The sequence below is a fragment of the Chionomys nivalis genome, chromosome 7 (genome assembly GCF_950005125.1).
Source record: "Chionomys nivalis chromosome 7, mChiNiv1.1, whole genome shotgun sequence".
In the NCBI taxonomy this organism is placed as follows: domain Eukaryota; kingdom Metazoa; phylum Chordata; class Mammalia; order Rodentia; family Cricetidae; genus Chionomys; species Chionomys nivalis.
The window spans coordinates 31,564,444-31,636,532 of record NC_080092.1 but is presented as its reverse complement, the minus strand read 5'-3'; the positions used below and the strand labels follow the sequence as shown (position 1 = coordinate 31,636,532).

At 41.6% G+C, this 72,089-nt stretch overlaps 5 protein-coding genes across 5 annotated transcripts; all 5 read right to left on the bottom strand.

The window, feature by feature from the left end:
- Positions 1 to 8,415: 8,415 nt before the first annotated feature.
- LOC130877904 (olfactory receptor 2Y1-like) lies at positions 8,416 to 9,351 on the bottom strand. The gene has a single exon (XM_057775550.1). It carries the CDS (start codon positions 9,349 to 9,351, stop codon positions 8,416 to 8,418), a length of 936 nt encoding a protein of 311 aa, XP_057631533.1.
- Positions 9,352 to 22,052: 12,701 nt separating this feature from the next.
- On the bottom strand, positions 22,053 to 22,988 carry LOC130877881 (olfactory receptor 2Y1-like). Its single transcript, XM_057775517.1, has one exon. It carries the CDS (start codon positions 22,986 to 22,988, stop codon positions 22,053 to 22,055), a length of 936 nt encoding a protein of 311 aa, XP_057631500.1.
- Positions 22,989 to 36,631: 13,643 nt separating this feature from the next.
- Positions 36,632 to 37,567, bottom strand: LOC130878038 (olfactory receptor 10-like). Its single transcript, XM_057775796.1, has one exon. It carries the CDS (start codon positions 37,565 to 37,567, stop codon positions 36,632 to 36,634), a length of 936 nt encoding a protein of 311 aa, XP_057631779.1.
- Positions 37,568 to 49,861: 12,294 nt separating this feature from the next.
- Positions 49,862 to 50,797, bottom strand: LOC130877666 (olfactory receptor 10-like). Its single transcript, XM_057775145.1, has one exon. The coding sequence runs from the start codon at positions 50,795 to 50,797 to the stop codon at positions 49,862 to 49,864; it is 936 nt and encodes a 311-aa protein (XP_057631128.1).
- A 10,308-nt stretch (positions 50,798 to 61,105) lies between these two features.
- Positions 61,106 to 62,041, bottom strand: LOC130878039 (olfactory receptor 10-like). Its single transcript, XM_057775797.1, has one exon. It carries the CDS (start codon positions 62,039 to 62,041, stop codon positions 61,106 to 61,108), a length of 936 nt encoding a protein of 311 aa, XP_057631780.1.
- Between the last annotated feature and the right edge of the window lie 10,048 nt (positions 62,042 to 72,089).

Sequence of the window (72,089 nt, the reverse complement as noted above, 5' to 3'; positions counted from 1 at the left end):
CGTTCTCGGTTCCGTTAGCCTCTCTAGGCATAGCTACAGCTCAGCCTGCAGTCTGGGCTTTCGTCTCACGTGCAACAACATTCCGCCTCTCTTCACAAGGGGGCGCTGGTTCCAACAGCCACAGCTTTTGTTTTCTCAAGTGCAAGAACTCCAAGTAATACCTTATCTCATGTAGTCCTAAAACCTCCAGTTCTGATGGTCTGTGAATAAAATAAAAATTAATTCATAAAACATTATATATAACATTATATACTAATATATATTCCTACAACAACCATCCTTTTCACTCTGTGATGGGCCATGAGGGTACTGTGTGTACTGGCTTAAGTTACATAATTCTCTTTTAGCTCAGCCAGACTAATTGTTTTTTACCCTACCTGGCGAGAGGAGCCAAACTTCTGTCTCCTGAAGGTCACAGTGATGCTGTTTGTTGGATTGTCTTAGTCTCCCAATAGCTTGAACGTCAAGCCTGGAATAATCCTCCTTTACTTGGATACTAATTTTAATCCCCCACCAATAGAATGCAAAGGTTCCTGTTGTAGTTTCATTTCTCGGTGGTGGTAAAACATCCTGACAAAAAGCATCCTAGTGGAGAAAGGATTTGGTATGCTGTTCCAGGTTACAGTCCATCAATGCAGGGAACCCACGGCGGCAGGAACCGGAGACAGCCCGGTCATATCACATCTACAGTTTGGAGCAGACAGAGCAGAGTGTACACGAGCTTGCTCCTCAGCTTGCTGTTTCTACCCTCAGACAGTCCAGGACCTAGACCCAGGGAATGATGATACTGCCCACAATGAGCTGTCTTCTCTCTTCCATTAATCAAAATAAAGCTTCCCTGACAGGCTCATTGGTCTAGACTATTCTTCATGGAGACTCTTTCTCTTCCTAGGTGGTCCCAGGGTGTGTCAAGCTGACAGTGGAAGCTGCCACTAGTTCCTCTCCTCATCCCCTCCCAGCACCTGTAAGCACGTGTCTTTTCAATAACACACATTCTTACTAGAGTGAGGTGAGATCTCATGGTGGGTTTGGCATATAATTCCCAGACGGTTAGTGATGCTGATCATTTTTCATTTATTTGTCAGTCATTTGTATTTTTTTCCCAGAAATTTCTATTCATGTCTGTTGGTCATTTTTAATTGGGTTACTTGTTTTTTGCTGTCAAGCTTTTGGAGCTTATGGTATATCCTGTACATCAGTTTTTAATCCAATGAATAATTTCAATTATTCTGTCTCATTGCACAGATTGTCTTTTACCATGTTGGTTGTTTCCTTTGCTGTACAGGCTGTTGTTTTTATTTGGCACAATCCCATTTGTCTCCTTTTGGATATGCTTGTTGTGCTTTTGGGGCCATGTTGATTACCATATCTTGAAGTGTTTTTCCTGTTTTCTTCCAGTAGCTTTATTCTTTAGGGTGGCCCATTTAAATCTTTAATGCATGCTGAATTGATTTTTTTGGTGACTTGTGAGAGTTAGGATCTATTTTCACTTTTCTGTATGTGGATATCTAGTTTTTCCCAGCATGCACATGGTACCATTGTCAACAATCACTCAGATATAGAACTGTGGGTTTACTTCTTGGATGTCTACTTTGTTTTACTGGTACATGTTCTGCTTTTATGCCAATGCCATGCTGCTTTGACTATTACAGCTTTGCAATATATTTTGAAGTCAGATATTGTAATATCCTCTGCATTTTTGTTCTTGCTCAAGTTTTTGTGATTCAGGGGCTTTGTCATTCCACACAGATTTTAACATAGTTTCCTCTAACTATGCAAATAATATTTTAAAGTATTTATTTTGACATTTAAAAAGTAATATTCTTATTTTTCGAGATTGTAATTACATCATTTTCTCTTTCCATTTCCTTCCTCCAAACGCTCCTATTACATCCTCTTTTATATTCTCTCTCTGTCTTTCTGTCTCTGTCTCTCTCTATCTCTCTGTCCCTCTCTGTCTCTCTGTCTCTCTCTTTCTGTTTTTAGAAACAGGGTTTCTCTGTAGCTTTGGTGCCTGTCCTGGAACTAGCTCTGTAGACCAGTATGACCTTGAACTCACAGAGATCCACTTGCCTCTGCTTCCTGAGTGCTGGGACTAAAGGTGTGCGCCACCACCACCACCCAACTAAACTCTTTTTCTTTAACTGTTGTTACATGTATATATGTTTTTTTTACATGTATATATGTTTGAACATATATTTCTAAATACATAAATACAACCTGCCCTTTTAGATTTACTTATGTGTATGTATGTGTTTTACCTGCATGTATGAATATGTACTACACACATGGCTGTGCCTATATTGGTCAGAAGAGGGCATCTGATCCCTGGCAACAGGAATGACAGATGGCTGTGAATTGCCATGTGGGTTCTAGGAACTGAATCTGGGTCCTCTGCAAGAGCAGGAAGTGTTCCTAATCCCTGACTAATCTCTCCAGTTCTATTTTTGACGAGGAAGGGTCCTGTGAAGCCCTGCTGGCCTCAAACTGGACGGGTGCCAGAGAATGACCTTGAACTTCTGGTCCTCTTGCCTCTACCTCCCAGCTGCTGAGATTGTACACTACATCAGCTTCACATAGTTCCCAGGATTGAGTCCATGGCCTGCTGCACGCTAGGCAAGCACTCTATCTGCTCAGCCATATTCTCAACCTGTTACTCATATTTTTATAGAAATTTCATTGAGTCTATATATTGCTTTCAGTAGTATGGACTTTTGAGGATTTTTACTATTTTTTGCCTTTTCATTTTGTGTGTGCCTTCACTTTCTTTCCTTGGTATTTTATAGAAGCTTGTAACTATTTTGTTAAATCACTGTTAGGCATCTTGTTTCCTGTAGTTATTGTAACCAGGATTAGTTTTTATTTTTAATATTCTTTTTGGTTTTTCAAGAAAAGGTTTTGCTGTGTAACAGCCTCGGCTGTCCTGGAACTTGCTTTGTAGCGCAATCTTGCCTCAAACTCACAAAGATCTCTGCCTCTTAAGTGCTGGGATTAAAGGTGTGTACCACCATGCCCAGCTTTTAAAAGACATTTTTTAATAATGTACTTATTATGTGTATGAATGTTTTGCCTGCATATATGGATATGCACCATGTGTGCGTCTTGTGCCCTCAGAGGTTAGAAGGGGCTATCGAGATTCCTTTGGAACTGGGATTAGAGGTAACTGTGAGCCACCAGGTGGGTGTCGCAATAGCACCAAGTGCTCTTAACCACTGAGCCATCCCTCCAGCCTCTCAAAAGTAACAGCTAATTTCTGTGTATCTGCATAGTCTCCAAAACCTTTCTTGTCACCAATTTCTAGTATATTGCATTATCACAAAAATAAATGATATAATTTTATTTAAAATGTGTTGGAATTTGTTTCATGGCTGTCATATGATTTAGTCTGGAGAATGGTCCACTCACCTTTGGCAAGTAAATATTGTCTACAGTTGTATGACATTTTCTGTGGATACCCATTAGGCCTAGTTGTGCTAGGGTAAACTCGACTTTTTAATTTCTTTATTGATTTTATACTAGATAATTTGTCACTTGTTGAAAGTAGGGTGTCATAGTCTTCTAGTGTAGTATTGTATAAGAGCCCATCTCTCCATTTAGATCTATTGATGCTTCCTTTTATATATGTTTGATCTGATGTTAATTACACATATAATCCAGTGAGTGGTGATGCACACCTTTAATCCCAGCATTTGGCGGGCAGAGGCAGGTAGATCTTTGTGAGTTCAAGGCCAGTCTGGTATACAGAGTGAGTTCTAGGACAGCCAGGACTACACAAAGGAACCCCGTCTCAAAAAATGAAAAGCCAAACCAAAATTAAACAAACAAACCAAAAACCAACCAACCAAACAAATAACAAACCATGTGTATTTATAATTTTCATTTCATTTTGCTGAATCAACCCCCTTTGTCACTATCTCTTCTCCTCTCTTCCTCCTCTTAATTTTCTTGTTCTACATTATAGTCTGATCTCAAGACGATGCTTCAGTCTCCTGAGTGCTGAGATTACAGGCCAGAAGCTATGCCTATTTTTTTTAGCCTATGTTTATTGTAGGAGATGAGTTTATTCTAAGGAGAACACACAACACCAAGTCATTCATCCTGTGTCTTTTTTTTTTTTTTTTTTTTGGTTTTTCGAGACAGGGTTTCTCTGTGGCTTTGGAGTCTGTCCTGGAACTAGCTCTGTAGACCAGGCTGGTCTCGAACTCACAGAGATCCGCCTGCCTCTGCCTCCCGAGTGCTGGGATTAAAGGCGTGCGCCACCATTGCCCGGCTTCATCCTGTGTCTTTTAACTGGAAAATTGAACTCAATTATAGTCAAGGTGTCTGCAGACGCTTGTTGTGCTTCTTCCACTCTTAGGTCTTTTTCTTGTAGTTAAGTGATTTACTGTTAGTGTGTTGTTATTATTACCTGAGTATCATGTTTGGTTTGTCTATTTCAGATTTTTACTTTGTGGTAATCACAGAGTTTGCAGAAATGTTCTCATTATGACATTATTTGAAACAATAGCATCAAAACATGAACATAAAAAAAAAACCCAGAAAAAAACAGCAAATACAAAGCTCTGTCCATGCATCTCATTCCTCCCACATTTTGGATATTTATTTTTATTTATTTATTTATTTATTTATTTATTATGTATACAATATTCTGTCTGTGTGTATGTCTGCAGGCCAGAAGAGGGCACCAGACCTCCTTACAGATGGTTGTGAGCCACCACGTGGTTGCTGGAATTGAACTCAGGACCTTTGGAAGAGCAGGCAATGCTCTTAACCTCTGAGCCATCTCTCCAGCACATTTTGAATTTTGATATACCAACTTACCTTTCTCTTTTGCCCATGATTTCACATACTGATGTAATTATTTTCAGTCGTTTTGTTTTTAGTTTCCATATGATAACTTGATTGACCTCCACAGCATATTCATAATATTAGGACATTCTGAATTTGTATAATTACTCTTGCCAGTGAACTTTTAACCTTCCAGTATTGTCCTCTTGATTGTTAATGCCGCTCTCCTTTAAAGCCAAGAACTTTTAGTATCTCATAAAGGGACGTCCTGTGAAGCTTTATTTAGCTGGCCATTCTGTGTCTGGAAGTGTCTTTATCCATCCTGATTTCTAGAGTGCCAGGAGAGCACCTTGGCCCAGGTCTCTGTTGATGTCACTGTCTGTCCCATATAGGCACAGGTTTCTGCCTACCACTGGGATAGGTCTACAGCTTCATCTACAGTGACCTGGTTTTAGCTGCGCTGCCTTATTCTGGCAGAAGTGTGGTGGCAATTGTTCTTTGTCTGGCAAGGCTGATGCTAAGCTAGGGCTGCCAACTGGTGATGTGGGATTCCCCTCTGCATGCTGTGAATATCATTGATTAATGCTCTGGGCCTATAGCAGGGCAGAATTTAGCTGGCGGTGGCGGGGGCGGGGGGGGGAGGAGACTAAACTGAATGCTGGGAGGAAGAAGGCGGAGTCAGAGAGAAGCCATGTAGCCCCATGAGAGTTAGATGCTGGGAACTTTACCCAGTAAGCCACAGCCACGTGGAGATACACAGATTAATAGAAATGGGTTAAATTGAGAGGTTAGTGTTAGCCAATAAGAAGCTAGTGCTAATGGGCCAAGCAGTGTTTTAAATAATATAGTTTCTGTATAATTATTTTGGGGCTGAGCAGCTGGGAACCAACAAGCGGCCTTCCTGCAACATAAATCTTATAAGAATAGGGCCCTGTGTAATCAAGGGTAGAGGTGTCTCCAGGTGCTTTCAAGGCTGGAAATGATGCAAGCTAACACTTGACCTTGTATGATAGGTGTGTGCTATCTGCTTGATATTGGGTTGGGTCTGGAGGCCATTTGATTAGCTAAAGGGACCTTCAAGTTCTTCTTGGCATTGATTCACCATGATAGTCCAGTACTGAGGTCTGAAGGAAAGGTTTTCACACCCTGCTGCCCAGCAGGCAGAGTCTTGCTCATGCCTTCTATTGTCTAAGATTGGGAGAAGTATGGCAATAGTCCCTGATCCACTGGGCTAATGTAGTTCTGGGGCTTGTTTTGGAGAGGCAGGACTAGGCAGGGGTCACAGGACTCTATACAACACCAAGCATCACCTGGTGGCTCTGTGCTTGGTTTCTAGGCTAAAGCCTGGACTTAATACCTTCTCACCCCTTTAAGTGGAAATCATCTCTACCTGGGCTGCTCACAGCTAGGAGAAAAGTTTTGTGGACAAATCTACTGCTCTTGCCTTTTTGATGTTTCCTTATTTCAAATTAACTTTTTTTTCCAAAATATATTTTGATTGTGTTACCCCTCAGCTTGTCCCAGATACTCCCGATGTCTCGACTCACCTAGCTTCACAGTGCTCTGTCCTCTTGGTTTCTGTTTCTGCTTCTCTCTGTCTCTCTCTGTCTTTCTCTCTGTCTCTCTCTCTGTCTCTCTCTCTGTCTCTCTCTGTCTCTCTGTCTCTGTCTCTGTCTCTGTCTCTCTCTCTCTCTCTCTCTCTCTCTCTCACACACACACACACACACCACCCACCCTACTAAACCCAGGCACTGTGCTCCTTCATCTGGCTTCTGTAACTCTTATGAAGGTCTTAGCAATCACTTGTCCTATGAATGATTTTTCAAATGTGAGCCAATGAAGACTGAAAGATCCTAATAACCCTCTTGCTCTTACTCCAGTATCCATACCTGTGCAATAAATCATTGCTAAATACATGGGTGAAATGACCCTGGGAAACTCTAGGTAGCCACCTTTTCTTATCCTTTAGCCGAGAATCGTTTGGACTTCATACAACTGTCACTAGTATATTCTCTCTCTCTCTCTCTCTCTCTCTCTCTCTCTCTTTCTCCTTCCCTCTTTCTTCTCTCCTTCCCACCATGCCACTATTTCGTCACATTTTTTCCTATATCATCTCTCTAGGTATATTGTTTTTATGTTTGGTTCTTCTCTATTTTCTTCCTTTTCACATGGAAAGCACTTTTATGTATAATTTCTACTTTCACATTTCTTTTAAATTTACATATGATGATGTGCACAACTATAGGATATAGCATAATAATTCGAACATGCATGCCGTATGTAATAACCTAATCAGAGTAATTTGCATTGTTATGGACTCAAAACTTTTGTTTTTTCTATGTGTTGAGACTCTTCTATAATTTTGAAATATATAATGAATTGTTTGAAATGTAGTCATATTTCTGGGACATAGAAGATGAGAATGTGTTTACCCACACAAGGACATTTTACCGATCAGTCAACTAGTTCCTCTCTCATCTCACCTTTACCCTGACAGGCTTCCAGTAACATCTATGACGTCAGCTTTGTAAGTGTCACTGTGTGACTAAGAAGCCCTGGTATCTGACTGTCTCTGTCTTGCTTGTTTTTTTTTTTTTTTTGGTTTTTCGAGACAGGGTTTCTCTGTGGTTTTGGAGCCTGTCCTAGAACTTGTAGACCAGGCTGGTCTTGAACTCACAGAGATCTGCCTGCCTCTGCCTCCCAAGTGCTGGGATTAAAGGCGTGCGCCACCACCGCGCGTCTATCTTGCTTGTTTCACTTACTGTAATGTCATCCAGTTCTAACCATGTTGCTGAACATATCAGGACTTCATTCTTTTTATGATCAATTGACATTTCCTTGCCTATATACACCACATTTTCTCTGTGCACTCAACCATTGATGGACATCCAATTGCACCTTATTTTCGCTGTGATGAATAGTGCTGTAGATATAGAAGTTGAAGAGAAAGCACCTTCTGCTTCACACCCTGCAGCCCAACAGCAGCGTAGTTGATGGTGAGATGCTCTTGCCTCCTGCCCTTCTTTCCACATCACTCCAATGCTTCTGTCTTTTTTCTAAGTAATTAGAATCAGATCACATGTGAATCTTGATATACTTCATAGAGTACCTCTGTTCATATTTTCCTTAATTGATACATATTCTGTAGAAGAGTAGCCACCATAAAAGACAGCAGAAATGGCTGGAGATGAGCGCAGACATGGCCAGGGGCACTTTTTTATGAAGATATGAGCACTCTTGTTCAGTGTCTCAGCAGACAGCTATCTGCATGGCATGACATCAGGAATGTGGATTTGGGAAAGTGTTGCTATTCTGATTTGAGCTTCTCTCACTAGAAGCTGTGCCTAAACACCATGTCCATTCACTCCAGAAGGATCACTGCATCTTATTCTAAAACTCAATCCTTTGGAAAGTTAAAATATGAATCAACACCTTGCACGATGCCTCTAAACACAAGAGTGGTTTTCCTGAGGTCACCACTTCCAACTTCCAGACAAGAAAAAAGATGAAACTACGAAGTTTGGCGAGGGGGATTTTCTAGTGATTAAAGGCTCTTGGTCCAAGCATAGAATGTGTTTCAGAATATGAATGTTATCACACACATTTTATTACTTCACAGCTCCCCTTCTACCTGGAGTCTGTGCTTCTCCCTAGTACCTTCCACAGAGCCCCCTTCACATCCTTGTTCCTCAGGGTATAAATCAGAGGGTTGAGCATGGGGGTGACTACTGTATAAAAAAGGGCAAGAAACTTTCCCTCCCTCTCAGAATACCTGTGGACAGGTTGGAGGTAGGTGGAGATGGCTGAGCCATAAAACAGGGTAACCACAATGAGGTGAGACGCACACGTCCCAAAAGCCTTTCTGCGACCAGCCATTGACTTGATGTTCAGCACTGCCCTGGCAATGTGGGCATAGGAGCCCAGAATTAGCACTAAAGGACAGACTAAGATAATGACCCGGGCCACAAACAGATTGGCCTCTGTCCCTTCCGTGTCCTCACAGGCCAACTTGAGGAGAACAGGCAGCTCGCAGAAGAAGTGGTTCAGCTGCTGTCCACAGAGGGGCATGGCCATCACGAGGCTTGTCTGGATCAGAGAGTTCACGAGTCCTCCCACCCAGGAGAATATAACCAACGCCCTGCAGAGAAGGGGATGCATAATGGTTGTGTAGTGGAGTGGGCGACACACGGCGGCATAGCGGTCGATAGCCATTGTCACCAAAAGCACACACTCAGTTCCTCCCAGTGAGAGCACTATGCAGAGTTGGGCCACACACCTTGCAAAGCTGATGGTCCTGTCGAGTCCAGAGAGGTTGACCAGCAGCTGGGGCACAGTGCTGGCGGTGTAGCAGAGGTCCAGGAAGGAGAGGTGGGAGAGGAAGTAGTACATGGGTGTGTGCAGGCGAACGTCCAGTCGTGACAGAATGATGATCACAGTGTTGCCGAAGAGAGTCAGAGAGTAGAGAACAGAGATGAAGGCAAAAAAGACAGGTTCTAGGTGAGGCCAGTCTGAGAAGCCCAGCAGCAGGAAGCCCTCTTCTGAACTGGTGTTCAGGCTTTCCATGGTCTCCCACCTGCACAAATACAACACAACTCAAGGTTTCCTATAGAGAACATGAATTAATTATTCCTAAATGCATCAAGATCACATATTTTGAGTTGCCACTCTGTATAGTTCTGTTGAGTTTTCCATTTCCCCCTGCCCCCATCCATGTAAGTCTCTTGTTCTCTTTCAAATCTATAGCCTTTCTTTTTCTTTAATTGTTGTTACTCCTTCCTCCGTGTGTGTGTGTGCGTGTGTGCATGTGCGTGTGTGTACATTCAACTCTTCTTTAGCATATAGACCACGGATTGATAGTGGTATGGTCTCTGATTGCACCTAATTCTTGTTGCTTGTCTGTTCTATGACTTTTGTGAAGACACTCAGTCCTCTGGTCAGTCCGCTGGATATGATTCTTCCTTTTCTGAAAGTAGAGACAAGGTATTGCCATCCTTGTGGCATTGACAACAGGATCCAAGAGCAGTCATGTGGAAGTCCCAAGTGTGTGAGTTCCGTGCTGTTCTGGATCCTTCCTTTTCTAGTCTCTGAGACAGACTGCTTCAGCAGATTGAGACAAAGAACTAACCTGTCTGAGTTTGTATCTCTGACCTCTGGGTTCTTACTTTCTGTCCCTTGCTTGATAAATTTGGTCAGTGACTGAATTCTTGGATCCTTGAGCTGTTTCTGTCTGTCACAAAGAGCTAAACACCGTTGGAAAGCTTCTTGGGAAGGAATATGATCACAAGTCTATTCCTTTTGATGACTCAATCGCTTCTTGCTTTTGCAACTAATTTATTTTTTATATTTTTGTCACAAGAGTTCTTTTGAATCTTTGTTCCCATCTATGATCTGCCCTCCTTGGAAATAGTAAGCACAGTGTGAAAATGAATATTAATGCCTTCTTTTATGTCATAAGAGGTGATAAATTAATATGTCTTTTCATGACACATGGATCTTAAATACATTTTCTTGAATGAAACATTGATTATTCTACAGTCTGAGAATTATTTTAACTTTGCAAAAAATGGTTATGCATGTGAGTGTTTTTCCTGCACATCGGACTGTGCACCATGCACATACCTGGTGCCAGCAGAGGGCAGAAGAAGGTGTCAGATCCTCTGGAACTGGAGATATCCTTGGCTGTGAACTGCCATGTGGGTGCTGGGAACTGCAAGAATGATAAAAATCACTGAACCATCTTTCCTGCCCGATAATTTTTTTTTTATAAGAAGCCTGAAGATGAACTATGAGTACATTCGAATAAGTTAAGGAAACATGGCAAGCATTAAAATACTGCTTCTCTTTGGAGATTTTTCAACTAAAAACTAAACAAATTGACAAGATTTTAGGTTTTTGGTGTAGGAATCTTTGACTTCTTTGATTAAAGTTGTTCTTAAGTATTCTGTGTATTTTATTGCTATCATCAATTGAATACTTTTCTCGTGGTCGTCTGTGGAAACATAATTTATTTTTCTGTGGTGTTTGTTTCTCACAACTTAGATGGATTCTTTTATTATTTCTGTGAGTTTTAAAAATTGCTTTGAGCTTCTAGCATGCTGTTTGGAGGGTCATGCCATTTGCAAACAGTTATTTTTACTTCATCCTGTTTAAATTTGTCATCTTTTATTTCTCTGTCTTGGGGAAACTAGATCTACACACGCAGAGAGATCAAAATAGACCCTTCTCTCACCTCATATACAAATAGTAACTGAAAGTGGGTTATAGTTTTTTTAATGACACCTCAAAGTTCACAGTGAGTAGAAGAAACTGTGGGCTGCATCCTGAAGCTGATTTTGGCTAAGATTGTTTTTTTTTTTTTTGGCTTCCAAACACACTTGAAATGGAGACAGTGGAAGCCAGTGTCGCCTGCAAGCTCGGGGTGGTTGCAGTGTCTCCGTGTAGATTCTGCTATGACAGCAAGTGTCCTGCTAAGAGGGTACTGAACATGGGAAAGACTGTGTGGGGTGGAGGCTGCGTGGGAAGCTTCTGGACGCTGTTACTGTGAGTTAAACTGCTCACGGTCACATCTATTAAACAATTCTAAGAATAATAAATATTTGGGAAAAAGAAGAAATAAATACTTTCAATGAAAAGTGAAGTTTTAGATAATTTATTTCTAGGAAGCTTGCCTTGCAAGAAATGGTAAAGATGTTCTTTGAGAGGAGTGATGTGATATAAGGGGCCAACTTGTACCTAAATAAGAAAGGAAGACCATTATAAGAGGAGTCAGCATAGGCAAATGCTTTCTTAGTCTTGCTTGATCTAGCAAAGAATAATCATAACAATAATGTATCTTATGAGCGTGATGAATTGTAATGATACAAGATGAAAAGTCTGATAGTGTAATATACCTTAAATATTTGTTTTAGTTTTATTAATCATTATATATTTAGAATTTCTTTTTTCTCATGGTAATTTATGTTTGTGTCTGTGTGTCTCTGTTCACACGGATGTCCACAAAAGCCAGAAGACAGTGCTGGATCCCATGAAACCTGATTATAGGTGACTGTGAGCTGGGAATTGAACTTTAGTCCTTTGGAAGAGCATCAAGCACTCTTTATTTTTACATTTTTATTTTTAAAATTATTTTAAAATTTATTCTTCTCTCATACAATATATCCCAACTGAGGTTTCCTCTCTCTCCACTTCTCCCAGTTCTCCCATCCCTGTCACCTTCCTTATCCCTTAGATCTGCTCGTCGTCCCTCCATTTTTCTTCAGAAAAGAGTAGGCTTCTCAGAGATGTCAACTGAACACAGCATAACAAGATGCAGTAAGACTAGATACAAACCCTCATATCAAGACTGGATGAAGCATCTCAGTAGAAGGAAGAGGGTCCCAAGGCTTAACTGTTGAGCTTTTTTCTCCAACCCCATAGTGTAAGATACATATATGTCCTCTTAGAAGAATATAGTTATGAAAAGGTAGAGGACCAATCACAAATGTACATGGCAACTCTAGAGTAATATCTTTTTTTCCTTTTTGTTGAGACAGGGTTTCTCTGAGTAACAACCTTAGTTGTTCTGGAACTTGCTTTGTAGACCAGGCTGGCCTAAAATTCACAGAGATCTTCCTGCCTCTGCCTCCCAAGTTCTGGGATTAAAGGTGTGCACTACCACCACCCAAACAGAGTAATATCTTAAATAATTTTTAAAAAGCAGCAAGATTGAAAAACTGATTTACTAAAAAACGAAAACCAAGACTTATAAAGTGATTTTTTGATAAAACACAGAGCTACACTAGTGTAGAAATTTGTGTTTTAATGTTTTCTTTTTCATTTTCTCTTCCTTTTTTCTTAAGACAGGGTCTTCAACTCCAAGTTCCTGCTACCTTATCCTCCCAAGTGCTAGGCTTGTGGGGTCATATTATCATGTCAAATAAAACTGAAATTATTGAGATTGAGATTATAGGAAAGTGCATAGCAAACAAAAAGTTACGACTTTTCTTGAGAGAGCTTTGTCTTATGTTTACCATCGATATTTTTTGCTGGACTAATTTTTGCCTCACGTTGTCAAGTTTACTAAGAGAAAATCATCAATGAAACTGTAAATGCAGAATTAATTATTTCAAAAAGATATTCTTGACACTCTTATGAAAACACGATAAAGTATGGATTATAAGCACAAAGCATATGTATATTCAGCTTAACCAATGTATCGAAGCTGTTTTAATTTGGATAGTCTCCATGGACGAGTGAAAGATCTTCTAAGTTCATGGACAGACCTTACAGATGAATTCTATCATTGTTTTTACTACCACGTTTTGAAAGTTTACTTCTGTGAGTTTTTGTTTACTTAGCTATAAAACCAAGAAATAATTGGAGAGGTTTTTGATTGACATTAAAGGTTCTCACCATACTCCTGTTGATAGCACAACACTGTAGTCCCAGTAATTTGAAGGCCGAGGCAGACAAATCCTTAGGGAGGCATGAAGCCTTGAAGAAGGTTAGGTCTTGCTTAGTGGGACAAAGACATTGCCCTTCCTCCCCAGGATCTAGTCTTTTACTCAGGAATATGGTGTGCAAAGCCACAGTCCCAAACTGTACAACCTCAAGACCGAGGTGTTTTCTTTCTTTGTCCCATCATAGACTCTTTTTTTCCTGCCTATCCAGGCCTTTGACCTCTGTATGCCTGCTTGTAAGTCCCTTGCTTGGTGGATGACTGTTGGTGTCTACGCCCCAGTGCTCTGCTGACAATTGGCTCATCGACAGAATCACAACACCCACAACTGTCATAAATGACACACTAAACCTTACCCAAGACGGAGGCCCGTGACTCCTGTATCTAGCACAGCTCTTCCACTCTTGTGCTGCACCTGCGTCTGCCACTCAGAGGTCATTTGCCCCGGCTGTGGTTCCTTGCTAACCCCTCCCCTCAATTGTATTTTCCTCCACTCTTCCTTGCGGCAACAGCCAAGGTCTCACTCATTCCCATATTTGGAACTCATGGAGGGTCCCCATGAGATACATTTTTCATTAGTTTGTGTGTGTGTGTGTGTGTGTGTGTGTGTGTGTGTAGAGAGAGAGAGAGAGAGAGAGACAAAGAGACAGACAGACAGACAGACAGACAGAGATACACATACACAGTATCATGGCAACCTTGTGGAGGTCAGAGGGTACCTTGGGTGTCAGTTCTACCTCGTTTGAGACAGGGACTCTTGTTCATGGCTGTATGTGCCAGACTTGCTGGCCTGTGAGTTTCCTAGGATTCTCCTCAATCCACTTCCTTTCTCACTGCGGCAGCAGTAATCACAGGATTACAGATGTGTGGATGTGTGCAGTTTCACATCTATCCTTTATATGGGTCGGAGGATCTGAATGCAGTTTTTTGTAAAAACAAAACATGTGCCCACTGAGCCATCTCGTCAACCCCAACCATTCCACTCTGGAAGAGCAGTTAGAGTTCATTTCTCACGTGAACACTAGGTCTCTGGTATGTAGTACACATAATTACTAGACTTATGCTTGTATTCGAGTTGCGTTTTGATCATGGTAACACCAGCTCAGGGTTTGGCCAGCAACAAGCCTTTCTAGTCCAGTGCATGTTGGTGAGAGGCAGGAAGGCCCCATTAGAAAGCATACAGATAAATACAGACCTCCTTCCTACTGGCTGCCCTCTGAATACTGAGGAAGATAAGTGCACTATGGGACTTCACTGAGTCCCATGCTTCTTTACTGACAGTAGCTACTTGGAAGTGTCCATTTCCTTTCTTCATGATGAAATCTTTCAGTAAAGGCATGGAATTAAGTTGGGTTGGCATACTGGATTCTCCAAGGCTCACATTCTCTCTCTAGTTACCAGATGTTCACAAATTTAGAAAGCTAAGAGAAGCATAGGACCCCATAGTCTTCTCTTGTCACAGAATACTGAATATGTTGCAAGGTCACCACACTGGCTAAACACAGATTCAGAGGGCGATGGAATTGATCAGACATCTTTAAACATCCTAATGAGGCTTTAGACTGGAAAACAGATTACACAGAAATATGGTGGTTTGAATCTGTGTTCAGAGACCTGACTTAGGTTAAAGATAAGGACCTTGTTTAGTTCCCTAAAGCTTTAGGTTAAAGATAAGGACCCTGTTTTCTCCCCTAAAGCTTTAGGTTAAAGGTAAGGAAGGACCTTGCTTTAGTGCCCTCAACCAGAGTGTCAGGTTTACAGGAAGGATGCTTGTGACTGGCCAAGAAGAAAACCTGGACAAGAAATGAAGGGTTCTAGAAGTAGACTTCCCGGAGAGGGCCATGCTCCTGCCACTCAGGTCTTTACACTCACTGGGAGGTTACCTTCATCTGCATTAGATGAAGGCCGTCCTAGCTGTCACTCTGCCCCATCTTTACTCTCCAATAGTAATATGTTAAAAAGGAATGCCTCCCCCTAAGTTCCTTGGTGCACAGCATTTTGAGATTTCCATATTTGGTTTAATTGTAAAAATCAGCTTTTACCTGTTCATCTATGTGTATGTGTGCCTCTATGCCTATGAATGACCCTTATAAATAATGAACTTTTGATCAGTAAGCATGCTTAGATTTATTTCTGACAGTGTGTAGAACTAAATCCTTTCGTTGAAGGCATTAGTCAGATCATCTTGTCAGGTTCTAATGGAGCCATATTCAAGTCACATAATTATATTTTCTCTATGAGCAGAAGAGGAGGGTCTTTGTTTGGCCAGGTATTGTTAAATTTGAACCTACTTTCAGTTGCTTCCATATGGCTCCGCTATGAGGGCTGGGACATGAATGATGCTATCAAGACCAACTAGGCACCCAAACCAAAGCATCTTCCTATCCGTTCTCTGGACCACTTGCTCTTGTACAGACTCAGATATACTCTGATCTGGATCCAGTGTCTTTCATAATGGAGGCCACATCACATTACACTATTCCTTCAGCTTTTAAGGCATTCTGAAAGACCCTTCTATTAAATATCCTGTAAGAGCACACTCCAAAATTTCAGTACACATCTCCCAAATCAGAGATGGACCAGAGTCTGTGTAGCTGACATTCAGAGTGAATTCATAAACGTCTTGCTTTCTCTGTGACTCTGCACAAACAACATGGTCCCCATCTGTGATGAGCTCCCTCTGAGTATACCCCCTCCCGAGAAATTCTTAGTTTATTATGACAGCTGTGACCACACCTCTGTTCTTTTCCTACCAACTCTAATTCCAACTATTTACTACAATAAAGAACCTTGATTTCAAGTCCACCTTTGCTGTCTATCTTAAAAAAATTTTCCATTATTTTAGTAGTTGAAGAGAAAAAGAAGTGAGTTTTTTTTGACATGTTGCGTGAGGAGTAGGTACAGTGTGTATACATGATAGAAGATGAAAGAAAATTTGAGTAAATTATTTTTTGCATGAATTTAACATTTCTTTGCCCTAAAATTGGAGCCCCAAAACAGTGGAGCCCACTGCTGATTTCTCAGTACAATATTTGTTTTCTAATTTTTTTTTTTTTACCATGAACCTAACCATCTCAAGCTTTCAGCACTTACCTGGAGTCCAGGGTCAGAAAACTCCTACTTTTGCTTTCTTCAAATATAGTGCATTTGAAGGACAAGTGAGACCCACTGGAGACTTGAGAAAACTTGTGATGTCTGAAGGGTACTTTGCTCCTTGATCCTAATTTCACCTATGGTGGGAAAGACTCAGGTCAGAGCTCAAGTCCTTGAGAAGTCAACATAGCACATACAGCAGAGAATGGTAGGGGCCTAACCCAGGAGGTAGCAGCTTCCTCCTCAATAACCTCCTGCATGCTCACTCCAACCAGCCAAGGTCAGGGCAGAGCTGGCACATTTTCAGGTCTCCTGCTGATCTGAACTGAGGTTACACACATCGGTTATGCCCTGAGGACACTGAGAAGCGTTCTCATTTCCATGTCCTGTCACTGTAGGACTGAATCCAGGGTCTGGTCAAGGCTAGGCGAGTACTCAACCACTAACTTGTATCCCCAGTCCCACAAATGCATTATTTAAAAGCAGCGGAGAGTGAGTTGCTTACAAAGGGCAGGCAGCCTTGGAGACCAAAGGCCCCACTGTGGCAATTATAATGAACTTAGCTGGCTCTCCAAGACCTGCCTTGCAGCTTTTACTACTCTCTGTTTGCCTAATTCTGCCAAACCTAAGTGACCTATTGTGTATTCTCAGGACAACTCCTTACTTGCTCATGTGATTCTGCATCCCGAGATTCCTTCTGCTTCTCCACTTTGACTCCAGTCCTATCAGCCTCTTGCTAGACAGACTGAATTCAATGTCTCACTTGAAGCCAGCCATGTTCACCATGTCACAGTTGTCTTCCTTCTCTGGAGCCATCACGCAATGCTTAGGTGTTTCTACACAGCTGCGCCGTTGATCCAGCTGCAACTTGATTCCCTTATGTAGAGTATGATGCTTTCATTTTTTCTGTTATAATATTTAATGGGTCCGTGCTTATTATTTTATGCTCCATTTTTATTTTCAATGTATTTAAAAATTCACGTATTCATTAAAAATGCATGGGCAAAGACCAGCTTCTTCTTACAGTATGGGGGAAGTTAATGTGCAAGACCCCCGTATTCACTTGAGGAATTTGTAATATGAGTAAAGGAAGAAAAATCTTTGCTAATACATTAATAGCTTTGTGACCTTACATGACTGAGCCCCAGTTTCCCTATCAGTAAGAGGTTATCATGATCTCTCTCTAGTACCATTGTTTGTGGTTTAATGGCTTATAGTGTATAAGGTACCTGGTGTATGGTAGATATTCACCGAGTGGCTCTTCATAATGCTAAAATTTATCCAGTACAGACACATTGTCTTGTACTAATAACATCTTCAAAACACACTCTATTTGAAATAATTTCAATCAGCGTGGGAATCACAAGTCTCTTCCTTTGCATAAGAAGCATAACACCATCAAGAGAAACATTACTAACACTGCAAACACTATCATCTTCATATACAATTAATGCAAATGGTACAAATTATCATATACAAATGGAAGAATGTGATTTGGACCTGATCAATGAATGGGCAATAATAGCTACAACTACATGTTGTGTACCAGTTATTCTTCCAGGAACCCTGCACCTATCAACCCAGGCAATATTCTTAATAACCTTATTAGTTCCTATTATCACCCCCACTTCATAGAAGTCAGAACTGGGGCACAGATTACCTTGTGTTGGTTACACAGCTACCCAGTGTCATCCTTCCCTCTAAACCTTGGTGTGCTGGCTAGATTCATGTCAACTTAATATAAGCCAGAATCATCTGAGAGGAGGAACCTCAGTTGAGAAAATGCCTCCTTATGATTGGGCTATAGGCAAGCCTGTAGAACATTTTCTTAATCAGTACTTGATGGAGGAGGCCCCAGCCCACTGTGGGTGGGACTTCTCCTGGGCTGATGATTCTGGGTTTTATAAGAAAGCAGGCTGAGCAAGGCATGATGAGCAAAAAAGCAACAATCCTCCCTAGTCTCTGCATCAGCTCCTGTCTCCTGGTCCTAACCTAATTTGAGTTCCTGTCTTTGCTTCTTCAGTGGACTGTGGCTCAGGATATGTAAGCCAAAAAAACCCTTATCTTCCCAACTTGCTTCTGGTCATGGTCTTTTACCACTGTGTTAGAAATCCTAACTAAGATACTGGGTGTGAATGAACAAATTTTATTCCCAGGAACACTTTGCTGTAGCTCTGGAGGGAAGAATGAGACAGCAGGAATCTATAAGAATGCATTTGAGGTTACACAGTTGTGTTAGTCAGCTTTTTCATCACGGTGACGAAACACCTTCAGAACGAGATAAGTGGGGAGAGATTTATCTTGGCTCACTGTTCCAGACCATCAAGGTGGGTATATGTGGTTATTTGAATAAGAATGGCTCCCATAGGCTCATATATTTGAGTACTTAGTCACCAGGGAGTGGCATTACTCGAGAAGGACTAGGAGATGTGGCCTTGTTGGAGGAAGTGTGTCACTGGGGTTGGACTTTGAGGTTTCAAAAGCCTAAACCAGGCCCAGTGTCTCTGTCTTCCTGTTGCCCCCACAGGCATTATAGTCATTCTCTCTAGACTTTTGCCTTGAATATTGTTTCTGAGTCAACAGAACCCAGCTTTATGGAAGAGGCCATATGTACTTTGTGAAGAGTTTCAATACACACACATCTTAAGCTTGGTTGTGCACACCAGATCGAGTTAATTGTTTTTTTTTTTTTTTTTTTTTTTTTTTTTTGGTTTTTCGAGACAGGGTTTCTCTGTGGCTTTGGAGCCTGTCCTGGAACTAGCTCTTGTAGACCAGGCTGGTCTCGAACTCACAGAGATTCACCTGCCTCTGCCTCCCAAGTGCTGGGATTAAAGGCGTGCGCCACCACCGCCCGGCTAAGTTAATTGTTATCAGGAAACTTTTATCCCCAAACTGTGCTGTGCTTCAATACTGTCTGAAATCAACTGCCTGGTGTCAGAGTCTAGAAGTTTGAGCCAACACCAGCTAACTAAGTTGTTTTGAACCATATTTTCTTCTTATTTCACAAAGATCAGCATTCTTCTGACCCTGGTGACTGCAGGGATGCCCACATCCATGAATGGGAAAGGGACCTGTAAGGGGAGGTCACACAATGGAGCGAGAGAGATAAGAGAGAGTGTGGGCTTGAGAATAATCAGAAAACACCACTTGTATAAAATCATCAAAAAGTAAATTTCATTAATAAAAGTATAAAATATACAGTTATTATTATCTGTGTATTGGTTTTGTATGTAGGAAGGGTGTGGGAAGATTGTTGGACCTTTATACAGCGATAGGCTTTGTTTGCAATATAATCATCAAACACTGATTTTAACAGCTTTCTTGAGATATAATTGACATACAGAATACATATGTTTAGGATCTACATTTTAATGTTTCAGGATGCTCACAAATTTGTCTATTTATTGTTTTAGAACATTTTGTCACCTCATTTCATTTCATGCCTGTTTGCAGTCACTGTCCTGACTCTCTCTTCCAGGCAACCATTGATGTAATTGTGTCTCTGACACTCCACAGTGGGTGTGGCCTTTGGCATTCAAGCTATTGTCTCTCTGCACAGTTCCGGGGAATTACCACGGTGGCTTATTTCAACACGCCGTTCTTTCACGTGGCTGACAAGGTTCTCTTTCATGGACAGACCTTATCTTCTGTATTCACTCACTGACGGATGGACATTTGGCTTGTCCCTGCAGTTTGGTGGCTACGAATAATGATGCCTTGACACATTGGTAACTTTGGCATCTGAATATTGACTTCTGTAATCTCAAGAAAATCAGTAAAGATGTTTAGAACATACCCGAAAATCTCAGGAAACACAGGCATTTTGTAAAAAGGATATTAGTCCTCTATAGAGTCTAAAAAGGACAAAAAGCAAAGAAATCTCCTCTTCAAATACTTCACACTGCATCCACCATAGGTGTCTGTGTAAGCCGCCATTGCATTTCTTTTATGGAAATTTTGATGAGTAAAAATGGGTAGAATCTATAAGAGGCAGGCTTTTTGTTAGGCCACAGACAAGGGAGATTTATATTTCTTTTGAGTCTTTTGGGATTTTACAAGTTCCTGCCTCCAATCCAGAAGGATTTCCTGCAATAAAGGGGGCTGGTTGGGGGAAACAGCTGTGTGTGTATTCTAGGGGGCAGTTGCAGCTGATTTTATCTGAAACAGTTTGGGATCAGTGTTGCCAGGTATCTGGGCTCCTTTAAAAGATAAAACAATAGGTTTTCATGTCGATTAAAAAAATCACCAGCACAAGATTGGCACATGATTAAGCCAGTCAACAGTTCAGCACAGAGGAAGGCCTCAGGAGCTCCCACCCTTAGCTGCGAGGCTATTGACAATTGAGAACTGGGGAAAGGAGAGTCAGTTTAGTTTGCTTTTCTACGCAATGATTTCTGCTTGATTTTCTATTTTATTGAGGTTTTAGGTCTCAAATCCAGGGCTCTGCTTGTAGTCAGCAAAACCTTTGCCACTGAACTCATCCCCAGTCCTTCTGTTTGACTTTTGAATTTGTTTCTGGCTCTTCAAGTTTTATTTTATTTTACTGTTGTTGTTTTTAGGGTCCTGCATTATTTCTGTATTGCCTGTATTTGTTGATCCACTCCTTTAGACACCTGTTTTAACATCTCCATCCAAGCATTTGCTCGATCCATTCCTCATTTTGTCAGGTGAAGTCGTGTTTTTGTGCCAGCTCTTTGTGTGTATCGCTGGGCAGCACCATTTATGAACGGAAATGCTAGGTGTTTATTCCAGCCTTTGTAATCTGGCTTTATGCTTGTCTTTGCAGATATTAAAGCAGGCTTTTTTTTTTATTGCATTTTCTCTGGGTCTCTAGTTACTTTTGCATTTTCAACACTAGATGGCAGGCGAAGACCAGTGTGTGCCACTGTATCAGAAATGGATACAAGCCTAGAGAGATCTGCAAACTTCAGCTGCTGTGTTGTTCATCAAGTGTGAGTGAGTCCCAAGAAGGTTATTTTCATAGTACAATCCTCTCTGGATTTATAGGAATCACCTCATTTATAGTCAGTGGTCTGTGCTGAGAAGCAAGACACTCCCCTAGTGCTAGGGAGACTAACTGTAGTTAAGGCTCTGGCTATATGCAACACCTATGGCCACAAACACCGCAAAGGCTGCACTGAATCGGGCCCCCTGAGACCACTGCAGGTCTACATAAGACCAGTGTACACACTGGCATGAGCTGTACACTGCTGAGGTAGACCCACGCCCCAAGTTCACTGTAACCAGTTGCAGGTGACAATGGCCAGAACGGAAATGTGGTATTAGGGCGACAGGTCTCCTCTTGATTTGATTCTAGCACTCTTTGTATGGACCCTAACCTGGGTGTGGATGCCATTAGGATCACCCCAGTGTTAGGCTTCACCAGCCAGCCTTGAGTCTCAAGGCCAAAGTCTTGTGATTACTCTGCTAGTCTACTCTAGAAAATGAAACCTCAAACTCTGATGAGTTGGGAGAGCGTGATGAAGGCAGTGTCTTGACCATATAGACTGATTCTAAGTGGGACATACCACTCAGGAAGGTGCTTGAATTTCTTTATTATCATTTCCATAGTAATATAAGATAAACAAGTGATATCATTAGCAAAAAAGTGAGAAATTCCAATTAAAATGATGTATTATATGCTGACACTTATGAATAATGTTTTCTGATAGTAAACATCAAATCCTTTGTACTGGCCTAAAGTTAGATATTATACTTGTTCTTGTTTCCTCTTCTACCTGGAGTCTGTGCCTCTCCCCAGTACCTTCCACAGAGCCCCCTTCACATCCTTGTTCCTCAGGGTATAAATCAGAGGGTTGAGCATGGGGGTGACTACTGTATAAAAAAGAGCAACAAACTTCCCCTCCCTCTCAGAATACCTGTGGACAGGTTGGAGGTAGGTGGAGATGGCTGAGCCATAAAACAGGGTAACCACAATGAGGTGAGACGCACACGTCCCAAAAGCCTTTCTGCGACCAGCCATTGACTTGATGTTCAGCACTGCCCTGGCAATGTGGGCATAGGAGCCCAGAATTAGCACTAAAGGACAGACTAAGATAATGACCCGGGCCACAAACAGATTGGCCTCTGTCCCTCCCGTGTCCTCACAGGCCAACTTGAGGAGAACAGGCAGCTCGCAGAAGAAGTGGTTCAGCTGCTGTCCACAGAGGGGCATGGCCATCACGAGGCTTGTCTGGATCAGAGAGTTCACGAGTCCTCCCACCCAGGAGAATATAACCAACGCCCTGCAGAGAAGGGGATGCATAATGGTTGTGTAGTGGAGTGGGCGACACACGGCGGCATAGCGGTCGATAGCCATTGCCACCAAAAGCACACATTCAATTCCTCCCAGTGAGAGCATTATGAAGAGCTGGGTCACACACCTTGCAAAGCTGATGGTCCTGTCGAGTCCAGAGAGGTTGACCAGCAGCTGGGGCACAGTGCTGGCGGTGTAGCAGAGGTCCAGGAAGGAGAGGTGGGAGAGGAAGTAGTACATGGGTGTGTGCAGGCGAACGTCCAGTCGTGACAGAATGATGATCAAGGTGTTGCCGAAGAGAGTCAGAGAGTAGAGAACAGAGATGAAGGCAAAAAAGACAGGTTCTAGGTGAGGCCAGTCTGAGAAGCCCAGCAGCAGGAAGCCCTCTTCTGAACTGGTGTTCAGGCTTTCCATGGTCTCCCTCCTGCACAAATACAACACAACTCAATTCTTCCTACAGAGAACACGAATGGATGCAGTTCATATTGTCATAAAATACATGGTACATATGAATATCTCAGGAATATAGGAATAGTCTTGGAAGAATTAACAAACCTACAATATATCTCAGTTGGTGGCACAACAATGTAGGCATCCATGTTCTATAGTTTTATTAATAATTTTTGAAATCACATAATAAAAATAATATATTTACTGTAGAAAAGATTAGACTTCTAATTATGAGACATATGTATGCTAGAATCATAATCCAAAATAATTTGACCTTGATAGAACTAAATTCCAATAGTCATCAAAATAGGTAATAGAAGATAAGAATCAGAGAAAACTGAACTTTGATTTAAAATCTCAGTTGAACGAGTGCAGAGTGAAGCGGGGAAGAAACCTGCAACCGTGAGAGCCATTTACCAAAAAACTAGAAGACACAGACACAACGATGTAATGACCTGAGCCTTAGCAAATGTTTGCAGTGCCTTCCCAAGTGCATATAGCTAAGCTCAAGGTTAAACAGGGCAACACTCCTAGCGGAGGACTGGCCTCTCCAGTTTACAACGAGACCTGAACATCGTTCACTGCAAGGGTTTGTCAGGAGTTCTGTGCTGCACAGGCAGGTGAAGGAGGAAGTCACTCCAGAATGTGATTTTAGGTTCTCCGGAAGCAGGAAGCTTCTGTGAACTGAACCTCGAACCACCGTCCAGAAGAATCAATATTTATTGACTGTACACGAAGGTTGCTTGGGGTACAAGTTCCTCATACCAAAGCCCCTTTGATCTACACTATATGTTCTCTGAAGGAAATTATCACAGCCTGCAACTTAGTTTTTATTGTGTACTGTTTGCAGTACCCAATGATTCAAGACCTACAAATGTGACCTGATATGATAGTCTTGTGACCAAGGTCATGAAACACATAGAAAACCCCGTCAGAAAAACAACTCCATAAATCATAGAAAACAAGCCCTGTTTTCTACTATGATTTCAGCAAGGTATCTTATACAAATGCTAATACATTCAGCTGTTACCCTCCACACAGTGAGAAACAACTGTTGCAGTCTAACAGATTATAACCTAGATACAATGACTCTAACAGATTGTAACCCTAGATACTATGTCTCTACTAGATTCCCAGTACATTTGTTTAATGAGTCCTTTGCCTTGTTTCTTCACCCACAGACTTTCCTCTGTGTCTCTAGCCCCTATTTTCTTCTTTATGGGAATCTTCCTATTCCTCCACTGCAGCATGCTCCGTGCATCCGTTTCTGGCAAAACACAGTTCCGTGACTAACTTTGGGTGGATATGGTGGGTGCCCTGTCTTGTGCAGAACTAGCTTCACTGTCTGTCTAGCACAACATCCGACCCAGAAGTGCACTGAAGGATGAACTCAATGAGCCTGCAGCAGCATCCTGTGGTACTGCTGGGCAGGTCCTTAGAGAGGCAGGGAGCCTTGAAATCTATTCAGTCTTGCTTAGTGGGACAAAGACATTGTCCTGCTCCCGGGGACCTAGTCTTTTATTCAGGAATACGGTGTGAAAGACACAGACCCAAAGTATGCAACCTCAAGACCAAGGTGTTTTCTTTCTCTGTCTGGTATGCAGAACCCCACCCTCAATGCTTACCTGGAACACCGAGACCAGAGACTCCCTGTGTTTCACACTGCTCACCTTGCGGTTCTTTCACTGCCCTTGGCTCTGCTACTTAGGAACCAGTTTCTCTGGCTAGCACATTTTGCTAATTATTGCCTTAGAGTATAGATTCTTTTCTTCACTCTTCCTTCTGCTCAGTACTAGGGCCTGACCCTTACCCATATTTGTTAATCATGAAATGAGCATCTCCCTGGGAAATATTTTCATTATTGAAGAACAATTGCATCTCTCTGTTGTCACGGATCATAACTAGGCCTCTGGTATGTCCCCTGCATTATTTCTATCCCTTCGTCTCAGAACCCAGGTGAGCTTTGATCCCCACCACACTGCTTCTGGAATTGATCAGCATGGAGTCCATGAGGGAGCCCAGTGCGTGTGGTTGAAATCTCTATGTGTGGGATCACCAGAGTGGATACAGGTCAACTCCTTCCAAACGGTCCACTTCCACTCACAGGGGAAAGTATTTATGGTGTGTGTATTCATCACGTGGTTCCGTAGTCCTCAGGTGAAGGTAAACAACTGCCCGCCTAGTTCATCTTCCTCGTTAGTGAAACTGTCTCACTGTGTGTCCCCTGACTGTCCTGGAACACACCATATGGATCAAGCTTGTCTCAAACTCGGAGATCTGTCTGCTTCTGATTTTCCAATGCTGGGATTAAAGGTATGTGCCACCAAGCCTGGCCCTGTTAGTGAAACTTTTAATCTCAGTGGGAGCATGAAATGAGCCCAGGGTGGCACCCTGGCTCCTAAAGATACCCATTTTATTCCCAGCCATCATCATGCACTGGCAAATTTAGAAAATTATGAAAAATAGAGAGACACCAAGAGTCTGCACATGTCAAAAAGAATACAGAATAATAAGTTCCTGGCTCTATACTTGGATTACAACATTGACTGCATACATAGATTCGGATGACAACAGAATTGATCAGCCATCTGTAAACAACCTAACGAGATCAACAGAATTGATCAGCCATCTGTAAACATCCTGATGAGGATCAACAGAATCGATCAGCCATCTGTAAACATCCTAATGAGATCAACAGAATCTATCAGTCATCTGTAAACATCCTAATGAGATCAACAGAATCTATCAGTCATCTGTAAACATCCTAATGAGATCAACAGAATCTATCAGTCATCTGTAAACATCCTAATGAGGATTCAGATTGGAAAAAGGAACCCATAAAGACCAATGCAAACTGGCATCTGTGCTCAGACACCTGTCCTAGGTTAGAGGTGAGGACCTTGCTTTGTTCTCTTGAAACTAATACTCAGATCAGGGGTCAGATTTACAGGAAGGAAGATGGTGACTGCCCAAGAAGAAAACCTGAAAAAGAAATGAAGATTCTAAAAATAGACTGCCTGGAAGGAGCCATGTTCCTGACATTCAGATCTTCACACTCATTCTGAGCGACCTTCAGAATTTGTAAAAATATTTTTTATTTGGTGAAGGCTGTGTTAGCTGGTTTGTGACCTCTCCTCCTGCCCTAATTTTTACTTTTCAAATGTTAACAACATGCTAAATGTTTACCTTCTTTCTAATGTCCTTGGTGCACACCCTTTTGAGATTTCCATATTTGGTTTTATTTATTATAAAGATCAGCTTTTATCTGTATCTATCTCTCCGTATGTGTCTCTATGTCTATGAATGATTTTTATAAATAATAAACTTTTTGGCTAACAAGGATGTTAAATTTATTTCTAACAGTGTGTAGAACTAAATCCTTCAGCTCAGGCCACTGTTTTGATGATCTTGCCAGATTATAATGGAAACCACATTCAAGATCCTTCTAACTCATCATCCCTAATCGGTTTCTTTGAGTGTGTATTGAATCTGCTTTAACTTTGTTTCATTAGGTCATCACATGTGACTAAACTATCGCTGTTAGAACAGTAATGTCACTATCAAAACCAACTAGGCACCAAACGATTATCCTGTCAATCCTCCACCCGCTCAGCTGTACAGACCCCTTACACTCTGGTTGGCTCCCATCCCTTCCATGATGGACACGGCACACTACCCACTTTCATTCCACAGGCTTTTTAGGAAATCTGCAAGGTTCTCAATCCAACACCCAAAATTTCTCTACCCTAAATATTCAGTATACAACCCCAAACCACAGACGGTTTGTAGCCAGTTTAGTCAAGCTTTCAAGAGTGAATCTAGGAGTTTGTTATTTTTTATGAATGGCACACGGAACACGGTCTCCATCTGTGATGGGTACTCCTGTGTGTACCCCTCCAAGAAACTCTAGGTTTGTTTCTGCAGCTCTGACTACACTTCTATTCTTTGGCCTTCAGTGATGCCTGCAAGTGTATAGAAGAGCCTTACTGTTTATGTTTTGAAACTTATTTCACTAATGTTAAGCAATTGTAAAGAAAGAGATTCAGGTAAGAATTTTCCAGACCTGATGTATAACAGAGCAGAGTGGTTAGGTGACAGAGAATGTAAGAGTTCGTGAGGGATAAAATATTTTTCCATTACTTTAATGTTCTTTGCTCCAAAATTAATAGCCCAACACAGCAGAGTCTAGTGCCGATTCTTTTTAAAGGGTGATTGTGAGCATCTCACCCAGTCCCCACTTACCTGAAGTTCAAGGACAAAACTCTTGCCTTTATCTTTCTCTGTTCTGCTGGCTTCAAAGGAGAGTTGAGGCCCGCTAGAGACTGGTGGTACCTTGTGATATCTGAGAGATACTCCCTTCTTTAGTTCTGTAGTAGGCAGGGCTCAGGTCGCAGCTCCTCTCCCTGAGAAGTCATGATAGCAAATGCAGTGGACAGTACCGAGGCTCCTCCTAACCTAGGATGAGACTATGCCCCTTACCCTGATGCTCTGAGACTAAGAAGCAACGTGTGTTATCAAACCTACTCCTGAAACTAAAGCTGCACACATCAATTCTGCCCTCAGGGAATTCTGATACCTTGTGGGCTTTGAACCTAGGGGCTTCTGCATGTTAAAGAAAATACTATAACACTGAGTTGTATCCCCAGTCCTGCAGACTCTTTAAAAGCAATGGCTTTTAAGTGGCTTATGACCTTGGAGACCTAAGGCCCCACTGTGGCAATTGCAATGAACTTGACTGGCTCTCCGAGATCTGCCTTGCAGCTCTCAGTACTCTATTCCCCCAGCTCTGTCAAACCTAAGTGACCTACGGTGTGTTCTCAGGAAAGCTTCTAACTTGGTCATGTGCCTCCGCAGCCTGGGATTCCTTCTAGTCCCTACTTTGACCCCTACTAATCCTTGGCCACACAGACAAATCCTACCTCACACTTGAAGCCTGACATTTCAGCAAACTTCAGTTGTCTTCCTTCTCTGGAGTTTTCATACGATGCCCAGATAGTTGTCCACTGGTCCATCTGATATTTATTTCCTTTCCTTTATGTGAATTAGGATGCATTCACTTCCTTCCTCTCTTCTTTTGCTTTTGAATTTCATCCATATTTATTAATTTTTAAGATTAGAATATAAACTAATAGGTTTCATCATAAGACATTCATATATCTACACTATACTTCGCTTTTATTTTTATCCTTCCCCATTGCCTATTTTGTTCTTTTTTTCAAAGGTTTATTTATTAAGTCCACAGTGTTCTGCTTGCTTGTATAGTTGCATGACAGAAGAGGGCACCAGATCTCACTACAGATGGTTGTGAGCCACCATGTGGTTGGGGGGAATTCAACTCAGGACCTCTGGAAGAGCAGCCAGTGCTCTTAACCTCTGAGTCATCTGTCCGGTCCCCATTGCCCATTTTCAATCCCCACTCACCCCTAGCTGATTCACTTTTTTCTCCAGTTAGTTCAACTTTCTGTTTCCTGATTACATGTATCCCTTTATGCCCTCTATTAATATTCTGCGTTGCTTTCTATTTATGTGATAAAGGTCAGGACAAAAAAACAAGTTGGAGAGGAAAGGGTTTATTTGATTTTATAGTTTAGTCTATTATTCAGAGAATTCAGGGCAGGAACCTGGGGGTGGGAACTGAAGCAGAGGCCATAGAGTAATGTTGCTTACTGGCTTGCTACTCTTAGCTTGCTTGGTTTGCTTTCTTTCTTTTTTTTTTTTGTTTAAATCCTGAATTTCTTATTTTATTGATTTTTATTCAGCTCTACATTTTTATCTGCTCCCCTTCCTCTCTCTCCCCTCCCCTTCAACCCTCTTCTATGATCCCCATGCTCCCAATTGACTCAGGAGATCTTGTCTTTTTCTACTTCCCATGTAGATTAGATCCACGTATGTCTCTCTTAGTGTCCTCTTTGTTGTCTAGGTTCTCTGGGATTGTCATTTGTAGACTGGTTTTCTTTGTTTTATGCTTACAAATCATTTATGAGTGAGAACATATGATATTTGTCTTTTTGGGTCTGGGTTACCTCACTCAAAATGATGTTTTCTAGATCCATCTATTTGCCTGCAAAATTCAAGATGTTATTTTTTTCTGCTGTGTAGTACTCCATTGTGTATATGTACCGCATTTTCCTTATCCATTCTTTGGTCTAGGAGCATTTAGGTTGATTCCAGGTTCTGGCTATGACAAACAAGGCTGCTATGAACATAGTTGAGCACATGTCCTTGTGGCATGATTGAGCATCCTTTGGATATATTCCCAAAAGTGGTATTGCTGGGTCTTGAGGAAGGTTGTTTCCTAATTTTCTGAGAAATCGCCACACTGATATTCAAAGGGGCTGAACTAGCTTGCCTTCCCACCAGCAATGTGGGGTTTTCCCCACAACCTCTCCAGCGTAAGTTGTCATCAGTGTTTTTGATCTTGGCCATTCTTACAGGTATAAGATGGAATCTCAGAATTGTTTTTATTTGCATTTCTCTGATGACTAAGGATGTTGAACATTTCCTTAAGTGTCTTTCAGTCATTTAGATTACTCTGTTGAGAGTTCTCTGTTTAGGTCTGTACTCATTTTTTATTGTTCTTTTGATGACCGATTTCTTGAGTTCTTTGTATATTTTGGAGATCAGACCTCTGTCTGATGTGAGGTTGGTAAAGATCTTTTCCCATTCTGTAGGTTGTCGTTTTGTCTTGTTGACTTTGTCCTTTGCTTTACAGAAGTTTCTCAGTTTCAGGAGGTTCCATTTATTAATTGTTTCTCACAATGTCTGTGCGAAGTGATCTCCTGTGCCAATGCGGTTCAAGTGTATTTCCCGCTTTCCCTTTTATGAGGTTCAGTGTAGCTGGCTTTATGTTGAGGTCTTTGATCCATTTGGGCTTGAGTTTTGTGCATGGTGGTAGATATGGGTCTATTTTCATTCTTCTACATATTGATATCCAGTTATGCTAGCACCATTTGTTAAATATGCTTTCTTTTTTCCATTTGATATTTTTTTGCCTCTTGGTTAAAAATCAAGTGTTCAAAAGTGTGTGGATTAATATCTGGGTCTTCGATTTGGTTCTATTGCTTTTCCTGTCTGTTTTTATGCCAATAAAACACTATTCTCAGTACTGCAGCTCTGTAGTAGAGCTTGAAGTCAGGGATTGTGATGCCTCCAGAAATTCTTTTATTGTGCAGGATTGTTTTGGCTATCCTGGGTTTTTTTTTTGCTTTCCCATTCTTTCAAGGTCTGTGAAGAATTTTGCTGGGATTTTGATGGACATTGCATTGAATCTGTAGATTGCTTCTGGTATTTGGGGCATAGATGTTCAGTATTGAGATTTCTTCTTGATGGATTTTTCCTCTGATATTAATCAAATGTTCTTCTTTGTCTCTTTTGATTGATTTTAGTTTGAAGTCTATTTTGTTAGATATTAGGATAGCTACACCAGCTTGTTTCTTAGGTCCATTTGATTGGAATTTTTTTTTCCTCTGAGGTGATGTCTGTCTTTGAGGTTGAGATGTGTTTCTTGTATGCAGAAGAAGGATGGAAGGATGGATTCTGTTTTCGTATCCAGTCTGTTAGCCTGTGTCTTTTTAATAAGTGATTTGAGTCCATTTATATTAATGGCCAGTGATTGCTATCTCCTGTTAATTGAGTTTTTATTGTTGGTGATGTTAATTTGTGTGTTTTTCACTTCTTTGGGATTTGCTGCGATGAGATCATCAATTGTCTGTGTTTTTGTTGATGTAGCCAACTTCCTTGGGTTAAAGTTTTCCTTCTAGTACTTTGTTTTTTCTTTTTTCTTTTTTGTTTTAAAGCAGCAAGAACTGCATTTTTTTCTACAGATGACAAGTTCAGTGAGCAACATCAGCATCTTGAAATTCTTTTTTTCTTTATCAAAAATTTCCACCTCCTCCCCTCCTCCTATTTCCCTCCCCCTCCTGCTCTCCCTCCCTCTCCAGTCCCAAGAGGAGTCAGAATACCCTGCCCTGTGGGAAGTCCAAGGCCCTCCCCCATCCATCCAGGTCTAGGAAATTATACATCCAAACAGACTAGGCTCCCAAAAAGCCAGTACATGCAATAGAATCAAAACTCAGTGCCATTATCATTAGCTTCTCAGTCAGCCCCCATTGTCAGCCACATTCAGAGAGTCCAGTATGATTACATGCTCATTTAGTCCCAGTCCAGCTGGCTTTGGTGAGCTCCCATTAGATTAGTCACATGGTCTCAGTGGGTGGACACACCCCTCGCAGTCCTGACTTCTTTGCTCATCTTCTCCCTCCTTCTGCTCTTCATCTGGACTTTGGGAGCTCAGCCCAGTGCTCCAATGTGGGTCTCTGTCTCTATCTCCATCCATCACCGGATGAAGGTTTTATGGTGATATTCAAGATATTCATCAGTGTGGCTATAAGAGAAGGTCAATTCAGGCACCCTCTCCTCTGCTCCTTAAGGACCTAGCTGGGGACATCCCCTTGGACACCTGGGAACCCCTCTAGAGCCAAGTCTCTTGCCAACCCTAAAATGGCTCCCTTAATTAAGATATCTTCTTCCCTGCTCCCATATCCACCCTTCCTCCATCTCAACTATCCCACTCCCCCAAGCTCTCCCCAATCCTCCTCTTCTCCCTTCTCTTTCCCCCTCTCCCCTTCCCCCCATCCCACCCCCAACCCTGTGCTCCCAACTTTTGCCCAGTAATCTTGTCTACTTCCAATTTCCAGGAGGATAAATATATGTTTTTCTTTGAGTTCACTTTATTATTTAGCTTCTCTAGGATAACGAACTATAGGCTCAATGTCCTTTGTTTATGGCTAGAATCCACTAACGAGTGATTACATACCATATTCATTTTTTTGGGTCTGGGTTATCTCACTCAGTAAAGTGTTTTCTATTTCTATTTTGCATGCAAAATTCAAGATATCATTGTTTTTTACTGCTGAGTAGAAAGAACTCTAATGTGTATATGTGCCAGTGTGGCACTGTTAGAAGTTGTGGCTTTGTTGGTGTGGAAATGGCATTATTAGAGGAAGTATGTCCCTGTGGGGGCAGGCTTTGAGGTTTCTTATGCTTAGGAGTCCAGTGAGTCAGTTGACTTCCCGTTGCCTGCAAGATGTAGCACATCCAGAAGCACATCTTCCTGCATGCCACCATGCTTCCTGTCATGATGATAATGAACGGAACCTCTGAAACTCTAAGAGAGCCACCCTGATTAAATGTTTTCTTTACAAGACTACCATTGCCATGGTGTCTCTTCACAGCAATAAAAGCCGTAACTAAGATAACATACTAAAAAGGTGGTGGTTACACAGAGTTGCTTATCTTTGATGGTTGTTTCTTGTTTTAAAGATTAGGCAGAATTATATTTTGTGATCATTAGGATGGAGATATTTTACTTGTTTATTTAAGTTTATTATTAGATGTTTTGATGTATTCTGGCCCAAACCATAGTGCCTCCTTGGACTAATCCTATCAAAATTCGAGATTAAGGTAGGAAAAGCTTATAGCAGGGGGTCATGTTAGAATAAAACCAGAAAACGATTTCCTTCTAGGGATTTCTGTCATCTAATGATTCCCCTGCCTAGAAGTCAAAATATCATCCAGGAAAGAGCCTGCCTCTGATCTCTGTGATCTCTGTGATCTCACCTGTGGTCCTTTCCCTCCTCCTTCCATTTTTTTTAAGATCACATCTTTATCTATCCATTTCTAATAATCTGTGTAGCACCACGAAGTCGTGGCTTACCGGGAAAGATTCTAACCTATGTCCGTCTTGGGCCGGAGCTTCATGGCATCTGCCACTCTGCCCTTTGTCCCAGAATTCTGTTCTGTCTTCCCAGCCTACCTGAGATCTGTCCTATCAACTAGGCCAAGGCAGTTTCTTTAATAACCAATGAAAGCAACACAAATACAGAAGGACCTCCTACACCAACTCGGAGTGTAGGTGAGAACATGCTCACACCCAGGCATGGTAGTTTAAGTATGTAGTTAAGTCTGTATCTGTTTTCCTAAAATTAGGACCAGCTGGATAGATTTACAGGAAGGTGGATTGTGGCTTAGAAAGAAACAAATCTTGATGAGAAAATGGAGTCTGAAGTGGATTCGCTGGAAAGGATTTGACTCTCTAGTGACTTCTAAGCTTCCGGATCACTCAGAGGTGGAAAGGGTGTTTTTCAGGATATTATATACCTGTTTCTGTATTAGATGCTTCTGTGATGAGTTCCTTCATGCCCCCTATTCTTTGGAGAACTTTTTCTTTATTTATTTCCATAACTGAACATGATCTTGTTATTCACCTGCCTCTGACTTTTTCATTTGCTTCTCCTTTGGCATTATACTATTTGAGTTTTGAAAGGGATTTCAGAATTATTTGTGTGTTAACCTTCATAATTTATTTGTTTAAAAACACATTTTGCTATTTATGTGAATGTAGAGGAAGGGGTGCATTAGAAGAATGTTTTTGACATGTTCAAGAGAGCACTGAAGACTTTATGAGTGACAAGACACTTTTTTTATGAATTTAATTCCTTTATATACTGTACATCCAAATACAAGGGAGATCAGCACTAATTATCTAGTAGAATATAGTTCATTTTCTAAATTTTAAGAGTGTCAGTGACTGAAAAAAGATGGAAAGAGAGACAAGGACAAGGGAAGCAGGGTTTGTGTTAATCTCTGAGTTTTCACCCCGTGACCCCTTATAGGTCTAGATTAGGGCATGGATCAGTAAAGTGGGGTTCTAGTAACAACTTTGTGTACATTTCTGCAGAATAAAAGGAGGTCGTGGGATTGTACATATATACACACTTGTGGTTATACATGCATGCAAGTTGGTTTTTCTGCTATTGTGACATAATACCTGCAGGAACAATTTAAGGTAGGAAGAATTCATTTTGGCTCATGGAAGCAGTGTTTTCATTCAAGCACGGTGAATGAGGGCTGTCAAATCACGGCCGCTGGAAACAGACTTTCTTCTCCTTTTTCTTTTTCTCCCCATTTTATTTCCTCTTCTCTCTTTTCCTCCTCCTTTCCCTCACTCCATCCCCCTCTCTCCCCCCACTTTCTGTGAGCATTAAACCTAGAGTTTTGCCCACGCTAGGCAAATGAGTTGCAGTGTCAGATCTCTCTGAGGGCTTATTTTAAGATGAGGTCTAAGCTTTCAACTCTCAGTGTTGAAATCCACAAACGGCCTTGGATTACTGCCCTGTCACTCCAATTCTCAGAGGAGCTGAGTTTATAGTCTCACTGCAAGCCCCAAATGAACTACCCACTAGCCCAAGGTCTGTTGGCTCCATACATTTCCCTACCTTAGGATATTTCTCCATCCCTCTCTCTTTGGCTGTTTTCTTTTAACCCCATATTCTTTTTCTGTGTCACTCTCAGGGTGTTGTGTAATTATTTCACTTGATTTGAAACATCCTCTCTTAGAGGGTGGTAGAAGGCTCATAAGACTTTGGAAGTAAACAAAACATACAAGGCCCAGAAAGTCATAGAACTTAAAAGGCTCAGGAAGTTCCTGAAAGTTGCAAGATTCACAAGGCCCCTCTCCAGGTTTGTATAGGCAGTAAATATGACTGCCTATACGTAGTGCAAAGATCTCCAGGGATGTAGCTGCCTTTGAGTCATGTGTGCTCCATACTACTGTAAGCAGCTTCAGGAAACTCACTGGTTCACCAACCTAGTATTAGGTGAAATCATTTTGTTGATCTGTTGTTGGTGCCCTACCTATGGTGACTATACATTCTGTTCATGTCTCTGTGGGAAAATGTGCATATCATAGGATCATGTTTGATGAATTTTCTTTCCTTTTATGTGAAAGATAAGTGTAGTTTGGTGATTTTTACTTTAAATTTTTATGTTATAATTGTATAATTTTTGAAATACGGTAATGCTTGCATTTAATATGAATCACCTACCCAGGGTAATTCATGTTTTCATTTCCTCAATTTCTTCTGTTTCTATGTGTTTGGTGTATGGACAAACAGCCAAGGAAAGAACACCCTGCCCCTGACTTGGTCTCTTGACCCCAAGTTCTGAGACTTGGAAATCCTAACTCCTGTGATTCAGTGCTAAATGAATGGCCAAATAAAGCTGATAGCCAAGCAATACTTTTCCCTTAGCTCGTATGCATTCTCCAAAATCCCTATAAAAGTCCCTCCCCTCTGTTCCGCCCACTGCTGACTCCCTCCCCATTCAGAGCCAGCAGCCATTCAGTGTCTCTCACCAATAAAATTCTTATGTGAGGTTTGCTGCATGGCAGTACTTTTGTGTATTACTTGGCTACTGATGGGCGAGAGATTTTTGTGCCAAAAAAACGCTTCCATTTAGAACCTTTAAACTCCCTTCTTCTAGTAATTTTGAAATACACTATGCATTATTTAGTTCATAATCAAATCCTTAGACTTGAATTATGAGAAATTATTTCTGTTTTCTTAATGCATACTTTTACATTATTTGACTTTGATGCCCCTCACTGTTACTTTTCCAAGTCTCTGCTGATGAATTTTCTGCTTGCTAATTCTCTGAAAAGTATTTCATTTCGTATGTATGACTATTTGTATAAACATATGTATGTATGTATGTATGTATGTATGTATGTATGTATGTGCAATGCCTGCCTGTAGAGGCCAGAAGAAGGCATCGGATCACTGGAACTGGAGTTTCAGATGGTTATGAGTCAGATGTAGGTACTGAGAATGGAACCCAGATCATATGGAAAACAGCCTATTCTCTTAACTGCTGAGCCATCTCTCCTCACCTCTTGTTTCTTCTAGGAAGCCAACTGTATGTGTGAATGAGAAGATAGGGTGTTTGACATTTTCTGATACACTTTTTAGAACCTAATATAATGTCTTCAGTTTTGCCCTTTTTGGTGAAAAATAACAGGATTTTTCTTGTTTTTATGACTCAGTAATATTCCATTGTGTTTCTATATTACATAAAAAAATCTGTTCTTCCATTGACTTCCTGGTTGATGGCTGTTTTAAGTAGTGTTGTAATAAACATGGAGGCTGAATAACATTATATATATATACACACACACATCCAGAACCTCATGTAGCAGGGGTTAAGGGTTCATTTGTGTCACAGCTTCCCAAAGGAATGAGTCTGGAGAGAGGTGGAACAATTCTACTGTGGAGAATGGCACAGGCTCTAGGCATTACTGAGGTGAGAGAAGTCTAAACTCAGGATAAAAGCCACCATCCTGAGGTCAATATTCACAACACGGTGCCAGGTAGAAGGCATTGTTCCAAAGGCAGAGGCCAAGAGTTTATATATCTGTTGTAAGCAATTATGGCCCTGGCCATGACCCTCACATCTCCAGGCCCATTTCTAATACAGTGCTTGCACTTCTATGATGTGTGTGGTAATTAAGGCAACATGAACAGAAGTATATCATGGAACATGTCAAATTTCAGATATAATCTATTTAACTTCATGAAAAAAAGACAAAATCATGAAGGATTCACTGATAAAAGGATGGTATTAACCTATAGAAGCACAATTGGGTCAGTTTATATGGTTCTCTCTCTCTCTCTCTTCTCTCTCTCTCTCTCTCTCTCTCTCTCTCTCTCTCTCCATATAAAGGAATTATGATAGAAATATTAGACAATATTTGCGTAAACTTCTGTTTCTTCCTACCCTGTGTCTGTTCCTCTCCCGAATATCTTCCACAGAGCCCCCTTCACATCCTTGTTTCTCAGGGTATAAATCAGGGGGTTCAGCATAGGAGTAACTATGGTATAAAAAAGGGCGACAAACTTCCCTTCACTCTCAGAATACCCGTGGACAGGTTGGAGATATGTGTACATGGCTGAGCCATAAAAAAGGAAAACCACCACAAGGTGGGACCCACATGTCCCCAGAGCCTTTCTGCGCCCAGATATTGACTTGATCTTCAGCACCGCATGACCAATGTGTGCATAGGTCCCTAGAATTAGTGCTACAGGACAGACCAACATTATGACCCCAGCCACAAACAGGTTGTCCTCTATTGCCCCTGTGTCCTCACAAGCCAACTTCAGGAGAACAAGCATATCACAGAAGAAGTGGTTCAGGTCACGGCCACAGAGAGGGATGGTCATGATGAGCACTGTCTGAGTCACGGAGATCACAAGGCCTCCCATCCAGGAAGAGATGGCCAATGCCTGACAGAGAAGAGGGTGCATAATGCTAGTATAGAGTAGTGGGTGGCACACAGCAGCATAGCGGTCAAAAGCCATCACCACGAGGAGCACACACTCAGTTCCACCCAACAAGAGCACTGTGAGGAACTGGGTCATACACCCAGCATAGCTTATGGTCTTATCAGTTCCAGAAATATTGACAAGAAGCTGAGGCACAGTGCTGGTGGTGTAGCAGAGGTCCAGAAAAGAAAGGTTGTTGAGGAAGAAGTACATTGGTGTTTGTAGTCGACGATCCATTCGTGAGACCGTGATGATGGTGGAGTTGCCGAAGATGGTTAGGAAGTAGAAAACTGAAATGAAGATAAAAAAGACATGCTCCAGTTGAGGCCAATCTGAGAAGCCCATCAGAATGAAGCCACCTTCCAAACTGGTGTTGGAACTGTCCATAGCCCTCACAAATAGAAGGCAATTCAATGCTTACTGACAGGGGGGCACTTGGAGGTCACTTGAGCCTACAGAATAACTCAAAGCTGTGTGAAGCCTGGCACATTTGCCTTCCTTCTGGTCTACGTCCTGTTAACTCTGCCTGGGTGGCACAGGCTGAAGACACAAACCTTCAGTCAGGTTGGGTTCCAGAAACATCAGGACCTACAAGAAGGATAGATTACCATTCAATTGTCTACAATAGATTGTCCTCACTGTGCAGTACATCATCTGATAGGACTCAGATTGTTTTCCTGCAATCAGCTATGCACACTGTGGTGATGAAAGCCATAACCGTAAGGAGCCAAGCATGCAGTAACACCCAGCAATAGTGCAATGAAGGGCTGAGCTACACACCCAGTATAGCTGATGTCCAATCGACTTGAGAAAGGTTGAGCAGGAGCTGGGACACAGTGCTACTGGTGTTGCAGAGGTCTGGCAAGGAGAGGTGCGCAAGGGAGAGAAGAACATGAATTTTTTTCAGTTGAAGTTTCAGTTGAGTGAGAGAAATAACGGTGGCATTGACACAGAGGCTTATAGAATAGAAAACTGAAATAAAGATGATGAAGATAAACTCCAGCTGAGGCTAGTCTGAGAAGCCTTCCAACATGAAACCTTCTAAGCTGAGATCGAAACTTTCCATAGCCCCCCACTTTCACAAACTTCAGAAGACAAATAAATAATTCTTATTGTAAAAGGCACTTAGATACTGCTTCTGCTGAAGTGAGTTGACTTCCCACTTTGCTCCCCAAAACAATTAAAACTAGATGAAATCTTTGCATGTTTGCGTTCATTCTGCTCTCTCTCCTGCACCTGTTGACTCTGGAGACACACAGATTCCTTGTTTTAAACCCCTAGTCAGCTTGTATTCCGGGAGCAGCAAAGCCTGCAGGCATGAAAGACTACCATCAAGATGTGAGAAATTGTCTACAGTGGAGACGCTATACTGATACCCACACTGAGCTCCCAAGAAGACCGTGTTTGACAGATCAACACTTTATGTGCTCACATTGCAGGACCAGAGCTGAGGCAATGATAACTGAACCACACCTTGACTTAATTATGTGGTCTTCTCACCCCACCTCTTTCTCTATGTAGAGCCCAGTCTCATATTTGTACCCTAAAGATAAACACGTTGCCACTGGATTCCTTTGTCTGTTCCTCTTCCCAATATGCATTGACTCATTGACTCAGTACATTTTCTCTGCATTTCATGGTTCTATGTCTTCAGCCAGTTTGTTGCTATTAGTGGCTGGATCTAGCTGTTGGTACTCATGGGGTTAGGACTTTTGAAGAAAGAAAAAAAAAAACAAAGGCCAGTACACTGCAAAGAACATGAATTAAAACATTATTCTATAATGTTCTATATTCTCCTCAGAGTCATGGGCTCCATTTATACTTAGCTCTACTCTCCAGCCTTGCATTTTCTACTCTTAATTCTATTCTTACCTAGTGAAGAAATGATTGGAGCAGCATTCATGTGGCCTTGATTCACATTTCTTCTGCCTGTTTTGTGACTTCATTCAGGCCGCCTAGTTCTTTGGATAGTATACTTTCAATCCTGTAGGGATGGTAGTACCTTCTTCAGTCTTGACTTGAGGCCTCAAGCGCACCAATGTGGAATCTGCTATTAAATTCTTATGGAAAACACACCCAGCATTGCTAATATGTTTCTCTCATTTGCTTTGTTTCTTAGTCTATGAGCAAAGGGTTTCAGCAGCATAGGAGGAAGGAGTACCCAGGCTAAGTTTACAGGTTTGGCCCTGGCTGCTCATTTTCCTGTGACTCAGTACCAATGGGTAGTATAACAGTCTCTGAGGCTCTGTCCATGGCTTGTTGTCATCTGCCGTGAAGGACTAAGAGCCTGAACTGACATTTTGAGAAAAATGCAATCACAAATATTTTTCTGACGGTGAGTCTCCCTACCATGAATATTTTCTCACTTCTCATCGCCTCCCCTGTGACGAGATGTTCCCTTCTCAGTGAACCTGGCTTCCTCAAACACTTTCTTTCTCTCTCTTCTGATACCCATCAAGTTTCTGGTAGCTATGCCTTTGTGCCTCTACATACTGGGACTCTTCATCAGTAGAGAATACAGTGACTGCAGAGACAGATATCAGTGGCTTCTTCTAATGTCTAAGAAAGGGATGATGCATTAATATCACCCTTTTCATGGTACGGTGATTTTACATAAAGTTTGTTGAGTAAAACATTTAGGTTCTCACTACAAAATCAATAGGAATTATTTTTTTCTGGGAGAAACTAGATTGACCGCACACTTTCAGATACTAAAAGGCAGAAAAGGTATTTAAAACTTGATTCTTTTTAAAGGTCATTTGTTGAGGTGAAATTCGAAGCAGAATTGTAAGGTTTTGTGGTATCTACATACAGGTATTTTATCTGTTCATTTGGTTTTATCCCAAGATATTTTATTTTGTTTTATTGTGCATGTAACAGTGGTATTATATTTTTTCCCTGATAGTTGGGTGTCTTTGGAGATACAGTTTCTTTTTCTTTTTTAAATGTATTTGTATCTTGTAAACTAGATCCATTCTTTCATCATTTCTGTCACCTTTCTATTGTTGCTTTTGTATCTGGAGGATATTCTGTTTATATTATTAACGTCTCTCAAAAGCAGAGGTTGCCTTTTATTTCTTTGTCCCAGGGAAATTGGGTAAGTAGATACAGAAGGATACAAAGAGACCCATATCCCACATTATAGGTAACTATTAACTGAACATGGGGAACTTTGATGTTGGTCTTGGCATTTTGTTTTGTGTATCATAGCAAACACAAAAACCAACGACAGTGAAACACACTAGTGGAATATGGATAATATGATGTCTCCAGGTACGCTCTGCAGTTGTGACCAGTGGAACACTCTGGTTCAGACCGTTGATAATCTGAGAGGCTGAGCGTGGGGGGGGGGCAGAGAATAAATGAGCAATTTTCATACAGCACTGCTGAGAGTGAAACTGCTCCAAAATAGTATCAACTTTAGCAATTGTAAGAAAAATTAACACTTAAGCAAGAACAAATGCACAAGAAATAAATACTTTCTATGCTAGACAATAAATAAAGATGGTTTGCTTCTGAATAATTTACCTTGTAAGAAATAGCAACAGCAGTTGTTTGGAGAAGAGTCATATGAAGCCGATGTCCAACCTGAATCTACATGAAGGTCCCGCCTATGAGATGTGTGTGTGTGTGTGTGTGTGTTGGGGTAAGGGTGGTGCAGAGATTGTGGGAGTAGTCAACTAATGAGTGATTCAACCTCAGACCCATACTATGAAAGTGAGCCCATCCCTGGCACTGCCTGGAGTGCCAGGACCCCAGAGGCTGGATAGTACCAGACAAGAAAAACGTCCACATAATGATACCTCACAATGTTATGTAATACTCATAGATTAGTGACTACCCCAGTTGTCATTTGAGACGCTTCATCCACTAACTGATGTTAAAAGACGCAGAGAACTACAGCCAAACATTGGACCAAGCTCAGGGAATCCCGCTGAAGAGAGGGAGGAGGGATTGTATAAACCAGAGGAGCCAAGGACATCTCAAGAAAACCAACAGAAACATCTAACCAGGCTCCTAGGGAATCACAGAGTCTGAACCAACAAGCAGGGAGTCTGCATGGGCCTGACCTATGTATATGTGACAGGTGTGGGACTCCTAACAGGGAACAAAGCATCCTTTATGCTTTGGTTGGCTTTTGGGAACCTATTTCTCATACTGGGTTGCTTTGCCCAGCTTAATACATGGGGAGGAGCTTAGTTCTACTGCAACCTGATACACCATGCCTCCTTGACACCCATGGAGGCCTGCCCCTTTCTGAACAGAAACAGGAGGAGTGGATGGGGGTGCAAAGGGGAGGGAGAGATTCAATTGCTGGATTTATAACACCTTCCCAATCTTTCAAACATCCCCCCACCCCCGTTGTGGTCAGTAGCCAGGGTCTAACTCATGTCCATATTAATAATCAAGGCAATCAAAGGCATAAATGAAATTACCTCTGAGAAATATTTCTATTTCTTGAACAGTAACTGCAATTTACTGTCACATGGACGCCAATTTGGGCTCTAGTATATCTCAAACATTATTGCTCTCCTTCCCTTTTAATTAAACATAGACTCTTTTCTCCTATGATATAACCAGAGTACAGTTTTCCCTTCCTCCCGTCCTCCCCTTTCCTCCCAACCTCCTCTCCCACCCGGATCCACGCCCCCTCTGTCTCTCATTAGAAAAGAGCAAGCTCCTAAGAGACAACAACAAAACTTAAACTACAGCTTGTTATCGTATAGTGAGATAAAATGAAAGCATCATATTGAAGTTAGACAAGACAAGCCAGTAGGAAAATAAAAGACCCCCGAGCGAAGGTGCAAGAATCAGAGTTTACACACTCAGGAGTCCCATTGAAGAACTAACAGAAAGCTGTAGTATGAATACAATGGACCGGCCGCCCCGCGTAGACCCTGTTATAGAAGGGAATTCTAAGTGTTAATTACCCACTATAACGTCTCCTATTTTCTATATTTTAACTGTGTAACCTAAGGAGTTCACCCAGTCAGCACTTACCTGGAGTTCAAAGCCTTCACCAGTTCTATTGGCTGCAAAGGAGAAATGACGCCCACCAGAGACTGGAGACAGCTTCTGACGCCTGGAAGTCCGCTGGGAAGAACTCAGGTCAGAACTTCTGTCTCAGTGAAATCATAATGGCAAATGGTCTTCCCTCAGCCTCACAGAATGCTGACGCTCCAGACCTCCGAGGTGAGGGCAGCGATGATGAAAAGCCATTAACCGCTTTCTGATCTCAAAACCACGCTGGCATAGTGTGACACCATTTCTTCACTGTGTTTTCATACATGTATCCTTTGGCGACAATAGTAAGGAGAATGAGTTGGCTAGTACGTGTGGTTTTGGAGACTGTTGAGACCTATTGCACTACTTAAAATTAAGAGTGGCCCTCTAAGACTGGCCCTGCAGAGCCTCAGCTCTTTCTATTCCCCATGCTCTCAGACTAATTTGCTTTACTAATTGTTCTCAAAATAAAACTTCTTACTTGATCATGGGACTCTGCAGCCTGAGATATAGTCCACCTCCCTACTTCAATCCCAATCCGAATAGATCTTCACCCAGCAGACCAAATACCATCCATGTCTCACTTGAGGCCTGCGTGTTCATGACACTCCAAATCTGTTTCTTCTCTATACTCTTCATGTGGTGTTCATATATTCCCAGATATATTTACAAATAAGAATGGATCCAACTAATGTTTATTTTGCTTAGGAGTACAATACTTTCAATTTTTCTGTAATATGTGTAACATATTAATATTCATTATTTTTGTGTCTTGCTTTTATTTCTAATAATCTTATAAATTCATTTATTCACTTAAAATAATGTACTGAAAAACAATACTCTTTCATACAATATCCAGAGCTACCTATATTCACTCAAAGAACCATAATATGACTTAAGGAAATCGCTTTCACTAGCTTTTTGACCTGACATGCTTGAGCCTAAGTTTTCCCCCCTGTAAGATGATGTCATCATGCCCTATCTAGTACCACTGTTTGTGCATTCCTGATCTATGGCAGACCGCCATTCAGTGGTATTATTAATGTAATATTAATTTTTGGGCCTTCACTTTGACTGAAAGAAGAACAAAAATATATGATCATTGATGCATAATCAAAGGAAAAGAGCTCACAGTATGTCAGCTAGGGAACATGAAAAAAATATGTTAGGCTTTCCTTTTGGTAAACCAGTGGATTTTTATGGGATTTACTAACAGGAATATGGGTGAGGCCTGACTCGCAGCAACAGGAATAATTCAAAATCAACTGAATAACTAAATGCCCACGCCATCCAGGTAAAGACTTATGGAAGCTGCAACCCTGGAGCACTCTCCACAGCTGGCAGACAGCTGCACTAGCTCTTCCCTACACACTGATGGTCAGAGTTCTCCTCAGCAGTGCTTTACTCCTGTAAAAAGCTTTCTTTTTGGCTTCTTTTTAAATTATATCTGGGCTACCAGCCTATAGTTGGTGTTGCCCACCTTAACAGAAACAGCCAGAGCTTTACAAATCTCCCAAGTGCTTCTCATTCAAATCAAGGTGGCAATCAAGATTAACAACTACCAAAGAAGCTGTAAAATGCTATCAAAAAATTTCCCTGGATAGGATATGATTATGTTTTTTATTAGTTGTGCATAATGGGAGGTTTTGGAAAGTGTTAGATTTTTTAAAAAATAAATCAGAGTTTTGTTTACAATACAATTATCAAATATCAATTTTAATAGTTTTGCAAAGATGTAATTAACACACATGGGGCGTGTGGTTCCGTGGGCAACACTGTTGTTGTGCAAGTATGGGGTACTGAGTCTGGCTACCCAGAACCCATGGAGAAGCTCGACAGGTATGGTGACTAGCTATAACCCCAGTACTCAGGAGAGAGAGATGGGCTCTGGGGCAAATTGACTTTCTTGATTAACTCTGTGAGTCTTGAGACTCGTTGAGAGACTCAAAAATAAGTACGGTGAAGGGGCGGCAGAGACAGCCTAGCAATTAAGAGTGCTTACTGATCTTCAGTGTTGAGGGATCGTCATCACAGAAGACTGCTCAGACATGCTGTGGTGGTTTGAAAGAAAATGACCCTCAAAGGGAGTGGCCATAATTGGAGGTGTGGCCTTGTTGGAGGAAGTGTGTCATTATGGGGGTGGGCTTTGAGGTCGCTTTTGTTCAAGATTCTATCAGTGTGACTGACAGTTGGCTTCTTGTTGCCTAAAAAACATAGCACTCCCAGCTTCAGTACGGTGTCTGCCTGCACGCCACCATGATCCCCGCCGCCATGCTTCCCCCCCGACCCCCCACCATGCTCACAGCCACAATGCTCCCCACAATGGTGATAATGAACTGAAGCTCTGAAACTGAAAGTGAGCCAATTAAATGTTCCATGGTCATGGTGTCTTTCCAGAGCAATAGAAAACCCTAAGACAGAGAGGATTAAGTCAGTAGGAAGTCTTTATCAGCCAGCCAGGGACTACACTGGGTGCTTGGGATCCTAGTGTAGCGCTGAGCTTTTCTCAGGATGAGCTTCTAAGCACAAAAACCATGTTCTGGGTTGGCACACTTCAGGAAACAAGAACAGTTAGCCGGAAGCAGAACTATAGAAGCTAAAAAGCAAGGTTAGTACACCTAGAGACTTTCTCAGAACTGTTATAGACTTTGATGCATCAGGTCTTTGTTTTCTGTTTGGCAGATGGTGCTGTCTGCGTGCTGAGTTTTACGGCCTGAGTGGCGCTTCCATCACTGAGAGAGTTGTGCTCAGGTCCGGGGCCCAGCTACACAGAGAATCTGAGTTCAGTCCCCCGCACCCACATTGGGTGGCTCAAAAACCATCTGCAACTCCATTTCCAGGAGATCCAAATCCATCTTCTGGCCTCAGGTATCTGCACAGGCATGCACATACATGCATAGATACAAACAAAGATGTATAAGTGAAAATAAAACAAATCTTTAAACACAAACAAAGTAGAGAGCAGTTAAAGAATATACTCAATGTCATCTTTGAGCCTCTGCACACACACAGACAGACACATACATACTTGCATGAGTATTTGCACACACACACATACACACACATGTGATCACACATTTAGGAACATGCATACGCACACACACATACTACACATACCATACACTGAAGTTTTCAGTAAAATATTTCATTTGTTTTTCCCTGAAATTATAGAATTTATACTCATGTAAAGCTCAACCTTGGGCTGAACTTGACTACATCAGGTCCCTTATTGTACACCATGCATGCAGAATAATTCATCTATCAAACAATTATATGTGAAATATAAAATTCAGAATAAAGTGACTTCGTATTCTTTTTAAAAATACTTTAATTTTAATACTTTTTATTTGACACGTATAGGTGCTTTACCTGCCGGTTTTGTCAGTGTGCCACATGTGTGCAATGCCAGCAAAGGCCAGAAGAGGGCATTGACTTCAACGGAACTAGAGTTACAGACGGCTGGGGGTTGCTAGCAATCAAACCCAGGTGGACTGGAAGAGCAGCCAACACTCTTTTAACTGTTGAGCCATCTTTCCAGCCCCTGGTAATATTCTTAGCTTCAAGGCGTGAGGAAGCCAGGAAGTGAAGCTGTAACCACTGCTGTGTCCTCTGGTGGACGCTTCTCTTTGGGGACTCCTACCTGAGAAAAAACTCTACAGTGATAAGAACACAACGCAAAGGGTTTAGACAACAAGAAGGTGTGCCCTACTTCCCCCCCTCCATGCTGGTTTTGTGTCCTGTGACTTTGAGGGACTTGCTCATTAGTTTCAATAGTTCTTCGGTTAAATTTTGAAAGCTTTTATCTGTGGAAAGTCATGTGGTCTTCCCACATGAGCAATTTGGCTTTCTTGTATCTAATTTGAATGTAATTTCATTTATTTTTCTTGCTTGTTTGTTCTCACTAAGATTTCCTGTCCTGTGATGGGTAAAGGAGCCATCACTGTCTTGTTTGAGACCTCAGAAAGGAAAGTTTTGGTTTTTACATATTCAACACTTAGTATGTTTATTTAATGTGTATGACTTTATTAGGCTGCAATGCATTTCTGTAGCTGATTTGTTCAGAGATTTTATCTTAGAGAACTGATGAATTTTGTCAAATTTTTCTGTCTACTGAGATCATCATGTTAATTTAAATTTTTTTTTATTGAAAATAGATTCTTTCCTCATATAATACATGCCAACCACAGTTTTTCCTCCTTCCACACTTCATGGCTCTCCCTCCACCTCCTCTCTCCCTCAGATCCATTTCCCTTCAGAAAAGAGCAGTCCTCCAAGAGACAACAACGAAACTCAACAAAATAAGATACAATAAGGCAAGGAAAAAGCCCTCCTATCCAGGCTGGACAAGGCAACCCAACAAGGAGATCATCATTTTTTTGTTGTGTTCTATTGGTTTGTGTCATGTGTATTGATAGGTATATATTGATATATTCTTGCATTTTGGGGAATAACATTTTGTCATGGTGAATACACATTTTAATGTATCATTGGATTTGATTTGCTAGTATTGTATTGAAAATGTTTACACCTACGCTCATTGGGGATATTGGCTCGTGGTTTTTGTTTTAGCTTCTCTGTGTGTGTGTGTGTGTGTGTGTCTGTCTGTCTGTCTGTCTCTCTCTCTCTCTTTCTCTCTCTCTTTCTCTGTGTGTGTGCGTTTATCTAGTTTTGCTATTGGAGTAATTCTGACCCTACAGAGTGAATCTGAAAGAATTTTCTGCTTTTCATTTTTTTCCTAGAATAATCAAGAAAGATGTGACATTGGTTTGTTATAAGTTTGATAGAATTCAACAGTGGAGTAAGTCATCTGGTACTGGGTGTTTTTTTGGTGAGATGATTTTTAAATCACTTATGTAATCTCACTGATTGAGATTGTTCTGTTGAAGCTTTACATTTCTTTATGATTCAGTCTTGCTAAGTTGAATATATCCAAGAACTTGTCCATTTTGTCTGTGTTATCAAACTCATTGGTTTACAGTTTCTCATAGAGATATTCGTGATCTTTGGCATTTCCACAGAGTCTGCTTCAATGGTTTCCATTGTTCCATCTTCTCTCTCTCTCTCTTTCTCTCTCTCCCTCTCTCTTTTTGTCAAGGTGTCATAGGCTTCCTATTGCTGTGAAGAGACACCAGAGCACAATAACTCTTATAAATGAAAACATTTAATTGGTGGCAGCTTATAGTTCAGAGGTTCAGTCCATTATCATCACAGCAGGGAGCATGGCGGCCTGGTGGCAGACATTGTGCTGGCTGCATCCTGATCAGAAGGCAACAGGATGTGGTCTGTGACCTGAGAGAAGCCTTAGAAAAAAAGACCTCAAAGCCTGCCCCCACAGTGACACATTTCCTTCAACAAGCCCTCCTAATAGTGTCACTCCCTATGAGCTTATGGGGGCCAATTGCATTTACACTACTACACAGGGTTTGTCAGTTTTGTTATTTTTTAATAGCCAGCTTCTCATTATGCTGATAATTCCTATATATGATCATATATAGAACACACACATATAATATCTAGAAAACAAAAATGAGGGAAAACATACATTTGTCTAAGATTGACTTAATTCTCTTAATATGATTAACTCAGGTTGTATTCATGGCTTTCTTTTCTTTTTTCTTTTTTGCAAATAATATGGTTTTGCTCTTTGTGACAAAAATCATTTAGCCACCGTCACAAATGAAAAGGTCTGTGAATACCCAGGGGTTAGAGGTTTCCATGGAGATGGCATCTGCATCCCTCAAGACATAAATTGCAAAGCAATGACTGTGTGTGCCCAGCGACACCAATTGCTCCGCTGCAGTTATGCTATCTTTAAATGATCATCTCTTTTTACCGACTGCCAAATAAAAGAGTAATCCATTAGTCGCAAAACTTTAGTCCTCCTTTCTCTGTTAAGTATGTATATATGCCATAATTGTGTAAACAGTAAGAAAGGATGCAGGAGAAAGCATTTGTTTCATGCACATGGTTAGTGATTATCTTGAGCTAAAGAGGTATAAAAGTACGAATGGCTGAGTAGTAGCTAAGGAAGAAGGACCGGAAATATAATAGTCCAGGTCTAAATGCTGACCCTTCATTTAATGCTTAGACAACCTGAAGTAATTCATACAAAATTCACTTAAACTTTAGTGCCTCCATCAGTAAAACAGCACGGTGGGGAGAGGAAATATACTTATTAAAAATGTTGAGGTACTAAGTGTGACAATGTAGAACATTCTTCAGCCTGGATTTTTGACATAAAACATTCAAAAAGTGGGACCAATGCTCACATGCATTCACTTTATACAAATAACAAAAGCAAGTCCGCTGATGGTAGAATGTTCATAACTCAGAAGAATACAGACCCTAGGTCTGAACATAGCAAGGAGAACTTGTGGTGCACTTTCTGCTCACATTTAGCTTCCCTCCCAGCTTTCCAAGCTCACTCTTCTACTATTGAGCTTTCTCTCTCGAGGCTGGCTGGACATACAGGTCAGTGACAGTGATCTTCTGGTACGGTGACTCACCAGCTTTGGTATCCAAGACCTTGAGAGAAAGTTTGATGGGGAGGAGAATCTTTTCTCAGATAAAGAGAATCATAAAGGGCAATGGTACAGGTTGGATTGGGGTCACGAAAAGTGTCTCGGGTTCATGTCGTGTGAACATGGGTAAGTTCCTTAAAAACACTGATGCTTAGTTTAGTCATGAATTATTAGGGATTATATTTAGCTCGCACAATTGTATAAAAATATTTCAAAGACTATGTAAACAGCGATTACTATGGGAATTCTTTTATTCAAAGTTATTAAAACTTTAAAGCATATTTTCAAAGGTATCTATACTTTGATCTGAAACCATCATTTAAGCAAATGAAGAGAAACAGTTGTAGAATCCCCTGGCTCCATACCACCTCCCTCCACCAACTCTTCTCTCTTTGCATTCACTAGTGTTACCCTTTTCCATTCTTTCTTTCTGTTATAACACTTTCTCAATGCTTACTCTTTTTATGATCATTTCTATTCTCTTCTCTCTTTAATGAAAGTATCTTCACCATGGCAACAAACAAACCTGTGGCCCAACTGAGATTTTGATGCTTTTATTATTTGGTGCTCTTTCACCAATTTTGCTATTTTCCTTAAGTATTAGTGAAATGACATCATCTCTAAAACTCTCAAAAACTCTGTTTTGATGATGTATATCTGACCACAGTCTCCTTTTCCCCCCTCTAGTAACAGCAGCACTAAAAAACTAGAAAGGCAGGGATTACTTGAGAACCTAAACCCCGAGAGGATACAGTTAACTAGTTAGAAGATCAGTGATGAACAGTGTTCTGCACCGAGGGGCAAAGTGCACACACATACAAAGGGAATCACTGGCTTTGGAGAAATTTGGGTGTCACATCCAATTAAGCCTTTCTGCATACGCAGGAATTCCTAAACACCTGTGCTATTCTCATGTGGTGAGAAGAGAGCATCTTCTCAAACATTCTTGTGCATTGCTTGAGCTAAATCGGCTTTGAGCCCCTTCCCTCAGGGACCCTAGACCCTAACAGAGAAAGAGGCTAAAGAGATCTTGACTTTCAACTCCAAAAGAGGAAAGCAACAAAATCCTGGGACTTATTTCTTACTCAACAGAACAGGATAGGCGTAAGGATATGAGAGTTATCACAGAAGTTTGTACTGGCCCTGTTTTCTTCCCCTAGCTCAAGTCTGTGGCTCTTCCTAACATCTTCCACAGAGCCCCCTTTACGTCCTTGTTCCTCAGGGTGTAAATCAGAGGGTTGAGCATGGGGGTGATGATGGTATAAAAAAGAGCAACGAACTTCCCCTCACTCTCAGAATAGCTGCCCTTGGGTTGTAAGTATGTGTAGATGGCCGAGCCATAAAACAGAGAGACCACCAGGAGGTGGGACCCACAAGTTCCAAAAGCCTTTCTGCGTCCAGCCATTGACTTGATCTTCAGCACTGCCCTGGCAATCTGTGCATAGGAGCTTAGAATCAGTGCTGCAGGGAAAACCAAGATTATAGCCCTGGCCACAAACATCTTGACCTCTGTTCCTCCCGTGTCCTCACAGGCCAACTTCAGGAGAACCGGCATCTCACAGAAGAAGTGATTCAGTTGGTATCCACAGAGCGGCATGGCCATCATGAGACTTGTCTGAATCAGAGAGTTTAAGAAGCCTCCTACCCACGAAGCAATGGCCAATGCCTGACAGAGAAGGGGGTGCATGATGATTGTGTAATGCAGGGGACGACACACAGCAGCATAGCGGTCGAAGGCCATCACCACCAGGAGCACACACTCAGTAGAGCCCAGAGCAAGAGATATGAAGAGCTGGGCCACACACCCACCGTAGCTGATGGTCTTGTCAAGTCCATGAAGGTTGACCAGCAGCTGGGGCACAGTGCTGGTGGTGTAGCAGAGATCCAGGAAGGAGAGGTGGGAGAGGAAGAAGTACATGGGAGTGTGCAGTTGGAGGTCCATTCGGGAAAGAGCAATGATGGCGGTGTTGCCAAAGAGAGTCAAAGAGTAGAAAATTGAAATAAAGAGAAGAAGAATGAGCTCCAACTGAGGCCAGTCTGAAAAGCCAACCAAAATGAAGCTCCCTCCTAAACTGCCATTGAAATTGTCCATAGCCTTTTGTGTGTGCAAATAGCAGGGGCCAATTTAATATCCACTATGAAGAATGAGAATCTAAATAACATTCCCAATATTCCCTAAGTTTTCCTAAACCAGGGACTTTGATTTCCATCTTACTGCTCAGTTCTATATGCTGAATTGTCTTTCTCTCACTAATGCAGAGATAAGTGCATTAGGATGTTTGAACCTTAGTCCTATTGCTTGTGTGTTCCAGAACGTCAGCCAAGTTTGTCAATCCTTGAATCTGATACTTTCTTTTCTGAAAGTAGGGTTGACAAATTGCCTCTTTAGTAGAACTGACATTTGTATCCATTTGCACTAACTTGGAAACTGCATTTAAAAAAATTGAATGCAGAACGAGCATTCATCTTGGTGGTAGGGGGTTTGGTTTTGATTCCAAGAACTTCTAAAGTCAAGCAAAATAAATGAAAATTATTGACCATACAGAAATGCATGTAGTATTCTATGGTCTTCTCTTCTGCTCTCCGCAGTCTATGAGGCACCGTGTTTCTAGCCCTTGGGTCTAACCAGGCTGAGATCACATGTTTGTCCCCTCTTGTACATCTGTGACCTTCTGCTCAGTGTAAATGGTCAGTGCATTGATCTGGGAAGCCTTGCTCATACCACTGCCATCTGATGTAAAAGATTAAGAAGAGTGGACCTCTATCCTTTTAGGGGAAAATTATTTTTAACATATTTGTTTCACTTCAGGAGCCATTATGCTTGGGATGTATGGTACTTTTTCAATCAACGTAACCAGCCACCCTTGGACTTCCCAGGAGGAGTGGTTCTCATCTCTCAAGCCAGAAATTCTTTGCAGCAATATTCTCTAGAATCTGTTGTGTTCAATGACAATCTTTCTCATCTCTTTGGTCCTCAAAAGCTCCAAGTTCCTGGGCGCCAGACAACACAGTGACAGAGTGGGTTTAAGAAGACATGTCTTCCCTTAAGTATTTTAGCATTACTAATTGTGACAAGTGTTGAGTTACCCTTGCTTTCATCCAGGGCGTGTAGAAAATGTTAAAGACTTTTTTTTGTGTGTGAAACTTTTGATTTGTTCTTCAAGTCTCATGAAATATCCCTTCAGGAAACCTAAGAATTAACCATGAACACACTTGAATGAAATATGGAAGTAGCATATGCATAAAATTGCTTGCTTTTAAAGGTTAATATTTCTGTGGTAAAAATATAAAAGGCATATGAAAAAGTTCATCACAAAGAAGGAAATCCGTGATTAACTGAAGTTTCACCTCTGCTTAATATAAGAAATTATGCCAAATTCATGTATTGCCTTCTCATTAAATCTGCATTATAAGGTTGCTAATGGCACCATGCAGGAGCAATGCTGCAAGAAATGCATTTGAGTATCATACTAGTGCCTTTTTGGGAAAGATGCAGAAAATGTGAATTATGAAGACAAAGTGTTAATTTATATGTTTCTTTAACCAGCACATACAAGATAGTTTTTTTTTTGATGGGGATTAAATGCTCTCATGCATTCTTAAATTATGAAGGATGTGTCATATATACTTTTAACACTCCTGTGTCCTACCAATACTCTTTAAAGACCATCCAACTGGATCTGTGAATTTATTCAGCATTGTACCCCAATCTCATAGTGCAGTATTGGAAAATGAAAGCCTCTCAATGAGTATCATTGGGTGTATTAACGAATGTATTCCACACCCTGGTACTGTGTTTGATACACCCAAATATCTCAGGTATATTTATTTTCTGTGCAATAATAAAGAACCAATACTGTCCTATTCTCATTTAACGATATGCTGTACAGTTTAATCTCAATTATATTCATGTGATCATGCAGACATTCTTAGCATATTTACAACTCAACAAAACATCAAAAGAATTATTATAGGGGGCTGGAGAGATGGCTCAGTGGTTAAGAGCATTGCCTGCTCTTCCAAAGGTCCTGAGTTCAATTCCCAGCAACCACATGGTGGCTCACAACCATCTGTAATGAGGTCTGGTGCCCTCTTCTGGCCTGCAGACATACACACAGACAGAATATTGTATACATAATAAATAAATAAATATTAAAAAAAAAGAAATAGAAACATATATTAAAAAAAGAATTATTATATAAAAATTCCTGAAATCCCAGTCCCCAAAGATTTTAACACAATGTAACCTAGAGCAATATGACATCAAGTGGCTACCACAGTCTGTAAAGCATCGCGAAGGCCTGCGGCGGGTGTTGACGTGATGTGATTTCTGCCCAGTGCTCTGAATGTCAAAGTGAAGAAATTCAATGAAGCGCGGGTAAACGGCGGAAGTAACTATGACTCTCTTAAGGTAGCCAAATGCCTCGTCATCTAATTGTAAAACAACACTGAACAGGCAAAACTGAACTGAGGTTCGGAACCTCAGTTGGACACATACAGAACTGAGGGACCATTTGACAATAGTTTATTTTAAAAGCAGAAACTAGAAGGTGACTAAAGAGCACAATGGCCAAAGACTCAACATTAGGAAGTAGTGCCCTTTTGACAAATGGATTTAACAATAGCAAGCTAAAATTTGATAAAAATGGTGGTACAAAACCTTTAAAAAATCTTAGTTTGGGAGGAAACCCAAAGGTACTTTCTTATTCATGTGCAGATTCCAAATCAAAACTTGCGGAGTGAAGCCCTGGGCTCACTTTCTCATCCACAATGTATGGCTCCATTTCTCTCTCCATGGCTCGTTTCTCATTCCTGTCTTCACGGGGATTTCTTCCTTTGACTCATTGATCTATCATGAGTCAAACTATTTGCTAGATAATATCTTTAGCCTTCCACTTTGCTATGAATCTAATTATGAAAAAAATCCAAGCTCTTTTAGTCTTTCTGGCAAAATCAGGGTAGGAAGTTCGGACTTAAAATTTTAGGACCTAGAATAATGATAGATGCATGAGAATGCTTGATACACTCCTGAGTCTGCAGGCTCAGACTTGTTCCAGTTTTGAGCAGGTCCTTAGGTGCCAAGCAGTGCTATTGTTTCAGTCTTGTGTAGACAGTAGTGTGTAGAGGTAGCTCTATTTCCCTGGATCTGATCTGTGTACCTGGAATCTAGTGTGCAATGAGAGTAAGCTACATGGACTGTAAGGTAGAGTTTCTTCCATCTCTGCTCCACCTGTACTGACTTTCATCTGGCACATAGACTCATGTCTGCTAGTGAGTCACTTCTCTGGGAGAATGGATCCTGCCATTCTAATCCCTGGGTCTCTGCAGTGACTGGCCTGATCTTTGAACAGTCACGCTGTCTAAGTCTCTCGTGAAACTGATGCTAGTGACTGTCTGTGTTCAGCGACACCCCCTCCCTCTCCTTGTGTTCCTATCACTTAGGTACCACTTGTTGCAGTTATGACAACTTCTCATCTTCCACAGAGCGTTCCTCTACTCTTTCCTGAGCTCCCATGTGGAGGTGAGCCTCCTTGTGTCTGTACTGGGAAGTGACAAAATGCAACTGTCTGGAGCCTTATCTAGTTTTCAAATTCAGATTCAAGTTTCTTCACTGTGAACTCAGTGAGGGGCTACTGGCAGTTCCTTCCTCTTACTTACAGTTCTAGATCTCATAGCCCAGGCAAAGATTAGATTCTGGTTGCATTAGTTTAGGGGATTGGGCAGCACTGAGGCTTTCTGTTGGTGCAGAACACATGGATAATGGATTTTATTCAATCAAAATACCTCCAAATATAAAGGAAAATAGATAGTGTCATTCAAGCTGGAGTGAAGGTGATAACTTAAAATTTCTATTTCATTTCATATTGCCCAAATATCATATTTCAGGAAAGAAGAAAATTATGTTTATCTGACATATAACTGTTCCGTGATGACTCGCGTTTCCATCATCCATCCATCCATCCATCCATCCATCCATCCATCCATCCACAAATACCTTCCTACGACTTCATCCTGAAATAAAAATATGGTGCCTGGCAGTCAGAGAGAATATGGAGTGTTAAGTTGTTTTAACGCTCTGATAGCAGAGCAAAGGACAATATGGTCGACAAAGCATGTGGACACCCTAGATGAGGAACAGTTGCTCTAAACAGAATTTTTAGATTAGAAAACACGTGTAAATTGTTTAAAACCTGCCACATAAGAAAACACACCCAATCCTCTTTGTTCTTGAGAGGTCCAAACTTAGACCCACTGGTGACATTTCCAAGAAGGCAGATTGTGGCTTGATATGAGCAGAACCAAAGAAGGAGCGAAGTGATCTAAAAATACACTGCTGTGAAAGGAAGTGATTCTCACGTACCTGGCAAGGCGCCTGCTCGCTCAGAGGTGAGGATTTGATCAGGATGCTGTAAAAATGTTCCTGCAGTCATTGGATGATGGAGTGCGACGTTGGAGATCACACCCCGGTCCCGACACTTGTTTTGTATGTGTTTTAAAAGTTTATTTCTTGTTCCAGATCTCTTTGGGCCACACAAAGCACTCTTGACAGTTACATATTTTGTTTCCAGCTATAGAAAAGTCAGTGATTATCTGTGTTCAGCTTTATGAGTGTTGGTGTGCGTGAGTGTGTGCATGGACCAGTGTATCTATGCATAATCTTCATAATTAATTTATTGGTCAGGACTCATGCTTGAATTTTTCCCCAACAGCTCCTGTTATTTCCCCTTTCATGCTAGTTCACTAATTTAATATTGTCAGACCGCCATGGAGTTCTATTCAAACCATTTCATTTAATCTTCTGTCTGGGCAAGGGTGGGGAGTTCTCAAGAGGTTCTTTCCTGATTAACTTCACTGTGAACTGTGGATTTTAAAACCTTATCTAAGTTCATATCTTCCTAGTATGCCACAGAGGACCCCCTCTCATCGGTGTCTGGGATATGAACTCACTATCAAATATTCTGATCTGGATATTGCCTTTCACACCAGGACCACACAACATCCCATACTAGGCCACAGATTGGGGTGATATTCAATACTGATAGACACCCCAAACAGCACACTAGCATTGTGTGTATACTGCTACAAAATCATGGTTTGAATCCAGCTGGTTTTTTTTTTTTTGACATGAAAGACTAAATGGACAAATTGCTTATTTTATGTCTCTGTCTAAGGATGATTTCCCTCTCATTGTCTGTGCTTCCAGTAAGCCTTCCTAGTTTTGAAATTTTAATATGTTTCATATGTTCAGGTGAGAGGATAGATGCTGATATAGACTATAGATGATAAAATATGTTTTTTCATAAATTTAACATTTATATGTGTTCAAAGCAGGCCACATATAAATAGAGTGGAACCCAGTGCCAATTGCCTAGTGGAATCATGTCATTTTTTATTTTAAACCGTGAATCCCGAACATCTCACACAATCATTACTCACCTAGAGTTCCGGAAGAGAGAACCACTTCATTTACCACCCTCGAGTCTGTTGACTTGTGAGACATCTGAGACTGTCTGTATCTGGAGAGATTCAAGGTAGACTTGTTTCTTTGAGATACTGGTCCGTTTTATTGGGTATAGAGGTCCTAGGACAGGGCTCCTATCTTAGAGAAGTCACGAATATACATAGTTCTGACCCAGAGAGAAGTAAGTGAGCCTCATAGCTTAGAAGGTAGAGGTATCCCCCTGCACAGCCAATGTGTATCCTAACCAGCTGAGGCTGGGTAGAACCTGGTGCTTTACCAAAGTACCTCTGGACTTTAAGAATATCTAGACATCTCCTGACCCTCAGTGTGAACACCTCACTTCGTTCTATCCTGGGGGTATTACCTATTCCTCCTGACAAAAAAAAAATTGTTCATCAGGTATGGCCTTGGAGACCTCTGTGCCCCAATGTGGCAATTATAACCAATTGGCAGACTCTCAAAGACCTGCCCCACCACCTTCAGCTCCATCTATGCTCTATGCTGTGCCCAAAATAATCAGATCTATTCAGCATCTTCACAACTACCATTACTTACTCGTGAGACCCTACATAATGAGAGTCCTCATATTTCCTCTGCCTTGGCCCAAGTCCTGTCATCAGTCAGACCAAATTCCACACCTTCTTTGGAATTTTACCATACACATGGGTTCATTTCCTTCTATGGACACCCCAGAAAACACTCTCATTCTCCCCCCTGTGTGAAAAGGATCCCACTAAATAAACATTTATTTCCTTGATGAAAAGCTTGAGGTTTTAATGTATGTCACAGTCAATATTTAATATATCACCATTTCTTATTTCCATCCTGTTTTATTCACAATAAACTTGAAAATCATCATTTCCTTTGGTAGGGCAGACTCAGGCAGCGAAAAAGAGTATTCTAAAGGGTCACGTGTTTGCTACCACTGTCTCTGCAAAGTGGGAGACCACAAAAGTGGAAAAGTCACTCCCTCTAAAGGGAAGATGGGCCTTTGGCTCTAGTAACGGCTGCCCTTGAAGACTAAGGGTGCCGGAGGTTTCCCAGTGAAAACCATTTAAGCCTAGGGATGACCATTGTGATCCCTCAGGGACTCAACACCGCAAGTACAAATATGGATTTCTGTTTAGCTAAGAAGGCTTCCTTCTCTGACTTCATTTGGATTGTGCAGTAGCTAAACAATTCACTGCACTTTACAGTACATAGGAAAAATTAATTTCCTCCAGTGGCGTCTGACTGGGTACACAAACCACACTCAAGGGCAGGCCCCATGCCCAGCAGTAGATGGCCAAGACAAGATGAATGCAGTGGTATCTTGTCTTATGATGCTTTGTTTGTGTTTTTAAAAACCTCACCAGGCTTCTGCTTACCTATTGTGTTTCTCACAGGATTTCTCTGTGGGCAAGTGTGTCTCCGTCTCTGCATCTGTATGTGTTTCGTGTGCTTTTTCCCCTGCTTGGTTTGCCCCCATCTCATTTGTTTGTTTGTTTCGTTTTCTAATGAGGAAAATAAAAGGTGTGGATTTGGGTGGGTGGGGAGGATCTGGGAGGAGTTTCAGGGAGGGGAAACCATGGTCAGAATACACTGTATGAAAAAAAAATCTATTTTCAATAAAAAAATCTTTTTGCAGATGACAACCAATACAGAGAATCACAGGTATTCAGCGTGCAATGACTAAGGGACTGTGGAGTGCTCAGCTCTATATGGGACATTTATATTAAGCCCTCTCCCTGCAAAGCTCAGTTATCATTGTAAGGGAAGGTGTAGAAAGATTGGAAGAGCCAGAGGTAGTGGACACTTGCAGTGAAATAGTATTTTTCTGGGCATGACAGGGTTATTGTATTCCTGTGGTCACACTAATTGTGACCACATGCTCAACCTAAACAAGATCAAATCAGCTGAAGTCCTAGTATGGAAAAGGGAGGGCTCACCAAGTCCCACCCCTCGCTGAGGAGCTACTGACAATGGACAATTGCTGGCGGAGCAAATGTTGATTTTCTTCAAGGCTGTTCCCTGGAGAGGCTACACGCACTCTCATAGACGGTCCTGCACATGCCCGCAGAGGCAGCTAAGCGGATGCAGTGGCTTCGGAAATAGAAGCACGTGAAGTTGGAAGGGAAAAGGTGTAGGGGAGCAGAGGAGAAGTGAGGTGGGAGTTTTTCAAAACACATTATATGCATATATGAACTCTCAAACAATAGAAAGAAATTTTAAAAGGTCACTGTATATTTGAGAGTAAAATTTTAAGGAGCCAGAGGAGTTATTGTTAAAAACTTTGGCCTTGAGAATCCCTAATTTATAAAAATCTTTTGCCCTTTATATGGCAAGACCATGAGACATGACATTGGGAGTCCTCATCCAAAAGTTAGGGAACATTCCCAGATTTGAATCTTTTTTTTTCTTATGTCATCTTTTTTTAATTTTTTTTTTAAAAAAACTATCTTTTTTTTTTCATTTTACATGCCAAATCCAGTTCCCACTCCCTCTCCTCATCCTGCTCCCTCTATCTTCTCCCCCATCCCACCCCCTATCTACTCCTCACAGAGGGTAAGGCTTCCCATGGGGAGTCAACAAAGTATAGAACATTACTTTGAGGCAAGACCTAGTCCCTCCCCACTATGTCTAGGCTGAACAAGATTTCAAAGAGAATGGGTTCCAAAAAGCCAGAACAAGCAGTAGGGATAAATCCTGGTCTCATTGCTAGTGACCTCATAGTCTGCCCCAACCATACAATGTCACCCACATTCAGGGGGCCTCGTTTGGTCCTAGGCTGGTTCCCTCACTGTCAGGCCGGAGTTGACAGGCTCCCATTAGCTCAGGTAAGCTGTTTCAGTGGGTATCCCTATAGTGGTCTTGACCTCTTTGCTCATATTCTCTCCCTCTCTTCGACTGAACTTTGGGAGCACAGCTGTGGATCTCATCTGATTCCATCAGTGGCTGATGTAGGTTTTATGATGACATTTAAGATAGTCATCATTGGACTACAGAGCAAGGCCAGTTCAAGTACCCTCTCAATTATGACTTAGGGTCTTAGCTGGGGTCATCCTTGTGGATTCCTGGGAATTTCTCTAGTGCCAGGTTTCTTGCTAGCCCCAAAATGGCTCCCTCAATCAAGATATCTCTTTCCTTGCTCTCTATCTCTGTCTTTCCTCCATCTCAACCATCCTGTCACCTCACGTTCTCCTCCTCCTCCCCTCCTCTTTGAATCTTATAACTTCAAGTGACTAGACTCTAGCATAGAATGTTGCTGATCATGCATTGTAACCCATATCAATTCCTGTTAGAATATGGTAGCTACAGGCCTTGTATGACTTCCCATTCTAGTCCAAATGTCTCATGGATAGTACATTTTTAATGAGACTTTATAAGCACCTATTAAGTACCCCGATGACTAATCAACTCCAGGAAATTGCTGAGTGGTTCACCTGTTCTGATGTGAACAATAATTCCTAAAATTTTATAGCACATTGGACAACAATGGCTGACAGTATTTAATTGTATATTTCAAAACAGCTAGTTGAGGTGATTATGACTGTTTCCAGAATAAAGAATAATAAATATTTGAGGTGACAGACATGCCAATTAACCAAAGTGGTCATTGCATATTGTATCTGTCTACTAAAGCATCATACAACACCTCAAAGCAACGGAAGGACTTGACTAGGATATCTCAAAATATAAAATAAAACAGAAATAGTATTGGAATATAGATTACTTGAAATTAAATCATGTGAGAAAATGCAGCTTTAGGCATGCCTATGTAGCCTGTTTTTTTCTGCAAGCAGGAAACCATAATGATGATTTTGACTTTGTCACCAAGACTAGTAATGTAGGGTTGTAATGAACCTGAGTAAATGAACCACCTAAAGTAACACTCGTCTTAATCTTGCTTTCAAACTACAGGCATGCGTCTTAGCAAAATCTCTAGAATATACTACTTTGTTAGAGACCCATTTGCTTGCTATCTCTTCACAAATGATTTGTTCTTTGCCTGAAACTTATAGAAACAACTTGTTTCAGTGTTTTTCTTGAAAAGTTGCTCTCCTGTGAAGTTCTTCATGTATACGTAAAGTAATAACACTTGTATGTTTTTCTCTTGGAAATCAGCTTTGTCTGAATTTGGGTATTCTACCCAGGCAAAGAACCCACAGGAGAGCTAAGAGGTAGTCTCAGGAAATTGTGTCCTCCTCAGTGACATTTGCAATTACTATACATTAGAAGAAACTACCTAAAGTCAAAAATGACCTCCAAGATAAAGCCATGACATAATCCTCTGTATGATATTTTTCTGAAAATTTAACATGGTTCTTTTTTTTGTATTTGTGCCTTCAATCAATCTGTGGTATTGGAATGAGACTGTCGAACTTTCCCCAGGAGGATACCTACGTAAGATCTAAAGCTCTATATGCGAGTGAAGTGTCTCAGACCATGATCTCCTTATTTTCTCAGGAAAGAAACCACGAGAAAGCTAGAAGAGTAGCAAATGTCAGGAAAGTTAGAAATAGGCCTTAAGATGTTGAGAGGGTGTGTGACCAGGCCCACAAATACTTAAAAATGGGAGGGAGAACTAATGACTTAATTAGGGCCAGTGTCATCTGTGTTAGGAATCACTGACTTCACAAAAAGTAATGTCACATTTAATTACCTCCCTCATCACTACCCCAATACCAACGGCTCTTTACTACTTTCCAGTATGGCCAGAATATAGTCTCCAAGTAAATTCTTGTGGAAAACTGTAACATCTAATTCTGCTTTACATAAAGTCCCTAGATCCCGACCTGCAAGGTATGTCGACAGATAGCCTCTTACAGTGTACTCAAAAGGAAGGCCTTAACATCCTGAGAACTACTGGACTGTTTGCTGTGACCAGTTGAAGCTCAAATGGTATTCTAGATGGAGAGCTACCACAATAATTTTACTAACTCTTTTCCTCCTCATGTGCTACCCTGGGTCTGTGCCTCTCCCTAGCACCTTCCACAGGGCCCCCTTCACATCTTTGTTCCTCAGGGTGTAGATCAGAGGGTTGAACAAGGGGGTAACAATAGTATAAAAAAGGGCAACAAACTTTCCCTTGCTTTCAGAATATCTGTGAACTGGCTGGAGATATGTGTAAATACCTGAGCCATAAAAGAGAGACACCACCATGAGGTGGGACCCGCAAGTCCCAAAAGCCTTTCTGCGTCCAGACCTTGACTTGATTTTTAGTACAGCCCGAACAATGTGAACATAGGATCCTAAAGTCAGAACTGCAGGGCACAATAAGACTATTGTTCGCGCCACAAACAGCTTAGCTTCTGTTTCTTCTGTGTCCTCACAGGCCAACTTCAGGAATATGGGCATTTCGCAGAAGAAGTGATTCAGTTGATGGCCACAGAGTCGCATGGTCATCACAAGTCCTGTCTGAATCAGAGAGTTCACAAGGCCTCCTATCCAGCAGGAGATGGTCAATGCCCTGCAGAAGAGGGGGTGCATAATGGTGGTGTAATGGAGTGGATTACACACAGCAGCATAGCGGTCGAAGGCCATCGCCACCAAAATCAAACATTCTGTGGAGGCCAGAGCAAGGAAAATGAAGAGCTGGGCCACACACCCTCCATAGCTGATGGTCTTGTCAAGTCCATGAAGGTTGACCAGCAGCTGGGGCACAGTGCTGGTGGTGTAGCAGAGATCCAGGAAGGAGAGGTGGGAGAGGAAGAAGTACATGGGAGTGTGCAGTCGAACGTCCAGTCTTGCAAGAGCGATGATGGTTGTGTTGCCAAAGACAGTTAGGGAGTAGAAGACCAAAATAAAGACAAAAAAGAAGCCTTGTAGATGAGGCCAATCTGAGAAACCCACCAACACGAAACTCTTTTGTGAAGTGGAGTTGGAATTTCCCATAGCATTTCACTTGTACAAACACTAAAACTCAACTCTTTATATCCTGTGAGGAGTATAGGTTAAAACACTACTGTCAATATTCTACAAATACTCAAAACTCATGCTCATCATTTTCTCATTTGCTAATCCATCCCATTGATCCAGCATTCTTTCTATTCTGTTCTTCAGATAGGAAATCTCTGGTTTAAGGTGTTGTGGCCCTTTTTAGAACTCCAGTCTTGCTATCTGGATTTTTCCAGACAACTCAGTTCTTTGGGCCCAAGGCTTCTTTGTCTGAAGGTAGAAATTCTATATTACTTCCCTGATGGCACTGAGTTCCAAATCCAAATGCTGTTACTTGGAAAGGCATTTAAAAATCTAATGTTGGCATTTGATAGCTGCTGGGAGAGGAAGAGCCAGTATTATTTAATAATGTGACCCCTAACAGGTTGAGCAGACATCAAGACTAGATAAGCAACACAAACTGGACTGGGTGTGAATAAAAAAGAAGAAAGCTCAGAGTTGGATGGAAGGTAGAGAGGGAGGTTATGGGAAGTTTAGGGGAGCTGTGAATATGTTGAAAGTACAATGTATGAAATTCTCAAAGAATTAATAAAAATTTGTTAAAAATTTAATGTGGGGTTTGAGGTGCAGATGACACATAAAAGAGGTTGTCTAGCATGTGTAAGATCCTATATCCTACCCCAGCACCCAAGAAAACCAAAATACATACATGGATAACATGAACCTCACAAAAAGCATAGTGCTGCTCTCATTTCTTCCTCTTTTTCGTTTATGAGGCAGAATTCTTCAAGTAGCTAAAGACCCAGAATTAGCCAGGCTAAGATCACAATTCTAATTCCCGCCCCAGTACTCACTTGCTTCCCTGTGGTGAGTGTACGTGATCCATGCATCACTCACAGAAGGCTCATTCAAGTCAGCAGGCATCTGTCAGAAGGACCAAGAAGAGTTACATCTGCCTATGCAGGAAAAAAAAATGGCCTGAGGTAAATATGTGGCTTCCCATGTACGGAAACATATATAATAGAGCAAGCCTGAAACATGTACCCACGTTCATCCCACGGATAAAACCATCTCTGAACTTTCCAGGGAAAGGTGTCTTTTGTTCTTAAGTAAAAATTTCATTGTATGGTTTCTATCTGTACTTTCAGACTGCTTTTCAGTTAGTAGCACAAGGATTTTAACTGTCTTCGCTCCATCAGCGATGCTCATAACGAACTCAACAAATTGTTTTGCACTTCTTGTTCTCTTCCAAGCTGAGAAGCTCCTAGGCACTTAGGAACACAGGGAAAAAGGTAATGTCCTATCTTACAGTGTATAAGAGGCATGAAATTAATGCTATTTTCACTTATGGCTTGTAGTAGATATTACATAACTTGAGGGAGACATTTGACTCTCCTTCCCAATCTCATGAAAATCTATGTCGTCTAGCAACTTCGAGAATTAACTATGAATGCATTTTAACAAACTATACTAGGCAGGTGTGAATAAACATAACTTTCCCTTTTAATGGAAATTTATCATAGCTTGGAAAATCTGAATAGGATATAGGCAAGAAGAAAAAATTTCAGTAACCAACAGGACCTTCACCCATGCACCTGCTCCATACAAGCAGATTTGGCAAATTAACACATTACTCATTGTACCGAGTCTGCTATACTGGAAGTCATCATAGTGCCCTAGCTGGAATAGTCACTCCAGGAAGGTACTTGACTGCTGTGCTTGAAGCCGCTGTGGGAAATATGAAGACGAGGTGAATTGGGGAACAAAGCGTGAATACACACAGAGTAACCAGGAGAGCTAAGATGGTTTTGGACGACTACGGCAGTTGAGTACAGCTGTTTATGATGGCTGCACTCACCTCTGCATATGGACTTTATCATCTTTCTGGAGGCTTGCTTCACACAAGAATAAAGTAATCATTTATACAAGATTTTGATGAGGATTAAGTGCCGTGAATCACTCGAAAAGGATAAAAATGACAGCATGTACTTACTTCTACCAGCAGTCTGACCACACAATTATTTTGTTTTTGTTTTTTGTTTTTGGAGACAGGATTTCCTTGTAGCTTTGGAGCCTGTCCTGGAACTAGCTCTTGTAGACCACGCTGGCCTCGAACTCACAGATATCTGCCTGTCTCTGCCTCCCGAGTACTGAGATTAACGGCGTGTGCCACCACCTCCAGGCTTCACAGCTAAATCTTAAGTGTCATGTGTTTGGGTCTTTTCAATTATCCGCTCATTTCCCAGTTTATTCCTTGGGGGAAACGGACTCTTAACAAATGTTGAGCTTACTAATTAATGAGTATATTGCTCTTATGGTATCATGCCTGGTACTATAAGATGTCCAGCCATATTTGTTTTCTTGAAGTAGTAAAGAATAAGCAATTTCATATAGCTCCTCAATTAGTAGCAGAAGGATTTTAATTGTCTCCATCCTATCAATGATGTGTTTAATGATATGAAGATAGCTTAATATCCTTGCAGTACACAAATTAGGCTGACTATATGAAAGATGCTGGACTCGGAATCCCAAAGGATCTCAGCATAACTAAAAAAAAAATGCTGAAGACAGATAGTGGCTACCATATATGTAAGGCAGAATTCACTTGAACTGCAAACTTTTAGCTGGACAAAAACAGAATGGAAGAGATAAATCTGAATGCTTTTAAGCCATGCATTTAAAAAGTAGAAAGGGAAAATGAACTGGATGTATTGACTAAAGGGTAAATAAAACCAGCAGTGCTGACTTAGCTGTGGATTTTTGTCAAATGCAAGCTGAGCCTAGATACAACATAATACACAGCTGTGACTGCTTAGGTTTAGAAGTGAGCCTGGAAGTCATTCTTTCCACCGGTCCACCAAATGCTGCATCTCCCACACCTGTGCACATTCTTAAACCCAGGACTTGTTTGATAAAACCCATGTGCATTTCTTCAGCCGTTTATGACTTTCCCCACTATGTCCTTCAGTTACTCCTGCCATATTTCTGGGTAATTATCTTTTCAACTCCTCAACTTACCGTTTCTACTTTCTCTTGCTAAATTCCTCCATTTATTTTCGCTCTACCTCATACAACCAGTTCTGGAAAAGCGTAATTCAGGATAGTGACTAGGTCTGAAATTAGATCCATAAGTTGACCTACCTCATTCAGCCGTCTACTTTTGGTGCCTAGAATAGTGGTTTGTACATGAAAGTCCTCCATAGGTCCTTGACATTGAAGTACTCCCTTACACCAGCTCTTTAGTGGTCCCTTAGGAGAGCATGAATTCTTGCAGCGATTACAGTATTGCTTAAGAAGTGGACTGTGACGGTATCCTACTTCCCTGAGAGCTGTTCTTTTATTGGGAGATCTGGGGTACAAGGTGAGATTCCCAATGCCAGGTAGTTCCAAAGGTGAAGACTCCCTCACCCCATTCTCCTTCTGTAGAAGCCACATCTTGGCACAAGTGGCTGCTCATGTGTTTCCTCTGTGGGGGATGTGCACGGCTTTCTATTGCCTAGAGTCCTGTAGAGGGCACACTCCTCTGCCAACCACAGTACCTACGTTTGCCTGAAGTGTCCCATTTATCTCGAGGCTGATGGCATCAGTTCCCAGCACCCCTTGTCTGCACTCTGCTCATGTGTCTATCACTCAGGTACCAGCTGCTGCAGTCATGACACCTTCTCAGTCACTCAGAGTGTTTTTCTTCACTCTGCTAACTGGGGTCTTCTTGATTATACACATGTTCTGAATCATGAAAAGAAAATCACTTTGGAGCCTTTTGCAACATTTAAGGACACCGGTAAACTGCCCTTCACACGAATGCAATGATGGCCTCTGGCAGAGGTCACAAATCATTCCCAGTCACATATCTCATCGCTCAAGCTGATTTTGACCTGTGTCACCCTGGATCGGGGGCTGGACAGCTCTGTGCCTTTTCTTGTGAGCCCAGTACATGTGGGTGAAGAAGGAGTAGACTTCTTAGGCTACACACACATAACATAGGTCTTTTCTCACTGACTACCCCCCATACATAGAGGAGAACAATGACCTTCAGGTTCTACTGGATTCCATAGCCAAGTAGAGCAACACCTCAACAATTGGTATTTCCTTTCATATTGCATACATATTTCATCCAGTAAAAATGAAATGAAGTTAGCTGATGTAAAAGATACTAATTATTAACGCTTTCCTCTCAGCCACCCACCAGTTATTCAAAAATCATCTTGCTGTAACTTTATACTTTTGTAGCTCTGTGTGAAGACATTTTAAAATCAAAGGTGTATAAAAATAGAATACCTAGAAAAATTTGGCATTCACGAACAGGTTCTGAAAGTTGAACATTTCAGGATGTTAGGAAAATGTTCCTGCATTAAATGAATATTTGGGATGGTTTGGACTCTCCTGCTCAGCTGTGATTTTCCTTATTTTTCTGATCTTAATCTTTTAAAGGTTGCATCTCTGCTTGTAATCTCCTTGGCATACATAAGGCGTTTTGACATTTATGTGTTGACTTTCTGAAGTATAATAGTCAGTAGTCGTCTGTGTTGAAGTATGTGTTTATGTCTGAGTATGTGTGCACATCTGTGTGCCTATGCATGAGCACTCTAAGTAACATTTATGATCAGCTGTCATAAACAATGTTAATGAAACATCCTCACGGTGAGTCTACCTTTAAAGGAGAGGGACTCACTGTGTAGTCTAGACAGACCTTGACCTCACATCCTCCTGCCTTTTCCTCCCAAGTGTTGGAATTCTAGGCTTGAAACATCATGAACAGCCTGAGGTCAACTAATTGCATGACATTTTCAGATTATGATAGAATGACATTCATGTAGTGACAGTCAATCTACCTGAGAAATGAAGATGTTGCTCATTTCTTCCCACATCTTCATTGTTCAACTGTGTATTCTTACCTTTGAATCTGATTTCACTTCCACCTGTTCTGCTTGCATGTGTGGTTCTTTGGTCATTGTTTGAGAAGTTAACTTACTTTATAGCCACCAAAGTGTCCTGCTAACGCCCCCCCCATTACCATTGACTCTTCTAAAAACTGTCATTTTAGAGAAGATAAAATAACTGGTCTGGATCATATTCCTCTCACACTAAGAATTGTTAGCAGAGGCTGCTCATTTGTTTCCAGTTGCCCTGAGCTGAAATAATCAGACAGAAGCTATATTATTTACAATACTGTTTGGCCAATAGTTTAAGCATATTGCTAGCCAGCTATTTCATCTTAATTAACCAATTTCTATAATTTTATATTGTTTTTACAAGGCTTGTGGCCTTCCAGCAAGGTTCCGGCTGGCATCTGGTGTTTCTTCTCTGGTGACTACTTGGTGTCTCACTGACTCTGCCTTCTTTCTCCTAGAATTCAGTTTAATTTCCCCTAACTAGCTCTGTTCTGCCCTGTCAGAGGCCAAAGAAACTTTTTTAATGACCAATGATATACAGAAGGGAATACCACATTATAAATTACACAGCATCTCATCCAATTCCAGAAGTTTTTAGGATGATCTTCATTATCTTAATTATCTCAAATATAACTATAAAATCTTCTTGTAAAATAGCCCAGACAGTTTAGTAGACAATACTACATTGAGCTGATTGGTTTTACAATGCCTTCTGATACAAAATGTCAACTCTGAGATCAGCTCTCCGTAGTTGTGTAGTATTCCAAGTCTTCCTTGATTTCACTTCAGAAACTGTTGACTACACCTCTAATCCTTTATCCTCTAATTCTGAGAATATTTTTTACATTTTGTGAGTAGTCAAATGAGTAGATAGGTGAATGAGTCTTAGAGAGTGTGATCAGTGATAAATGTTCTTACTTTAATTTAACATCTCTCAATCCTCGAACCAGATACTCAGCAGAGTGATATCTCGTGTTTATTATATAATAGAATACTTCTTGATTCTGGTTTAAAATTGTGAGGCTAGTGTAACTCAGCCCGTCAGTACTCACTCAGAGCTCCGGGAAAGGAAACTGTTGCATTACCATCTTCAGTTTTCTTGGTCTCCAAGGTGATGTGTGACCCACCTGCATCTAGAGATGTTCTAGGTAGAACTGATTTATGTTGTAGGGACCCGGCCTTGAATGAGAGGTCTTGTCTGGAGAACTTACTTATTTTTTATGATTGTTCATGATTCTCTTTCCAAGGAAGAGTCTTCTCACTGGTGATCATAGCCTAGGGGATGGCAGCATTTTCCCAATGTACTCTGTATTACCCCTTACCAGAGAGACATGGAAGGAATGTGCAGATTATCAAACCTCCTCTTAACTTAGTGCATCTCACATACCCTGGGGAAATTGTCAAAGACTCCTAAGTTGCAGCAAAGAAAAATTGTTTGGCAAGGATGGCCTTGGAGATGTTTGAGTCCCACTGTGGCAATTACAACTAACAAAAGAGCTTTCTAAGGCATTGAATGCAGTCTTCAGATCTCTATATTCCCCATACACTGCCCAGACCCAGTTCTGGTTAGCATCTCCATAACATTACTTTTTGCCCTTGTGAATTTACTCTCTGAGATTCCTCAGCCTACATTTACTTTCATCTTATTTCTTTATGTCTTTAACCAATCAGGCCAAATTTCCTGTCCCATCTGAAGAGTGCTGTGTTGACCACACTTCATATTTTCTCATGGTCTCATTTATATGCATCATTAACCTGAGTGTTTCCTTAAGTAATGTTTGTTATATATCTCTCTCACACACAAATATAATGTATCACTTGTACACAGAAGTTTCTGTCCTGCCCAGGTCTTCAGCTATTCATTCCCAAAGAAACACACAGAGGCGTATATTAATTATAAACTAGTTGGCCTATTGCTCAGGTTTAAACTTATATTAACCCATAATTCTTGTTTGTGTTTAGCCACGTGGCTTGGTACCTTTTCTTAGGGAGGCATTCTCATCTTTCTTCCTCTGTGTCTGGCTGGTGACTAACTCTCTGTCTTTCCTCTTCCCAGAATTCTCTTAGTCTGGTTGTCTCACCTATACTTTCTGCCTGGTTACTGGCCAATCTGCATTTTCTTAAGCTAATACGAGTGATAAATCTTTACAGTGTACAAGAGCATTATCCCACAGAAATCACTAGGTTACTTCCTACGGCGGTGGTAAAGCACATGATCAAGAGCAACTCTGGAAGAAAGGAGTTGATTTCACCTTATGACTCCCCAATTTTATTCTAATGCTGAGGGAGGTCAGCACAATAACACAAGGCCAGAACCCGGGGGAAAGAACTGAAGCAGAGGCCCTGGAGGGATGCTGCTTAGTGGTTTGCTTCCCGTGTTTCCCTTAGTTTCCTTTTTATCTCACTCAGAACCACCTGCCTGGGTGGGCACTGCCCACAGTGTTGGGCCCTCCTACACCAATCACCAATCCAGAAAATGCCCCCACAGACTTTCCTACACGTCAATATAATGGAACAAACTCTTCAGTTGATGTTTTCTCTGCCCAGATGACTTTAGCTTATGTCACGTTGGGGGAAAAAAAAAACCACAACCTGCACAATTATGTTTTCTTATTGTCTTGTTTTATCAACAACAAACTTAAGAACAATATTTTATCAATATATTCCACTTTATATACTGAAAATTAACATGATTCTATGCAGTGTAGTGAGTTTTTTTTAGTTTTTCAAAACACTTTAGTATTTCACCAAATACTTAAATTTTATAACCATGATTTCATGTATGAAATTAATCCAAAAAAGGATTTACTTGTGTCTAAAATAACCTTTTACATATATATGAAGTTGAATTACTTTAAAAAAATGAGGGAGGGGGACTTGATGGGGGAGGAAGAGGGAAATGGGAGGTGGTGGCGGGGAGAAGGCAGAAATCTTTAATAAATAAATAAACAATAAAAAGAAAAAAAACTCTTAAAAAATGTTTTATTGATGCTTTGTGGATTTCACATCATGCATCCCGATCCCATTCATCTCCCTGTTCTCTCTCTTCTGCCCTCTGCCCTTGCAACCACTCTCCTGAAACAAAATTTAAAAGTAAAACAAAACAGAACAACAACAACAAAAAAAACCAAAACACAACACAAAACAAACACATAAAAACAAGTACGGAAATGTTTGTGTGGAAGCTGCAGTGTGGCCCAGTGAGTCACATGTTTACCCTTTAGTCCATACATCTTTACTGATCAGTGGTCACTGCAATGAGTCATTGTTCTGGTTTGATGGTCTCTGACTTCTGCTATACCCTCGATACTGGGCCCTCACTGGGACTCCTCTTGGATATCCTTTTGTTGCCTTCTGTTATGGAGATCCTGCAGCTTTGGATTTGTAGATTTCACCCCTTGACTTGCTCCATCTGATGATGTAGGGGTTGGGGTGGACTACCTTGTAGTGCTGGTTCTGGATGTGGATGGTAGCTGGGTTGGTCAGCTCACCAGCTTTCCCTCATTGTCACCACCAGGATGAGCTCTCTGGCACCGCCCCAGCTACTCACCCAGTGTAGCAGAGAGTAAGGGAGGGGGCCAGTTCTCTTGCTCTCATACCCTCGGGTCAGTTCACCCTCATTTGTACCACCAGAATCAGCTCTACTCTGTTGCCCAGCCGAAGTGCAGAGCCAGCTCTCCAGATTGTTGCCATTGGTATTGGTGAGGGACAGGGCCAGCTCTTTCATTCTTATGCCCTGCTAGGGGTAGGGAGGGCATATTTTGAGGGAGGGATCAGTGGCAGTTCTCCTGCTCTCACACCCACTGGCCTGGCTCACCTGTGTTCCTGCCAACAGGGTCAGCTCTAATGTGCTGCCCAGGCCAGGTGCCGTGCCTACTTTCTCATTGCTGCAGCTGGTGAAGGGTAGGACCAACTCACTCACTTGCTGCAGGTGGTACGGTGTGAGGGGAGGTAGGGCATTTTTTCCTCACCCATCCCACATGGCAAATGAGGGGAGCAGAGTCAGTTTTCCCAGTCTCATGCCCTGGACCAGCTCACCTGCACCCCAGAAGGCAGGGTCAATGCTATTATTCTGCCCAGATGAGGTGCAGGGCCTGCTCTCCTGGGTGCTGCTGGTGGTGGAGGGGCAGTGCCAATTCTCTCTCTCTAATGACCTTAAGGGCAGCTCCTCCATGCCCTACTATGACAAGGGTCAGGGCATGGGGATGGTCATCTTTCTGTTTTCCATTCTACCATATTCATATGGCAGATGAAGTGAGGGGCCACATCTCCCAGGTGCGTTTGCAGCTCTGGGACACCTATGCCCTAGCCAGAGGGTCATCTCTACTGTGCTGCCCTGGCTAGGTACAAAGTCCACACTGAGTCCTGCATTTGGTGAGGGGCAGGATCCGATCTCCCTTGTGCTATAGTCAGTGAGGGGTGGGGCCAACTCTGTGCTGCCCTATCCTTCCTGCTTTTAATAGTAACAGGAATCACAGATGACAACACAGACTGAAGTTGTGGCCGGGCCACTGTCACAGACATGGTCCCTTGGATGACACCAAGGTCGTGGGTGACATGGTCCCAGCAGAGGCTCAATCACTGGACACCAACCTGGCCCTTGGTGGTGGCCCAGGCCCTTGACATCCATGTGGCCTTTAGTGGCACTATGGGCCATGGACATCAATTAGTACAGAATTCAGTTGTGGTTGGACCATGGGACCCAGACATGGTCCTTGGCAGTAGCCCTGGTCGGATGTTACCATGGCCCTGGCAGGTAGCGCTGGCCACTCAGATTGGCAAGGACTCAATGGCAGCATGGCCCCCAAGTCCCACATGGCCTCAGGTGTGGGTCCAGGTTTCTGGCATCCACACGGTCTTCAATGGAAACAGGATCCTCAGACATCAATCACTGTAGACCCTTGCTGAGGCAGGGCCACAGACCCAGACATCAACATGGCCACAGGTAGGGGACCTGAATCCAGGTGTCCACAGGGCCCTCTGTGATAACAAGAGCCATAGACATCAGCACAGACCCCACACCTGCATCAGGGCCCTACCCTTGGCAACAACCCAGATCCAGACATTGCCACAGCCCTAGGTGACAAGCAGGGCTCCTTCCTTATCACCTCTTCAGATCTGCCTCACTTTTATCAAACAAGCTGCTCTCTCTC

Excerpts from the sequence above, each read along its gene's own strand:
- LOC130877666 (XM_057775145.1), bottom strand. The coding sequence starts at position 50,797 with ATGGACAATTTCAATGGCAGTTTAGGAGGGAGCTTCATTTTGGTTGGC.
- LOC130878039 (XM_057775797.1), bottom strand. The coding sequence starts at position 62,041 with ATGGGAAATTCCAACTCCACTTCACAAAAGAGTTTCGTGTTGGTGGGT.
- LOC130878038 (XM_057775796.1), bottom strand. The coding sequence starts at position 37,567 with ATGGACAGTTCCAACACCAGTTTGGAAGGTGGCTTCATTCTGATGGGC.
- LOC130877881 (XM_057775517.1), bottom strand. The coding sequence starts at position 22,988 with ATGGAAAGCCTGAACACCAGTTCAGAAGAGGGCTTCCTGCTGCTGGGC.
- LOC130877904 (XM_057775550.1), bottom strand. The coding sequence starts at position 9,351 with ATGGAAAGCCTGAACACCAGTTCAGAAGAGGGCTTCCTGCTGCTGGGC.